Source organism: Tachysurus fulvidraco, chromosome 20 (genome assembly GCF_022655615.1).
Source record: "Tachysurus fulvidraco isolate hzauxx_2018 chromosome 20, HZAU_PFXX_2.0, whole genome shotgun sequence".
Taxonomy (NCBI): domain Eukaryota; kingdom Metazoa; phylum Chordata; class Actinopteri; order Siluriformes; family Bagridae; genus Tachysurus; species Tachysurus fulvidraco.
The window spans coordinates 7,324,795-7,396,883 of NC_062537.1; the positions used below are offsets into that span (position 1 = coordinate 7,324,795).

Consider the following 72,089-nt stretch of genomic DNA (forward strand, 5'->3'; position numbering starts at 1 on the left):
AGCCAACATAATAATAAGCTTATAACGGAAATCAGAATGTTGGCTTCTACAAAGCCAACATAATAATAATAATAATAATAATAATAATAATAATAATAATAATAATAATAATAATAATAATAATAAGCTTATAACGGAAATCAGAATGTTGGCTTCTACAAAGCCAACATAACTAGATTCGTAAAGTTCGTCGTGACAAACTTTGATGTTGGCTTTGACGGTGCAAGTATTCACAAAGGCCGGTGCATTTTGGAGGCGAGTGGACAGAAACATTGTGAAAGCTACTGGACCGCTAGGGTGCCAATACTTTTGGAGGTGATCGGCCATGAGCAAGTGACATGATCCGAATACCCGTGGGGCAGTTCCCCTCAATGTGCTGAGTGTTTGATATGTCACATGTCCATGTTGTGAGAATTTTTAATTTTGCTTTTTTTGGGGCGGGGCTACATGTGACATAACGTGACGTCACGTGACGAGACCATAATACCCGTGGGGCAGTTCCCTTCATTGTGCTGAGTATTTTGATATGTCACATGTCCATGTTGTGCAAATTTTTAATTTTGCTTGTTTTTGGGGCGGGGCTACATGTGACATCACGTGACGTGACCAGAGTACCCGTGGGGCAGTTCCCCTCATTGTGCTGAGTGTTTTGATATGTCACATGTCATGTTGTGCAAATTTTTTATTTTGCTTGTTTTGGGGGTGGGGCTACACGTGACCTCACGTGACCAGAATACCCATGGGGCAGTTCCCCTCAATGTGCTGAGTGTTTTGATATGTCACATGTCCATGTTGTGCAAATTTTTAATTTCGCTTGTTTTGGGGGCGGGGCTACACGTGACCTCACGTGACATCACGTGACGTGACCAGAATACCTGTGGGGCAGTTCCCCTCCTTGTGCTGAGTGTTTTGATATGTCACATGTCCATGTTGTGCAAATTTTTAATTTTGCTTGTTTTTGGGGCGGGGCTGCACGTGACGTCACGTGACGTGACCATAATACCCGTGGGGCAGTTCCCCTCCTTGTGCTGAGTGTTTTGATATGTCACATGTCCAAGTTGTGCAAATTTTTAATTTTGCTTGTTTTTGGTGCGGTGCTACACGTGACGTCACGTGGTGTGACCAGAATACCCCTGGGGCAGTTCCTCTCATTGTGCTGAGTGTTTTGATATGTCACATGTCCATGTTCTGCAAATCTTTTATTTCGCTTGTTTTGGGGGCGGGGCTACACGTGACGTTACGTGGTGTCGAGTGACGTCACCAGAATATCCGATGGGGTGCCAATACTTTTGGCAAAAAGTGGCTACTGAGGGTTTGGACATTTCATGTCAATACTGCAGTCATTATGGGATTCTACTTATTATTATACTGCGTGGATCACAGAGAGAGAAGCTATAATGATGCCTAGAACTAGATTTGTAAAGTTCGTCGTGACAAACTTTGATGTTGGCTTTGACGGTGCAAGAATTCGCAAAGGCCGGTGCATTTTGGAGGCAAGTTGACAGAAGGATTGTGAAAGCTACTGGACCGCTAGAGTGCCAATACTTTTGGAGGTGAGCAGACATGAGCATGTGACGTGATCCGAATACCCGTGAGGTATTTCCCCTCATTGTGCTGAGTGTTTTGATATGTCACATGTCCATCTTGTGCAAATTTTTAATTTTGCTCGTTTTTGGGGCGGGGCTACATGTGACATCACATGACGTAACGTGACGTGACCAGAATACCCGTGGGGCAGTTCCCCTTATTGTGCTGAGTGTTTTGATATGTTGCATGTCCATCTTGTGCAAATTTTTGATTTCGCTTGTTTTGGGGGCGGGGCTACACGTGACGTCACGTGACGTCACCATAATATCTGTAGGGCAGTTCCCCTCATTGTGCTGAGTGTTTTGATATATCACATGTCAATGCTGTGCAAATTTTTAATTTTACTTGTTTTTGGGGTGGGGCCACATGTGACATCACGTGACGTCATGTGACGTGACCATAATACCCGTGGGGCAGTTCCCCTCATTGTGCTGAATTTTTTGATATATTACATGTCCATGCTGTGCAAATTTTTAATTTTGCTTGTTTTTGGGGCAGGGCTACATGTGACATCACATGACGTCACGTGACGTGACCATAATACTCGTGGGGCAGTTACCCTCATTGTGCTGAGTGTTTTGATATGTCACATGTCCATGTTGTGCAAATTTTTAATTTTGCTTGTTTTTGGGGCGGGGCTACATGTGACATCACGTGACGTGACCATAATACCCGTGGGGTAGTTACCCTCATTGTGCTGAGTGTTTTGATATGTCACATGTCCATGTTGTGCAAATTTTTTATTTCGCTTGTTTTGGGGGCGGGGCTACACGTGACCTCACAAGACGTGACCAAAGTACCCGTGGGGCAGTTCCCCTCAATGTGCTGAGTGTTTTGATATGTCACATGTCCATGTTGTGCAAATTTTTGATTTCGCTTGTTTTGGGGGTGGGGCTACACGTGACCTGACGTGACCCCACGTGACGTGACCAGATTACCCGTGGGGCAGTTCCCCTAATTGTGCTGAGTGTTTTGATATGTCACATGTCCATGTTGTGCAAATTTTTGATTTCACTTTTTTTGGGGGCGGGGCTACACGTGACATCACGTGACGTGACCAAAATACCCGTGGGGCAGTTCCCCTTATTGTGCCGAGTGTTTTAATATGTCACATGTCCATGTTGTGCAAATTTTTAATTTTGCTTGTTTTGGGGGCGGGGCTACACGTGACGTCACGTGACGTGACCAGAATACCCGTGGGGCAGTTCCCCTCATTGTGCTGAGTGTTTTGATATGTCACATGTCCATGCTGTGCAAATTTTTAATTTTTCTTGTTTTGGGGGCGGGACTACATGTGACATCACGTGACGTCACGTGACGTGACCATAATACCCGTGGAGTAGTTCCCCTCATTGTGCTGAGTGTTTTGATATGTTGCATGTCCATCTTGTGCAAATTTTAAATTTTGCTTGTTTTTGGGGCGGGGCTACATGTGACGTCACGTGACGTCACGTGACGTGACCATAATACCCGTGGGGCAGTTCCCCTCATTGTGCTGAGTGTTTTGATATGTCACATGTCCATGTTGTGCAAATTTTTAACTTTCACGTGACCTCACGTGACCTCACGTGACGTCACGTGACATGACCAGAATACCCGTTGGGTAGTTCCCCTCAATGTGCTGAGTGTTTTGATATGTCACATGTCCATGTTGTGCAAATTTTTGATTTCGCTTGTTTTGGGGGCGGGGCTACACGTGACCTGACGTGACCCCACGTAACGTGACCAGAATACCTGTGGGGCAGTTCCCCTATTTGTGCTGAGTGTTTCGATATGTCACATGTCCATGTTTGCAAATTTTTGATTTCGCTTTTTTGGGGGCGGGGCTACACGTGACATCAGGTGACGTGACCAAAATACCCGTGGGGCAGTTCCCCTCATTGTGCCGAGTGTTTTAATATGTCACATGTCCATGTTGTGCAAATTTTTAATTTTCAATTCAATTCAATTCAAGTTTATTTGTATAGTGCTTTTTACAATAGACATTGTCTCAAAGCAGCTTTACAGAACATAAACACAGAGCAGAAGGTAAACATAATTAATGATAAAGGAAATAACGAATAATAAAAGAAATAAGAATTAACAGAATAAAAATTCTAGATTATTATTAGATGTATATAGTTCACAGTGTGTATGTATTTATTCCCCTATGAGCAAGTCTGAGATGACTCAGGCAGCAGTGGCAAGGAAAAACTCCCTTAAATTGGTAAAGGAAGAAACCTTGAGAGGAACCGGACTCAAGGGGGAACCCATCCTCATATGGGTGACACTGGGGGTGTGATTGTAATATACAGTCAGTTAAATGTGGTATTGGTGTGAGGTTCAAGGACTTCTGATCTCCTGAGTACCACAGAGTCTAACTGGAGATGTCTCAGGATTCTTAGAGTCGGCCTCGGCTCAGTGGACGTCCAAAGGCTTCGTCCCACAGAGGACGTTGGGAGCTGGTACAGTGTCTGGATGCCTCGGGATGGGTACAAAGAGAGAAGCAGTGGAAAGGGATTAACATATCTGCTGTTCATAAAAATGTGCTGGTCTGATGTACTGGTGCATGATATTATGGGATGTATTATGTGTACGCCTGACTAAAGAGATGAGTTTTTAATCTACATTTAAACTGGGAAAGTGTGTCTGCGCCCCGAACACTATCAGGAAGACTATTCCAAAATTTGGGAGCTAAATAAGAAAATGCTCTACCACCTTTAGTAGACTTAGATATTCTGGGAACTACCAGAAGCCCTGAGTTTTGTGATCTCAGAGAGCGTGAAGGATTGTAACGTGTTAGAAGACTAGTTAGATACATGGGAGCTAAACCATTAAGAGTCTTGTACGTAAGTAGCAGCAGTTTGTAGTCAATTCTATACTTAACAGGTAGCCAGTGTAGAGATGATAAAATTGGGGTTATATGGTCATACTTTCTTGTCCTAGTGAGAACTCTGGCAGCTGCATTTTGGACTAACTGTAACCTATTTATTAAAGATGCAAGACAACCACCTAGTAATGCATTACAATAGTCCAGTCTAGAGGTCATGAAGGCATGAACTAGCTTCTCAGCATCAGATACAGACAGGATGTTTCTCAGCTTGGCAATGTTTCTAAGGTGGAAGAAGGCTGTTTTGGTAGTATGGGCGATATGATTTTTAAAAGACAAGTTACTGTCTAATATAACACCGAGGTCTTTCACTGTCGAGCTACTAGTAACAGTACATCCCTCTAAATGGGAGTTAAGTTGTGAGAGTTTATGTGCACTGGTTTTTGGACCTATGAGTAGTATTTCTGTCTTATCAGAGTTTAACAATAGAAAGTTGCAGCTCATCCAGTCTTTTATCTCTCTAAGGCACTGAGTTAATTTGGACACTGTGGCTATTTCATCTGGTTTTGATGAGATATATAACTGTGTGTCATCAGCATAACAATGGAAACTAATCCCATGTCTTCTAATAATGTTCCCTAATGGAAGCATGTATATAGAGAAAAGCAGAGGTCCTAGAACTGATCCTTGAGGGACCCCATAATTAACGGGTAGTAAACTGGAGGATTCACCATTTAATTCTACAAAATGGTATCGGTCTGACAGGTAGGATCTAAACCAGCTTAAAGCCTGACCATGAATACCTGTGTAATATTGTAAGCGATCTAGAAGAATGTTGTGATCTATAGTGTCGAATGCCGCACTAAGGTCAAGTAGAACTAATAGTGACATACAGTCTTGGTCCGAAGCTAAGAACAAGTCGTTTGTAACTTTAACAAGTGCAGTTTCTGTGCTATGATGGGGCCTGAAACCTGACTGAAACTCTTCAAGGATGTTGCTCTCCTGTAAGAAGGAGCTCAGTTGAACAGACACAACCTTTTCAAGTATTTTAGACATAAACGGGAGGTGTGAGATAGGTAATTTGATAGTTCATTAGGGTCTAAGTTAGGTTTTTTGATGAGTGGCCTAATAACTGCCAACTTAAAAGACTTCGGGACGTAACCTAAAGATAACGAGGAGTTAATGATATTAAGAAGAGGCTCACCAGCTTTATGTAACACTTCTTTCAGTAGTTTAGTTGGGATGGGGTCTAGTGAACATGTTGTTGATTTAGCTGTAGTAATAAGTTTATCTAACTCTTCCTGTCCTGTACTTGTAAAGCTGTGCAAAGCCTTAGGTGAGATTGTGTCACTGGTTGCTCTCATATGTTGAGCGTCACCTATTTTATTCCTGATACTTTCGATTTTATCAGTGAAGAATCTCATAAAGTCCTCACTACTGAAATGTGATGGAATAGTGTGTTCAGATTTCTGATTTTTTTGTTAAACTAGCCACTGTGCTAAATAAAAACCTGGGATTGTTCTGGTTATTTTCTATGAGTTTGCTCAGGTGCTCAGCTCTGGCAGCTTTTAGAGCCTGTCTGTAGCTGGACATACTGTCCTTATACGCAATTCTAAACACCTCTAATTTAGTTTTTCTCCATTTCCGTTCGAGGTTACGGGTCTCCCTCTTGAGGGTGTGAGTATGACTATTATACCATGGTGCAAGTGTTTTATCTCTAACCTTCTGTAATCTGACTGGGGCAACAGTGTCTAATGTGCTAGTGAATATAGCGTCTATGCTGTTAGTCATTGCATCTAGGTCGTTTGAGTTTGAGGGTACATTAAGAAGTCCAGACAGATCAGGCAGGTTATTTGTGAATCTGTCTTTGGTGGTCGAAATAATGGTTCTACCGAGTCGATAACGTGGTGAGACACAGTTAGTCTGTTCTATAGGTAGTGTGTACATTATGAGGTAATGGTCTGTGATGTCATCACTTTGAGGTATGATATCTATATCAGTGACTTCTATTCTGTGTGATATTATTAAATCTAGTGTGTGGTTACGTCGATGAGTTGCACTAGTGATGTTTTGTTTGAGCCCAAGTGAGTTTAGTAAGTCCATAAATGTGTGTCCTAAAGCTTCGTTTGTGTCGTCAACATGAATGTTAAAGTCTCCTACAATTAATGCTTTGTCAAAGTTAACTAATAGGTCTGAGAGAAAATCTGTGAATTCTCTAAGAAAAACTGTGTAGGGCCCTGGGGGTCTGTACACGGTCGCTAGAGCAAGAGACATCAGGGATTTCTTCGTGTGCACGTGCGATAGTGTAACATTAAGGACGAGCACTTCAAAAGAACTAAATCTATGCTGTGTTCTCTGGGTAACAGTGAGGTAATCACTAAGGATAGTGGCGACACCACCTCCACGACCAGTCAGACGAGGTTCGTGCTTATAGATATATCCTGATGGTGTAGACTCGTTTAGACTGATGTATTCATTTGGTTTAATCCACGTTTCGGTGAGGCAGAGTGCAGTAAGGCTATTATCTAAGATCATTTCATTTACAATAAGTGCTTTGGGTGCAAGAGATCTAATGTTCAGAAGTCCAAACCTTAAGAACTGTTTTTGTTTGTTACTTTGGCATTTTTCTGGTCTAATTACAGTAAGATTATTTCGAGAACTTCTCGTGTATTTACTTTTGGATCTCACTGCTCGGGGAACAGACACAGTTTCTATAGGGTGAGCTATGTGTGCATTTTCTGTGTCAATGTGCTGAGGTGAAGGATGGCTATTAAGATTTAAATTTAAAGAGTAGTTTACCAGTCAGAAGGTGTTCAGCGCCCTGGAGATGTGGTCCGATAATTTTGCTTGTTTTGGGGGCGGGGCTACACGTGACGTCACATGACGTGACCAGAATACCCGTGGGGCAGTTTCCCTCAATGTGCTGAGTGTTTTGATATGTCACATGTCCATGTTGTGCAAATTTTTAATTTTGCTTGTTTTGGGGGCGGGGCTACATGTGACGTCACGTGACGTGACCAGAATACTCGTGGGGCAGTTCCCCTCAATGTGCTGAGTGTTTTGATATGTCACATGTCCATGTTGTGCAAATTTTGTGCTGGCTTCCTCAAACCAGGACCTTCAGCGTGCACTGGGACGGTTTGGAGCCGATTGTGAAGTGGCGGGGATGAGAATCAGCACCTCCAAGTCCGACGCCATGGTTCTCAGTCGGAAAAGGGTGGCTTGCCCCCTTCAGGTTTTTGGAGAGCTCCTGCCTCAAGTGGAGGAGTTTAAGTATCTTGGGGTCTCGTTTACAAGTGAGGGAAGGTTGGAGCGGGAGATCGACAGGCGGATTGGTGTATCTTCTGCAGTGATGCGGTCGATATACCGATCTGTTGTGGTGAAGAAAGAGCTGAGCCACAAGGCGAAGCTCTCTATTTACCGGTCGATATACGTTCCTACTCACCTATGGTCATGAGCTTTGGGTCATGACCGAAAGGATGAGATCCAGGATACAGGCGGCCGAAATGAGTTTCGTCCGCAGGGTGGCTGGGTGCTCCCTTAGAGATAGGGTGAGGAGCTCGGTCACTCGGGAGGAGCTCAGAGTAGAGCCGCTCTTCCTCCACATCGAGAGGAGTCAGCTGAGGTGGCTCGGGCATCTGTTTCGGATGCCTCCTGGCCGCCTCCCTGGGGAGGTGTTCCGGGCATGTCCAACCGGGAGGAGGCCCCGGGGAAGACCTAGGACACGCTGGAGGGACTATGTCTCTCGGCTGGCCTGGGAACGCCTCGGTATTCCCCCGGAAGAGCTGGAGGAAGTGTCTGGGGAGAGGGAAGTCTGGGCATCCCTGCTTAGACTGCTGCCCCCACGACCCGGCCCCGGATAAGCAGTAGAAGAAGAAGAAGAAGAAGAAGAAGAAGAAGAAGAAGAAGAAGAAGAAGAAGAAGAAGAAGAAGAAGATAATAAGTATGCAGAATAACAATAATGATGCTTTGCAAGCAGCATTAATAATAATAATAATAATAATAATAATAATAATAATAATAATAATAATAATAATAATAAGTATGCAGAATAACAATAATGATGCTTTGCAAGCACCATTAATAAGTATGCAGAATAACAATAATGATGCTTTGCGAGCACCACTAATTATATATATCTAAATGTGAACAAGTCTGAGGTGACTGAGGTGACTTTGGAAACGAAATAACTCACTGGAATGGTAAAGGAAGAATCCTTGAGAGGAACCAGACTCAAAGGGGAACCTCATCCTCATAAGGGTGACACTGGTGTGATTATAAATATACAGTCTGATAAATGTTGTATTGATGAGGAGATTGTTGTCCTCAAAGACCACATGGAGTTTCATCTCCTCTTAGTATAGCAGAGTCTAACTGAAACTCGTAGATGCCTCAGGATCTTCACAGAGTGCTTCATTTCAGTGGAGGGACAATCGGAGCGAATCTCTTCACACTCCAGCACAGGAGGTGGCGGTATGGAATTAAAGCAGCTCTCAATTACACCTTCAAGAAGAAGTGTTTCTCGGCCGAGATATCGAATGGACGATTCCAACGGATATCGTTGTTACAAGAAAAGCACATTTCTCCAGCGAAGTAGAAGTTTCTACAACATTTTTTTAATCATCTGAAGTGGTAATGGATCTCCCGTGTCCGGGGTGGATAAAACATGTTGAGCAGAAATGGACTCGGCTTGAATCCACGACAACAGAGCGCTTTTCTTCCTGCACTGACATAGACGAGCTTTTCCACTTTGGACAGTCACAACTACAGTTAGTACATTTTATTAACAATATGTGTTCATCTATGACATGTTATGATTTTAAAAGGTATGTTTAAATTTCACAGTGATCGTATCATGCGCTGTTTTGAGGAGGTAGTCGTTAGACTTTATCCCGCTAGGCTGTTGTTAACGCTAGTCGCTGTTGCTAAGCTACTCGCTTTTGCCCGTTGTTATTATAGTGCAATTTCAGTCCAGAATGAGAGTTAAAACGAATAAAGTAAACGTTTAAAATGAACAGTGCAAATAGCCACTCAGACTGCGGTTAAGCTGGACGCACTTTCTGAAAGCACGATTAAACTAGCCTCGTGTCCTTTTGACTTTACCCGCTAGGGATCGCCACAGCGAATCATTTGTTTCCACCTAACTCTATACTCGGCATCCTCTACTCTCGCAACAGTTAACTTCATGTCCTCTTTCAGCACATCCATATATCTCCTTTTTGGCCTTCCTCGTGACCTCTTACCTGGCAGCCTCATCTTCAACATCCTTCTACCAATATAACCATCTGCCTCCTCTGCACATTTCATAGGTTCCTGTCTGACTTCATCTGTCAACCTGTCCGTCACCATTGTAAACAAGAACCACCTCCACCTTGAACTGATGTATAGCACATCTCACTGCTGTCATACTCCTCTCATACATATCCTGAACTACTCTGACGTACCTCTCTGCCTGTCCTGACATCCTCATACAGTACCATAGCTCCTCTCTCTGCACCCTGTCATACGCTTTCTCTAAATACACAAAGACGCAGCTTCTTCTGACCATCTCTGTACTTCTCCATTAATATTCTCATTAACATTAACATCAAAAATCACATCGTTAGTGCACTTTCTGAGCATGAAGCCATACTGCTGGTCACAGATATCTATTTCCTTTCTTAGCCTAGCTTCCACTACTTTTTCCCATAGCTTCATTGTGTGGATCATCAAGTTTATACCTCTGTAGTTGCTACAAATCTGCACATCACCTTGTTCTTAAACATCTGCACTAGAACACTTCTCCTCCATTCCTCATGCATCTTTTAACTTCTAAAATCTTGTTGAACAGTAAATAGAAACTCCATTGCTGTCTCTCCTAGGCACTTCCACACCTCCACAGGTATGTCATCTGGACCAATAGACTTTCCACTCCAGAGCCTTTTTCACCTCATCCTTTTTAATCTTTGCTATTTCTTGCTCTACAATATTCACCTCTTCTAACCTGTCATTTTCCTCATTCATCAGCTCCTCTAAATATTCCTTCCATCTTCTCTGCACACTCTCCTTGCCTGTTAACACCTTGCCATCTTTATCTTCAATCACCGTTATCTGTTGCACATCCTTGCCATCTCTATCTCTCTGTCTTGCTAAACTGTACAAGTCCTTCTCACCTTCCATTGTGTTTAACCTGGCATACAACTCATCGTATTCTTATTGTTTCGGCTTTTGCCACGTCCCTCTTCACTCTGCGTTGCGATTTCTTGCTAATCCTGTTTATTTTCTTCTGTCCTTTCTATGTCCCACTACTTTGTAGCTTGCATCCTCCTCTGAATGCTGTCCTGTACTTCCTCGTTCCACCACCATATTTCCTTATCTTCTTTTCTCCTTCCATATGGCACATCTAGCACCCTCCTACCTTTCTCCCTGATCACTTCTGCTGTAGTTCCCCAATCATCTGGAAGCTCTTCCTGACCAACTAATGCTTGTCTCTGCTTCTGTCTGAATTCCTCACAATTTTCTTCCTTTTCCAACTTTAATTCTTTGGTCTTCTTTGCTATCTTTCCTCTCCTCTTCTTCCTGACCACCAGAGACATCTTACACATCACCATCTAATGCTGTTTGGCTACACTCTCTGTTACCACCACTTTGCAGTCCTATGTGTTCATAAAATAAATACTTTCCTGCTCAAGTCCTCCTGAGTCAATTTGACGCGGCCACATTTAGTGGGGCAATAGGTCACACTTTTGCCCTTTTCAGAGCAATGAACATACATACAGACACAAAAATGCACACATAAAATGTCCACTAACACATGCATCCAAAACACACACACACATGCACACACACACTTTTTATTTTATTTTATTTAACTTAAAAATATTAACACTGAATAAAACAAGTAAAAATTAATTAACACACTCCTCATGTCTCATACACACTCCTCTGCTAGGCAAAGGCATATCAAAAGTGTGAAATATTTACAAATGTGTATGTGTGTGTGTGTGGTGTGTGTGTTTTGGGTGCGTGTGTTAGTGGACATTTTGTGTGTGCATTTTTGTGTCTGTATGTATGTGACCTATTGCCCCACTAAATGTGGCCGAGTCAAATTGACTTGCAAAGTTCATAATTTGGAACAATCCTGGTAAATTTCAGGCAAATATGTGGAAGGAAACCCAAGTTATGACACATTAAACTTTCCAGATGAGTCAAATAGACCCCAGGTCTGCACAAGGTTTATATAAATATCATATTTACTATGGCAATGACAAACCTTAGCACACAATTTTTTTATATAAATAAAACAGACTATTTTGTATAGGTAGGCCTTGAAGGTTTCCGTCACACACACAGTTTTGGCCTGCCTTGGATCTGAGCTACTCTGAGTGAACAAATGCAAATGAGCCAGGCCTCACAGATGATGGGGGACTTTGCACAACAACAGCAGGGCTGAAGAACTGTGAAAATCTCAACAGGGGGGAATCACACCTCGGGACCCGCACCAGAAAATAAAAAAGCCAGTAAATCTAGTGTTAAAAGTGCCTCCTGGCACAATTATGCAGTGACTTTAAAGCAGGGGTGTCAAACTCAGGCCCGTGGGCCAAATTTGAATGTAATTATATTTGGCCCGCAAGATCATATCAAATGTGCATTACAGCTGGCTAGCTACATGCTCCGCTAATACTACAAATCCCAGAATGCCTTGCCACTGTATTGACGCGTAGTCACGAACAGCAAGAGCCCCTCATTCTCTGTTGACAGTCGTTAACAACTATGCTACAGTCACATCCGGCAAGTTAATTCCACCCTCCACTAAAATGGCCAAACGAAAGATGGACAATAGGAGCTTTCAGGACAGGTGGGAGGCAGATTATCTGTTCACCAATATAAAAGACAGACCTGTTTGTCTTGTGTGCTGAGCTAACGTGTCTGTAACGAAAGAATATAACATAAGAAGACAGTATGAAACAAAACATTATGAAACACTATGAAACAAAAGAGTGTAACAAACTGAGTTTGAATATATATATATTTATTTTTTTATGCACTTTTTCTAAATGCAAAAGTTGCATTTTCATTGAATGAAATTATTTTTGGTTGTTTGGTTTTGAAAAAGATCCACTTCAAAAAGGAACTTAAAATGATAGTGAGAGACACAATTTATTTTCTTTATTTAAATAAGAAATTACCACTACTGTGTCTATTTCACATTTAATTTCTTATATATTATATGTGTGTGTGTGTGTGTATGTATGTATACGTATATAATGTGTGTGTGTGTGTGTGTGTGTGTGTGTGTATATATATATATATATATATATATATATATAATGTATTATATATATATATATATATGTGTATATGTGTGTGTGTGTGTGTGTGTGTGTGTGTATATATATATATATATATATATATATATATATATATATATATATATATGATATATATATATATATATACACACACATACACACATGTATACATATATATATATACACACACACACACACACACATGTATACATATATATATATATATATATATATATATATATATATATATATATATGTATGTATACATGTGTGTGTATATAGATAGATACCATAGATTCATTGATGTTGAATTCTTTCGCAGCTGCTCTATTCCCATTTACAACCGCATAACTGATGATGGCTGCTGATCCGCCATTTCGGCGCCAGTGGTTTAAAAGAGGGTGGGGCGCATGCACACTTCGTGGAATCGATTCATCTTCCCTCGGATAGTAATGCCTGTGAACGTGATGACGTATTTTTGACAGTTGTTTCGCAGACCGTTTTCGTGTGTGAAAAAGAGGTGTTGTGAAAACAAGCGTTGTGTGTGTAAACTGTCAGTCGTACATTTTGGAGTTGTATTTGAACAAACACACAAAATCTCGTATCTGTAAACTGTCGTGGCCGTAGATTTTGGGATCCAACTCCGCAAAATTAAAATTTACACACAAATGCTTTGAATTACGTACGATTATTATTGACAGTGTTTTTATTCCATACGTAAGCATGTCTCTTCACTGGTGCCATTTTCGGGGGTCCTGAGACAAACAAATGTTGTCTCTTTCTTTTTCTGATTTTTATTGGCGGATGGCAAACCAACTTAAGGTGGTTTTACCACCACTCATTTACTGCTACCTACTGGACTGGAGTGTGGAGCACATAATGGTTAGGAAGAAACAAATGTTGTTTTGCAACATACCGGTAGTTATACTTGGGAGGTAAGTGTACGTACTATACGTATTACGTAATGTTCTCTGATTGGTTTATCGCTGCCAGCGTACGTAGTGTATGTATTACGTTCCTGTGTCAGCGGGAAATGGTCGGACAGTCAATCGAGCGGAGCGCTTACCAAAGTCGCACAACAACATTTTTACAGATTTTTAGAACTTAGTGCACACAAGGCCCACCGGATTATTAGGCGCACTTTAAAATTTAAGGCTCTTAGGTGCGCCTTATAGTGCGGAAAATACGGTATAATAAATTCCATAGTAAAAAAACTGCTTTCTGGATAAATTGTTATATATGTTGACTTTGTAGAGGTATAGCTTCTTAATTCTACTGTAAGATAATGAATTTTTTTGCTTGATACAATAAATACAAATTACTTACGATTAATTAGTATCTCTTAAATCTTTTGCCCTTATTCTTAAAATGAGAAGCGTTATAAAAATCTTTAGTCTTTAAACTGTGAATTGTTTGGTATTGTTTTATGTATTCATTTTATACAATCTTTTTGAAGTACATTCTTTTGCTGTTCTGTAGGAACTTATGGACACTCGCATTCCTCTTTCAGCTTTAGTCCTTCTAAGTACAGACCTGACAACCTTTACGCATTTTGTGTAGCAGATACGCATTTAGACATCAAAGTACGCTGCTACGATTTGTCACTTCAAAATACGCATTGTAAAAAAACATTGATGCCTTTGAGTTCGACTGTCTGTGCATTTGCGCACCAGTCAATGCGCCTATGGGTGTAACCGCAATGGGCAGCAACCTGGGAAAAAAATAATTCGACAAATCATAGCGCAAGTTTAAAACTCTTCATCGCTACAAGCGGAGAGCCGTCAAAACGAATGTGGTTTTCATCTCTCTCTGTCCGTCGTCATCTTCTTACAGTGACTGTTTTTTTTTACAAGTGAGGACTTAACGTTTTAAAGGTAAATGGCCAGAATTGTGAATTTCATCCATTTTAATAAGCCTGCCGAACCACAGGCGTCGTTAGACTCCTTTACTGGGGCATGTGCCAAGTGTCCGGTGTTGTGCCTCAAGTTTAAGTTTTACGCACAGATCAAGTTTTACTTTATTTACCAGTATTTATATAGGAAACGTAAGTCATGTCTGTAAACTCATTGCCGTCGTACTTTAATGGAAAAGACAAACCGGCGCAAGCACGCAGAAATCAATATGCGCGAGCGTCTGTATATCCCTTTTATAGCACGCAGTCATGCTATAACATGACGAAACTAATGTCATTTTTTAAATACCAATCGTATTCTGATTCGATTGTTACTGGCTCCTGTAGATCACATCTGATGGACATCAGATTTTTTTGTGAAAAGCTGGGAAATAGAAGCAGAAAGTAGAAATGATGAGGGAGGTATTATTATATGATCAGCCAGTCAAAACCATAGTGAAGTCTAGAGTCTTGCATTATTGCTGAGAAAATTAACACATGTATGTGTTGTCAGATATGAAGTTACTGTTTAGTTCATTAGATCTAATTTATGGCAATACATAAAGAGTTGTTAAAATAGTATGCAGATATTATAATCAAACGTTCATGCACATAACGTTATACTCTATTTCAGTAGCAGCCAAGTATTGTTATTCTATGATATATTTATCAGTACTGTAAAATGCAAATCTTCATACATGCCATTTGTGCCTTAAAACGTATTAATAATGTACAAAGTGTTTTCATGCAAATGCGCATGGAAACCTATTATGAAAAACATGAGAATGATGATGTGTGTGTTGTGTGTGCCTTGCAGTTAGTAATACACATGATGTCAGATGAGGATACTGACAGAGAGGGAGAGGGAAGCAAATCTAAAAAGAAGCGAGTATATGCCCCTCAGAAGTTCTTGACCGGTGTTGTGCCTCAAATTTAAGTTTTATGCACAGATCAAGTTTTACTTTATTTGCCAGTATTTATATAGGAAAATATAGTAAAAAGTGATGTGTGAGCTTATGATCACTACCCAGCAAATGTGCCTGACCTCGCGCTGCGTCGCTGCAGTAAGTTGCTACTCAAAAAATTTTTCCAAGGTTGGCAGGTCTGTAAGTATCTAAAAGCCGCCCCTCTACTGTATATATGCGGCTAGTTAAACTGTGCTTTCAGAAAGAGCGGCTGGCTGACTATATTAAAGCCTCCTAAAGTCAACCTGGGATCACAAAAACTACCTCGCAACATCAGAGTAACCATCTGGGATAACATACCACATCCTTAGCAAGTGTGCAGTGCTACCATAGGAACAACCTGGGATATCATTATAACCACCTTGGCTACTTTAGGGACTATGAAGCAACATATGGTACATAAACATCTGACTGAGGAAAAACTGCATTATGAGTATTTCAGTGACATGTGAATGATCCACCTATGCACAGAGAGTACCAATGGTTTTGAAGTATAATTTTGTGGGAAGGTGTACGTGATGCCAGGCAACCCATAACACAATAATATAGAATGTGGGAGTGAATATAAAAATTTGCTCCTTTAGACTCATTTTAGATTAGTGTGTATTCAGAAACACAAAATTACACAAAACACAAAATTTACTTTGGGACGATGAAACCAGAATGGCAAAAATGCTATCTTATCTCTGGGTTTTAGAAATATTTTTTGTAGCACTTTATTAATCCCAAAATAAGTGAAATCAGATTCTACTAACATAGAAATGTGGCATCAAAAACCTTAGCTGACTGAGGAGAATTGCTTTTGATGTATTTTAATGATGTCACATACATGAACCCCAGGATATGTGGTATCACAAAATTACCACAATATAGACATGTGATCTTCTTTATTTTGAATGTAGATTTGTGCATTTATTGAACTGACACTTTAAAAAACAACAACAACGACAACAAACAATTTTGAACAGTGTTTTAGGCTTATGGTATCTTAAGTCTATAACCTAGTGAACCAGAGTTAATGTATTAAGTGATAGAGAATTAAAAGCACTTTTGTACATTGCTCTGGATAAGGGTGTCTTCCAAATGCTGTAAATGTAATTGGTTCTGCGTATTTGCCATAGAAGTCCCAGTATATGACTTGTTAGTATACAAGCAATAACCATTCTTTTGATTAATTGATTTCTCTTAGTTAGTTGTGCATTATTTTTGTAGAGCATTATCATTTGCTGCTTTATAGGCCAGAGGATCTTGAAACATTGTCCAGAATATCTGCGAAGTATCCTGTGAAGAAATCGTCTGAATGTGCAGCCAGATTTAGGGAACAAGGGAATGTCTTCTTTAAAGAGAAGGACTACGCCTCTGCTGCCTTATGTTACACTCAGGTAAGGACTGATTTACGCTTCTCTGAAATTGTTTCTGTGAGAATTTCAGGGTGGAAGTGCTTTATACTCGCACATAATATGAGAGTGTACACTAGTGAGGATGGTTGCATGAAGCCCACCTATTCAGTTATTTGATTAATTTCTAATGATACATTTTATAATATTAAAGCTTTTATTTTAATGGGAGTAATCAATGTCTGGTCTCACAATTATTGGGGCACCAAATCTAATTTGAAGGCACCAGGCTAAGCTGTTCCTGAGATGTATTTCAGTAGCTCAAACAAAATAAAATCCGGTTTACTTCAGCGCCTGTTGATGTCCTGTTTATGTGATTGGTTTAATGTCACTATATGAATGTATTGCTGGTATATACTCTCACTTACAGTATTTTCCACACTATAAGGCGCACCTAAAAGCCTTACATTTTCTCAAAAATCGGCCGTGTGCCTAATAATCCGGTGTGCCTTATGCGTACCGAGTTCCAAAAATCTGTAAAAATATTGTGACTTTGGTAAGCGCTCCGCTCGATTGACTGTCGGACCATTTCCCGCTGACTCAGGGACGTAATACATACACTACGTACGCTGGCAGCGATCAACCCCTTACATTACTTAATATGTACAGTACGTACGCTTACCTTCGCCATGCCTCCGGTAGGTATACTACCGGTAGTTTGCAAAACAACATTTGTTTCTTCCTAACCATTATGCGCTCCACACTCCAGTCCAGTAGGTAGCAGTAAATGCACCTTAAGTTGGTTTTCCATCCGCCAATAAAAATCAGATGCTTACGAGGCACAATTCAAACTACAGGATATCAGTTACACGGTTGTAAATGGGAATAGAGCAGCTGCGATAGAATTCAACATCAATGAATCTATGGTTCGGAAGTGGAGGAAGCAAGAAAATGAACTGTGCCAAGTTAAGAAAACACAGTAGATGAGGACTTTGATGGATTTGTGGGAGAAGATTGATTGAAAAATAATGTGTGTATTGCTTCCGTTACCTTTTTTTGTGGACCGTATGTTTTAGCATGCGCCTTATAATACGGTGCGCCTTATGTATGGGTTAAGTACAGAAATAGACCCCGTAATTGAGACTGCGCCTTATAAACCGGTGCGCCTTATGGTGCGGAAAATACTGTAATTTTTGGAAACAGAAGCTTTACAAAATAGTCTGAGCTTCTTCGAGGCCCTTTATCGACAATGTTTGGTCAAAAATTGCTCTAAACCTGCTAATCATTTGACAGTAAATTAAAATTTTTTAATGATTTTTGAAACAGAAATACTTTATTTTAAAAATATTTGTTGCTCCTTCTCCTGCAGATTTTAGCATTAAAAAAGAGTTTAAATGTACTGACAGCTTGTATGTAACATACAAATTTAATTAAATATTCAATTCAGTTTATTTGTATTGCGCTTTTAACTATTCATTGTCGCAAAGCAGCTTTTCTGAAGTATCGAAACAGAAAAAAAAATCTGAATAAAAATAAATACATGCATATAAAGTTTTTAAAAAATATAAAAGTAATTTAAAAATAAAAATGTAAAATTTAAAATACTATATATCTCTAACATCTATCAATAATGAGCAAGGTGGAGGCTACTGTGGCAAGGCAAAACTCTCAGATGATATGAGGAAAAAACCTTGACAGGAACCAGGCTCAGAAGGGAACCCATAGTCATTTGGGTGACACTGGACAGTAAAATAAAGTTATTGTAAATAATTTCATTTCTACAGTTTATAATAGTGCAACCAAGAGCGTTCACCATGGACCCAACACTAATTCCTTCCTGCCAAAGTCCAACTGATTGCTAATGAAGACCAGAACATACAGCTGACAGATGCAACAATAGTTCAAAGAAGGCATGACAGTCTCCAGGCAAATGCAAGGCATATCTCAGTAGCTGTGTGTGATGGTTTTATGGACCTAAATAATAATTGTCTCTGGGTTACTTATTAGGGATAAATATAACTTTTAAACTTCAGAATATTTATTCATAATTGTTACAGTCCTGCAAAGCTGCTTTGTAACAATGTTTATTGTTAAGTGTTATAAAAAAAAAATTGACAGACTTGTATTCTGTAACCAACCAAATAATCTCAGATTAATTTGATATGCGGAATTTAGTGTCCCAGATATTTTACTGAAGTTTGCAACTGACGCAGCTTATCACTGTGTGTGTAGCATGCTCCACTAGCTACACTCACACACTTAGTCACACACACTTGCACACAGCTTTCACTGATAGTACAGAGGCACACAAATAAATATACTGGTGGTAAACAGACACAGGGAAGAATCAGCATGTGTTACCTAGATAGAGTATAATGCTCCTTGGTGATGTCCATTGTTGAATAAATGCAAGCAGGATTTGGAGACATAAAAGGGTGATTTAGGCATTACTTGCACATAGAACACTCCCTATGAAGAAACAAAGCAAACTCGGAGAGATGACATTCTCCCTAAAAATTTTGTTAGCCTGTTGTTTGTATTTTCTTAACCTTTTGTTTAAAATCTCTCATCCTTTTCCTTAAACTCACCGTTCTCTGAGCTTAAAATGTGCATTTGGTTAGCTTGTGGTTACCATATTGTTTTAATGGGCCTGATCCTCATTTACTTTTTATACTTTTTATTTTATTACACTGGGTAATAGGTTTAGTAGAAACTAGGGCTGGGCGATAAATCGATTTTATCGATTTACTCAAATGTGTAGTTTACGTCGACTTGTTTGAATGAAAATTGGTTTTCTCTTTAACATTTGCTGACGCTCCCCTCCGGGCTCCCGTAGTTTTGAATGGGCACAGCCCTCCCCTCGCACACTTGCCATAGAGATATGGGATGCACTTATTTTCAGGGAAATACACAAACAACATGGCAGCGAGCAGGGAAGAACTCGTTCCCAAGAAAGACACAGTGTCATCTGTCATATGGAATTGGTTCGGTTTTGCGGCGTCAGACGCAGAACAAACAACACCCCCGCTGCAAAGTGTGTTTAAAGTCTGTTGCTAGCAAAGGTAGCAGTATGACTAATTTACTGCAGCACCTTAAACAGAGGCATGCTGTCAAGTGGGAGAGATGTTGCACCCTGCAAAATGAAAAAGACCGCAGTGGCACAAGCACACCCGCCAAAAAACAACCTACCTTCTTAGAAACATTTACAAACTGATTGAATCAGAATCACAGAAGGGAAAGTCAAAACAAAATAATGTAAAAACTTGTTTTGAACAATTTCTTTGCAATCTGTAGATTGATTTTTCAGTAGGAGGGGGAAGGATTGTGTGCCTGTGTGCAGGATTGCAGCTACAACATCCAGGGTACCCATACCCATTGCTTGCCCACTGCCACAGAACTTGAGATGAAAGGGATAGTCTGGTGGATGGTTGACTAGTTGACTAGCGCAATGATCTTGATTGAAGACCATCTGAGACCTAGTCTGAGACCATCGGGATCTATTAGCAAGACAGTCTGGAGTTTTCTGGGGATGGAATCAAATGAAACATCTTTATGGCATCTTTGTCCTTGAGTAGCTCTTAAGTTTAAGGATACATTGACACAGTGCATTCATAACTTCATAATGTTAGTAATTTTAATGTAAGTGTAAACCACACATAAGGAAATTGTATTCACTTATGTCAACACTCAAATGCTCTTAAATCACCAATTTAGTACAGTATCTATGATTATATAGGCATCTTAAAAATGCTTAGGTCTGAATGCAATTAATGGAATGTCTGTATTTATTATTTTTCCCAGGGTGTGTGTCATGCTGAAAAGAATACAGAACAGGTGTCTTTATGCTATGCAAATCGTTCAGCTGCTTTGTTTCATCTTGGTCTCTACACTGTGAGCATCTTTTCCTTGTTTAGATAAGGCCATCCGTAAAAATATTTTGGTTTGTAGTAACAGTAAAAAAAAAAAAAGGGTCGGTAGGTAGGTCTATATTTTCTTTTCAAGTTTAAATGTAAAAAAAAAGTAAAATTTTGGTGATGGTGATTAAGTAGGTATGACTTTAAACAAATTAGCATATCATGACGTCACTGACTGGGTCTTCAGCCCGTGCCTTCGGCGCATCATTGCAAACCTTATTTTGATGCTGGGCACAGAACTTCGTGCCAAGTTAAAGCGGTGTCGAGCTGTTCTAATGAATTTTTTTAGATGTATTATTGTGCCCGAACCCGTATGGGGGGGGGGGGGGGGGGGATAATTATTAACGCAAATTTACAACCGGCAAGTTGGTCGGACTTGAAACAAAACAAAAAAAATTTAGTCGGTCCTAAAATGACAGGGTCAGTCAGATTATGGCAAAGAATATTTTTAAGGATGGCCTAAGTTTTAATTTTTTTCATAATTGTTCATATGTTGTTAAGCAATTTATGGATAAGTTAATATTTTTATGTGTTTTGTTTATATAGAAATGCCTAGAGGACATCCAGAGGGCCTTTGATGAAGGTTACCCATGTCAGCTGCAGAGCAAACTGGTGGACAGACGGGCACAGTGTACACGCCTGGTTAAAATACAGGAATATATGAAAGCATCTCCTTCTAACCATCAGAAACTACAAACAAATGACAAGGATAGTAATACCAGTATATCATCTGCTGTATCTGTTCACTTTACTCCTGAAAAGGGACGGCACCTGCTGGCCACTGAGAAAAAGACTACAGGGGAAGAAGTGATTGAAGATGAGGCCTTCAGCATTGTTGTTATACCTTTCAATGGGCAGGAAAAGAAGAGTGGCAAAGCCAATATAATTACATCAGGACCCCAACACTGCCATCACTGTTTGTGTGAAAATTTAAATGCTGTACCATGTCGGGGCTGTAGCTATGCCCAGTACTGCGGACAGAGCTGTGAAACAAAGGCATGGAATCAGTACCACTGCTGGGAGTGTTCAATTGGTTCCGAGCTACTGGTTTTTGGGGTGTTTGCACATTTGGCTCTAAGAGTGGCCTTAAAAGCAGGAATAAACGAAGTTCGGAGGGCAAGAGAGAGTTGTTTTAACTTGGTTAATGAAGTGCCGAAAGCAAACTTTGTCAGCAGTAAGGAGAATTCTGTAAATGACCAGCTTTGTACCACAGATGAAACATCTGAGAATTTGGGCTTGGTGTTAGAACTAAATGGATCTGAAACGTCTAAGTGCACTCAGAGTTCTAATCATTCAACCGGTTACCATGGAAAGTCATACCTGGGCATCTATAGTCTATTACCACAGGTAGGGAAACATAGCCCTAAACTGCGCTTCCTGTTATCTTTCACAGTGGCTGCACTTATTCAGAGACTTTCACTTGAAGCGCCACCAACCCATGATCAGGAAGGGAGTATTTGCTATGGGTCTGAGAAGAGACTGCTAGGAGCTACAGCTCTGAGACACATGATGCAACTAAGATGTAATGCACAGGCTGTGACTGCAATCAAAGGCAAAGGTGAGGCAATATTTCACAATATTACAATATTATTATTGTTCTTAGTTCCTAAATGATATTATGCACCGATCAGGCATAAAGTTAAGACCACTGAGAGATGAACATTTTGTCCTCAAGGTTGATTTGTTTCAAGTGAGTTTGATGAGCCAAGTTGTTATGGCTAGATGACTGGGTCAGAGCATCTTGAAAAGTGAAGCTCTTGTGGGGTATTCCAAGCCTGCAGTGGCCAGTATCCATCAAAAGTGGTTCAAGGAAGCAATAGTGGTGATCCAGCATCAGGGTCATGGGCAGCAAAGGCTCACTGATGCATGTGGGGAGCAAAGGCTGACCCATGTGGTCTGATCCAACAGATTAGCTACTGTAGCTCAAATTTAAAAAAAGTTAATGCCGGTTTTGATGAAAAGGTGTCAACATACAAAGTGCATTGTAGTCAAGGTGCCATTGCTGACCCCTGTTCACTACCATAAGTGCCAACAATGAGCAGGAGAGAATCAGAACTGGACCACAGTGCAATAGAAGAAGGTGGCATGGTCTGAAGAATTCTGATTTCTTTAACATCACTTGGATAGCCAGGTGTGTGTGCTTTGCTCACCTGGGGAACACATGGCAACAGGATGCATTATGGAAAGAAGGCAAGCCCGTGGAGGCAGTGTGATGCTTTTGGCAATGTTCTGCTGGGAAACCTTGGGTCCTGCCATCCATGTGGATGTTACTTCGACATGTACCATCTAAATAAGCATTGTTGCAGACCATGTACACCCTTTCATGGAAAGAGTATTCTCTGATGGCTTCAGCAGGATAATGCACCCTGCCACAAAGCAAAAATGGTGCAGGAATGGTTTGAGGAGCACAATAATTAGTTTGTGGGTTTTAATTGGCCTCCAGATTCCCCAGATCTCAATCCAATCAAGCGTCTTGGGATCACGGCTTGGGATGTGCTGAACAAACAAGTCCGATCCATGGAGGCTCCACCTCAGAACTTACAGGACCACCGAGGCAGTTTGAGTGCTGGTTTGGAGCCAGAGCCTAATTTAGAACCAGTTCTTTTTGTTTCGACCGCCAAAGCATCGGCTCTGAACCAGGAAAAGTGGTTCTTAAGTAGCACCAAAACGTTGCTGGTCTAGACTTAAGAACCGCTTGCGTTAGGGGATGTGGGTGGGTCTACTTTTAGCCCATTTGATAATGTACCTAAAGTTTACTAATGTTTAATACACTTTTACTTTACCGCAATATAATCACTTATCAGCACACATGATAGTAGGCAGATACATGCTAAGGCTAACTTTTTTCTGTGTTAATGATAAAATGATGTTATGTATTTTCTCGATTACAACCTCCTTTTATACAAATTACACGGAGCTGCACGTACACGTTGGATTCACCACATTTGGATGCTAATGTAGGTTCACAAAGCCATGAGAATTAACAGTAAAGCAACATCCGCCATTGTTGTTGTGTTTGTGTTTGCCGCTGCTGCGCTAACATTGCTGCGCTGGGTAACGAGAGACGTATACAGTGACGGTAGACTCGGCTCTGTGATGGCTGTCTAGCCGGTGGAAAGGCAAACCGGTTCTTAGAAAGTTCGCCAATGGAACCAACTTTGAACCAGCACTAGCTCTGAACCAGCACCCGGTTCTTTTTGGTGGAAAAGAGTCAATTAAGGATCTGCTGCTAACATTTTGGTGCCAGATACCACAGCTCACCTTGGGGGGTCTAGTGGAGTGCATGCCTTGATGGTTTGGACTGTTTTGGCACCAAAACAATATTAGGAAGGTAGTCATAATGTTATGCCTGATCGGTGTATTGCAATGGTATTCATTAATCTTTATCAGTGATTATATATTGATTACCTTGCCAATCATTATACAATTTTTATAGGAGCTCTGCAAAATTCTAATAGGGGTACACTAATGTTAGAGTAAAGGGTCAATGTTTAAGTAAACATTGTAAACAAAGTACATATTGACCCTTTACTCTAACATTAGTTTACCCCATAGGGAACACTTAAGCAAGGGAACACTTAAGCAACACATCCTAGATCTGAATGAATGAGAAAGTCTTATTAAATACTTTACATAGTTGAATGTGCTGACAACAAAATCACACAAAAATTATCAATGAAAATCAAATTTATTAACCCATGGAGGTTTGGATTTGGAGTCACACTCCAAATTGAAATGGAAAAACACACTACAGGCTGATTCAACTTTGATGTAATGTCCTTAAAACATATCAAAATGAGGCTAAGTAGTGTTTGTGGCCTCCCTACAATGCCTGGGCACTGCTGATGAGGTGGCGGATGGTCTCCTGAGGGATCTCCTCCCAGACCTGGACTAAAGCATTCGCCAACTCCTGGACAGCCTGTGGTGCAACGTGGCGTTGGTGGATTGAGCAAGACATGATGTGCCAGATGTGCTCAATTGGATTCAGGTCTGGGGAACGGGCGGGCCAGTTCATAGCATCAATGCCTTCGTCTTGCAGGAACTGCTGACACACTCCAGCCACATGAGGTCTAGCATTGTCTTGCATTACGAGGAACCCAGGGCCAACCGCACCGGCATATGGTCTCACAAGGGGTCTGAGGATCTCATCTTGGTACCTAATGGCAGTCAGGCTACCTCTGGTGAGCACATGGAGGGCTGTGTGGCCCTCCACAGAAATGCCACCCCACACCATTACTGACCCACTGCCAAACCGGTCATGCTGGAGGATGTTGCAGGCAGTAGAACATTCTCCATGGCCTCTCCAGACTCTGTCATGGCTGTCACATGTGCTCAGTGTGAACCTGCTTTCATCTGTGAACAGCACAGGGTGCTAGTGGCGAATTTGCCAAATGCCAAACGTCCTGCCTGGTGTTGGGCTGTAAGCACAACCCCCACCTTCATACCACCCTCATGGAGTCTGTTTCTGACCGTTTCAGCAGACACGTGCACATTTGTGGCCTGCTGGAGGTAATTTTGAAGGCCCCTGGCAGTAATCCTCCGGTCATTCCTTGCACAAAGGCGGTGGTAGCGGTCCTGCTGCTGGGTTGTTGCCCTCCAACGGCCTCCTCCACGTTTCCTGATGTACTGGCCTGTCTCCTGGTAGCGCCTCCATGCTCTGGACACTACGCTAACAGACACAGCAAACCTTCTTGCCACAGCTTGCATTGATGTGCCATCCTGGATGAGCTGCACTACCTGAGCCACTTGTGTGGGTTGTAGACTCTGTCTCATGCTACCACTAGAGTGAAAACATCAGCCAGAATGCATAGGAACTGAGAAGTAGGCTGTGGTCACCACCTGCAGAACCACTCCTTTATTGGGGGTGTCTCTTGTCTATAATTTCCACCTGTTGGCTATTCCATTTGCACAACAGCATGTGAAATTGATTGTCAATCAGTGTTGCTTCCTAAGTGGGCAGTTTGATTTCACAGAAGTGTGATTGACTTGGAGTTACATTGTGTTTAAGTGTTCCCTTTATTTATTTATTTTTGAGCAGTGTATATATGTATTATGTTTATTTTATTTATTATTGTAGTTTTTGATGGGGTTTAGGATTATAAGAGTGTGAAACACGTAGATAGAGACAGTGTGTCTCCCTTTTTTAGTCCACTGGAAGCACAAAATGTCTGGTATAAATGCCACCCATTCAATAGCACTCTTGATGTTTTTTGACTCTTTGTGAAGGGACAAAACTTGTAATAATGGAAGTTACACAAAGTTGTGATGGTGACAAAAAGTTTAGCATTCTCTTTCTTTGAAAGGTTATTGCTAGAATGAGCATAGTACTCTCACCAAAAAACATGGAGCTAAAATGTTTACTTAAACTTTCCAGCTCTGTGTATATATTGTGGATTTCAAAGCAGAACCTCTATGGATTGAACTTGTCCATCACCTTCAACAAATGCTTGATCTGATTGAAATCTGGGAAATTTGGAAGCCAAGTCAGTTTTTTTAACTCGGTCACTTTCCTCAAACCATTCCTTCCCATAATTCTGTCAACCTGTAGTGTATATTGATACCGTCTCTCCTCTAGTTAATCAATGCACACATGCTATCTACATGATGTAAAAGATAACATGCTCATGTGCTCATTGTAATTACTTTTGCAGACTGCATTCTTAGCATTCTATTCTATTAATTTTAATCCATTCACTTGAAATATGGACTCCTTTGAGTACCTGGTATATTTTAACATTACATTAATTCTGTGGGCCATTTTCTTCTCTTCTAGAGGATACCAGCCTACCAGTGCAATCCATTAAAGAATTCCGCATTGCCACTGCAATTTTCCCTGTCCTCAGTCTGCTTAACCACTCTTGTAAGCCTAACACGAGCATATCTTTTGGTGTGGGCCTCAGTTCATCTGGCTCTAGCAATCCAGTGCATTTTGCTTCAGGAGTTACAGTCACAGTTCGAGCATGCAGAGACATTTCTGCAGGCCAGGAGCTGTTGCACTGTTACGGTAAGATGTGGGAGCTTTCTGAATCTTTTTTATTGGTTGGTATTGGCTAACATATATATATATGTAGATATCATAGGGCAGGGCGATATGGCTGAAAACTGTATCACGATATCAGTGTTTCGATAATAATTGATATTTTTTATGACCCCTTTAAAATAAGAACCAGGAGAAAAATATTAAATTTAAACATTTTTATTTAAACTTAAACTTAACCTTCCTCTGATCATAATTCCCTCAGTTATTAAGACAGAATTGCAACAACCATGGAAAACTCAAATAATTAAAATGTAAACATAAATCTAAAGTCACAATGAACACTTAACAATTATCTCAACATTTAAGGTGCAAAATGAAAGAAAATGTAAGAAATGCTTAATAAAGTGTAATAAAATATTGCAAAGTGTTTATATTTAACATAGAGCTCAGGGATGCTTCTGGTCTGGACACCATTGCTTTAATGGCATATGGTATGTGTGTTTGTGTGTGTGTGTGTGTGTGTGTGTGTGTGTGTGTGTGTGTGTGTGTGTGTGTGTGTGTGTATGTGTGTGTGTGTTAGTGCTGCTTGTGCGGTGTTGCAGCTACAGATGTTGGTTGAATACGGCTGTGCTCCAAAGGGTGAAAACTTGCTTCGCAACCTCTGTTTTCTTCTGACGAAGAATAAAAAATATCAAATGTTTTATCGAACACATTTTTTATTGATATCGATCACATATCTATCGCGATACATATCGTTATCATTTTATCGCCCAGCCCCAAGATATTTAATTTTAAGATATTTTATTTAGATAATTATCATGGGAAATATCTTTAGTTGGTTGGTTAAAATATATTGTGACAGTGGATTGAGAAACTAAAGTTTCAATTTGAAGACAAAAATAATAACTGTCTGTACAAAACTCAATGTTTTATTTATAGTTGTGCTCAAAGGTTTGCATACCGTGGGAGAATCTACAAGATGTCTACCACTTTTTTTAAAGAAAACATGAGTGGGAAGGCAAAAGATTTAATTTTATTTCTTAAAGGAGTCAAGTTAATGTGTAAGGCATAACAGAATGGAACAATCATCATCAAACAAAACATAACAAAAATAAAATAAATACTCCCTGTTCAAAAGTTTGCATACCTTTATATTCTTAATATTGTTTATTGCCCCTTTAGCATCAATTATGGCATGCAGTCTTTTGTAATAATTGTGCATGAGGTCCTTAATTCTCGCAGGTTTTATAGCTACCAATTCTTCCTGTAAATTTTGGTTCCTGTATTTTTATTTCTTCCTGTATTTTGGTTGTCTTGCACAAACTGCACATTCGAGAGCTCCCTAAAGTGGCTCAATAATATTGAGGTCATTAGACTGTGATAGCTACTCCAGAACCTTCACCTTTTTCTGCCTTGCCTTGTGCTTCGAACCATTGTGATGTTGGAACATCAAAGAGCATCCCATGCGCAGCTTGGATTGTTATATAATTTAAATTTTCTGTCAGTATTGTCTGATAACCTGCTGCATTCATCTTGCCATCAATTTTTTTACTAACTTCCATGTGGCACTGGAGCACACACAGCCCCAAAACATAAGAGATCCAGAATCACCACCAGATGTTGACAGTGGGGATGGTGTATTTTTCACTGTAGGCCTTGTTGTCTCCTCTTCAAACATATATTTTATGGCTGTGGCTATAAAGTTCAGTTTTGGTCTCATCACTCCAAATGACACTCCAAATGCTCCAGAAACTGTTGATGCATGTCTAGGTTCTTTCTAGTGTACTGACGGTGGCATGGCATAGACACAGTAACGGCATTCTCCTGGCACCTCGACCATGCAGGTGCGGTCTGCAAAATGGAAGGGCACGATAAATGTCAATGAGCAAAGAGAAGAAACAAACAGGACAAAATTTCAATTGCAATCACATGCTCCTTTAAAGACTTTTAAAGCACACACACATTGAGTGAGAGAGAGACTTTTATATTCTGATTAATATATATATATGCTTAAAGCACTCGGTGTGAAACCATGCATGGACTTTAGGTCCAAGTTCCTGTCCATGTTTTTGCCTCTTAAATACCACAAGGTAAATATTGTTGTATGCGTTGCATACTATGCATTTAAAAAATAAAAGTTCATTTGAGTCAGGACAACTTTATCAAATGAGGATTTATTAGATGATATGCATACATGTTGGCGGTATGGTTCTGTTCTGGGCCATGCGTGGACAGAGCGGGGAGAGCAGCAACTAGAAAATAAAATGGACCTACCGTAAAACAGCAGAACCATTAATCATGCATAGTATTAAATATGCTCACCTACTTGTTTTGAAAAATAAATAAATAGAGAGAGAGAGAAGAAAAAAATGAATACATGATAAAGAATTCTAACGTAAACTGGTACACGCACAACGGGTTCCGGCTAGGTGGAGTCGGGGTTGGAGGAGGGAGTTTAAATCGCGGCAGCAGCAATGTGCTAGAAAGCGGTTCAATGAATGGGAATTTAAAGGGTCGGATAATATGGATGTCGTAACCGGATTGGTCCGCGTCATGAACAGCTGATTATCAGCTGATGCATGCTTGACGATGTGGAATGCCTGAAATAACACAATGCTTGATTTTTCTAAAAAAGGAAACCAATTAGTTGTTCATTTTAAGAGACCCGTCTTAATTTCTCTTGTATATTTATGTTGGCTTTGTAGAAGCCAACATTCTGATTTCCATTATAAGCCTATTATTATTATTATTATTATTATTATTATTATTATTAGACAAAAGTTTATTTAAAAAAATGCGGCATAGGGCTTTTGAGCCACATGCACCAAATTCGGATATGTCGTAGACCCTGGTCTGAAATTTGTTGCTTCTATTTTTCTAAGCGATCGGAATTCCGGCATTCCCGCTACGGAAGCTCAAAATGGCCTTCTTTCCCCATAGACTCCCATTATAAACTTTGGAGGTTTATAACACCGAGCTCAGACAGGTTCTTTAGGACCTTACTCCGGACGAAATTTTTATTCCGAGGTCCCGACGGAATTTTCGGTTTTCCCGTAGTCAATGATTGAACATCCGATAGACTTGAATGGGGAATTCTGAAAATTCCTCTAAGCTCTCACACACGCAGCATGCGCAGAGCTCAGGCACGGCTTCTCTCTCTGTGATCCATGCAGTATAATAAGTAGAATCCCATAATGACTGCAGTATTGACATGAAATGTCGAAACCCTCAGTAGCCACTTTTTGCCAAAAATATTTGATAGCTACAGCCCTCAATTGTTCCTTTATTGTTATCTCCACTCTTCATCTATGTAAATGTAAATCATGGCCAGATTGTCTGAAGCTGATTGCTTACTTCCCTCTGCCAGGTCCTCACTGTAGCAGGATGGATGTTGAAAAGCGCCAGCACCTGCTGCTGAGGCAGTACTTCTTCCACTGTAAATGTGAGGCTTGTGAGCTGGAGCTAGCTGATAAAAGCAGGAGATTACCATTAACCTTTAATGGTCTTAAATGTGAAAAATGTGGAAGCCTTCTTAAGGTAAAATAGCAAGTTCCACTGTTAAGCGTTAACATTCTGTACTATTGGAACAACAAGTTGTTATTATTATTATTATTATTATTATTATTATTATTATTATTATTGAAAATAATAATAATAATGATCATAATAATACCCTCAGACTTCAGATTTTTTGGAAGAAAATAATAAAAAAATAATGTTTATATTGAAAATTGGTACTCACTGGTCACTTTAATGGGAACATCAGTGCACCTGCTCATTTATACGGTTATCCAATCTCACCTTGTTGATAAGGCAACAGAATGATAAGACGTGATTGAGCTGACAGGAAGTTTATAGTAACTCAAATAAACACTCTTCACAAACCCACCAAACATTGAGGTGGATGGGCTACAACAGATCACATCAGGTTCCACACCTGTCAGACAAGATTAGAAATATGAGGGCAAAGACAGCTGAAGCCTTTAAAAAAAAAAAAAAAAAAAAAAAGCTCAAGCTTAAACTGTCCAGTTTCAATAAACTTGTACCCATGATTCCTCTTCTTGGATGTGTTCTTCACTTGTAGCCCAGATGGATTTTACGCTGAGATGATTTTCTTTTCACCTAGATTGTTTGAGTTGCTATGTCTTTCCTGACAGCTTGTACCAATCTATCAACAGATCTTATCAACAAGGCATTAATACCCACAGGAGAATCATAATCAGATCAGCAGTTTCTTAAATACTTAGACCAGCTCACCTGAAGTCACAGAGATCACATGTTTTATTCATATTGATCATTGATGTGACCTTTGATGTGTAAAAGTGTTCCAAATCAAGTGCAGATGAGAATATGTATATGCCTTGTGTGGATTTCAGATCATTTAAGGATCATTTAAGATTATACTTGTCTTTTCAGATGACCCTGGATGTTCATGTGTGTTCACGGTTGTCTTGTGATCACCAAATCTTAAATACAGAGTTGCAGAGAAGAATTCAAATGCTACAGCACCGCTTGGAGCAAGCATTAGAACTCATGGATAACCATGAAATAAGTGAGTCAGTGGGGGCACTATAGAATAAACCTTATTATTTTTTATCAGGGGGTCAACAGAACTGCATTTTTATGTTGGCTTGATATTGTGTTCTGCTGTTTAAGCTCATTAATGGTGCATGCATAGCACAGTCTGTGTTACGATCATGAATGAGAGCTTGAGAAGAGGTGTGCTATGACTTTTATAAGCAATCAGATGTTCGATGTTGAAACTGTGGACAAAAAATATCATGTTTGTGGAATGTAGAATTTAATCACAGGTGTCACCACTTGGACATCATTCAACTGAAATACACATATTCTGGATTGGAACGATTATGATTCAAACTCCATCTGTCAAATCTCTGTTTGCAAAACATGACACCCCTCTTCTCTTTCTCTTGCTCTGTCAATGTAGACTCACAATATTTTGTCTGTCATATATTTATGAGACTCACAGTTTTTGTCTGTCATCTATTTATTTTTCTTTCTTTCCTTCTTTCTTTCTTTCTTAAAAGAAACTTTCAGACAAAAAAGTTTAACTATGTATCTAGTTTATTTTGGGGTGATTGGGTGCATAAAAACATTGCATGCCTCAGTTTATATAAATACATATATTAATGTAGTGTTTATTTTTTCTGACTGAGATGGTGCCCTACCTATCTTGGAATACGCATCCAGTATGGCTGACAATATCTTAATGAAGACGCACCCTCTGCATGGTGAACTATCTGATGCAATGGCCCGAGCATATGCCACCATGGGTGAGAACAGCTTAAGGCATCTTTTACGGTTTTTTTTAATAAACTTTAGCATCTGGAGGGTTGCTCATTTAACAGGTACAGTGGCTTTTAGGTCTTGTGAAATAAAGTACTTTTAATAATGATGTACTGTAATCAATAAACACACAGGAATATCAAATTATTTTGTACTCTGCAGGGCTTTGGAGGCAGGCTGCAGTGCATTTAAAAAGTAGTACTGCTGCTATTTGTTCCATGTATGGGAAGGACAGTGTGGAGCTTGGAAGGCAGCAGTTTAAACTTGCCCAGCTGCATTTCAATGGGTAAGGCACGCGTAGATTTCTGTTTGTAGTTTGGATTAAATTCTAATTTAATGGCAAACTGTGGCTATAAATGAATTATACCTCTACAAAGGCATTTATTTTAAGCAGTTATCCCTTCTGGACACCTTGGGACTTTTTGTCCATAAGGGGGCTTCCCCAAATTTCTGGCCATATCTTTCTCTGTGTTTCAGCTAGAGGAATAGTTATCAGCCACAAACTACATGAAAGGGTAGTGTTTTTGATGTGTCCAAGGCTGTTAACTAAACTACATACAATGAATTTGCTAGAGTGAGGGCAATTCACAAAGTAATAGCAGAAGCCACTGGAACAGTCAGTGCTTTTTCCAAAAGGAGATATAATACATCGCATTAATAATTGCTTTCAATCTTACAGAGGAGATGGTCCATCTGCTCTTTCTGTGATACCTTTCGCGAGGCACATCCTCTCCCTCCACTGTGACCCTCTTTGTCAGGAGCTTCAGGAGCTTCAGGCTATGGAGACCTGTCTATGTGACACAATGTGATGTCCAATCCTGCCTCTGGTAGCATAACAGAATATTTAAGATGGTGAGAATTGATATTTTACTGTGAATATTTTGATTTTCAATCAGCTCTAATCAACGGACAAGACTGTTTTATCTGTATTATGTCACATTGCAAAGATATCATTCTTTTGGTTAACCAGTGATTCCATGTAGGACAGACAATGCAGTGGTCTCTTTAGAAAATGGGTCTATCAGGAGTGGTTGTGTTATTATTAAGTGGTACATAAGTTTAAATGTATCTTAATTAAAAAAAAGCCAACCAAGATGTTGTACAAATGGCATATGATTCAGTGTTTTTAATAAATACCATTTTCATCCAACCATCTTTCCTTTCTTTTGTCCTTCTTTTGTCCTTTTGTCCTTCTGCTTAGGCAGGAATGGAAAATATTTTATTATATTTTATTTATATATTTATTTATTTATTTATTTATTTATTTTTTTGAGACATTTCAGTGTTAACAATTGAGTGATTTAGAAATTGAATATTTATAACATGGGTCGGCAACCCACAGCTCCAGGGCCGCAAGTGGCTGTTTCATCCCTCTGCTGCGGCTCCCTGTAGATTTGGAAAATAAATATTTAATTTAAATTTATTTTATTTTAGTTTGTTATTTTTTTTTTAAAAAAAATGTAATTCTAAATTCTAAGATTATGATGCTCTTGTAACATTAAAATATATCGTGTTTAATTTTTTTTGTGTGTGATAACTGCCGACTTGGGAAATCCGACACACAGAAGCAGACGCATTTTTGGTTTGCTGCAGCTGGCAAGTTAAAATTTTGATGTCATGCAGGGCTGTCAAGTGTCACACACTGAGAGTGACAGTCATGCATTTGGGTCTTTTGTCACGCTCTCCCGCCACACATTGTATTTCTCATGCAGAAAAACTTTTTGACTATTTATCATATATTTAATAAGCCGCAGAGCCCGAAATGTATCAGTCCGCACCGCTGGTTCTATGGAACCGGGCAGGAATCAAGCGTGTCTCCCCTGGAGTTCTTAGTCGAGCCTGATACTTATCAGCCAATCAAAAAAGAGGCTACACAATAGCCAATCAGAAAATAGCACTATCTGGGAAAGATTTAATGCAACAACCAATGAAAAAAAATGTGTGTGTGTGTGTGTGGGGGGGGGGGGGGGTCATGCGTGCCTGTATTCATAACTTGAGAGCCCTGGCCATGAATACAAAGAGGACTCAATTAGACATTGAACATATTATTTTTTATTATTTATTGAACATTAACAGTTTTTTCTATACTTTCCATAAAGGTAAAAAAAAAAGATATTAGCAGTGTTATCTTCATTGTAGATGTCAAATGGGTTTTGTGGCTCCCTGTGTTTTTTTTTTCTGTGGGAAACGGGTCCAAATGGCTCTTTGAGTGTTTAAGGTTGCCGACCCCTGATTTATACTCTTATTTGTTTATATGCAAGGCAAAAGTACTCTTTTTAGTATTTACATTATTCTTTAGACCTTAAGATACCTGTTACAAATCTCAAGTCTATTTTTCTCTCATCCAGGCAATTATGTCAATTGAATAGACTTCTGTGCATCTGAAATATATTTCAGTATAGCATCCAATTAAATTCTTCAATGCAGGAAAAAATTGTGGCAAATGTAATATCCAATATTCAATATGTGCCAATCTAAAAGTACATTTTTAGTGATTGGATGATAATCACTAAGCCATTCTCCTAAAATAATTGTTATTCAGAGTGGGATAGAAAATAACTGCAATATGTGTTTATTCTGCATTTAAATGTTGGTTTAAAATGAGTTTCATAGCATATTTGTTTCCCATGCAGCTGTAGGTTGCACACTCCTTACATATTTGTAGATTATGATTTTAAATAAAGATCGTATAGGTGTGGTTTTGTGATGTTGACTTTATCAGAATCAGATTTATTGGCCAAGTGTGTTGACACACACAAGGAATTTGCTTTCAGCAGTTTGTGACTCACAAAGGTACAGACATAAATAACACTATACAAACTATACAAGAAAACAATGCAGACGAGATACAATATAGACAGAATGAGTATAAAATATGGATATGGAATGAATAAAATATATAAAATATGAATATGGAATATGAACGATCAGTAATGTACATAGTGTGGGAGTGCAAATAACAATATTGTGCAATATTATGCTTTTTGTGCAATATTCAGCAGCAGTAGTGTGTAATATACAGATGATGTGATGACTGACAGTCCTGATAATGCAGTACTTATGATAAGAAGCAGCGAATATAATTATGGTGAGTTGTTGATCAGGGTGATTGCCTGGGGAAAGAAGCTTACTGTGTCTGGCAGCTTTTGTAAGCAAAGTTCTGTAGTGCCTGCCAGAAGGGAGGAGCTGAAAGAGGTTGTGTCCAGGGTGCGAAGGGTCAGTAGTGATTTTCCCTGCCCGGTTTCTGGTTCTTGTGTCCTACAACTCCACACACACAAGGCGGAGGCGGGAATTGAACCCCCAACCCTGGAGGTGTGAGGCAAACGTGCTAACCACTAAGCCACCGTGCCCCCCTGTTATTATTATTATTATTATTATTATTATTATTATTATTATTATTATTATTATTCATTTAAATTTTATTTATTTATTTGTTTGTTTGTTTGTTTATTTAATTTTTACCGTTTTCAAAGTATTGGAATGCACAGTTTTTTTCATATTGGTATAACTTTAACCTTGCTGTATGAGACACTTGAAGCTGCATTTCATAATTTTGATCTCCAGATGCCACTAAACGCGCACTGACGTCCTAAAGATTCTACTGCATTTTTTTCCCGCTACGTTTTGGAAAAAGGTCTCACTGTTTCATGTTATCACAAAAATAGCTTATTATAAGCAAAAAATAAAATAAAAAATACTGCCACAAATAAACTGTAAATTTAAGAAATGATACTTGTGGTCGAGCAGGATGTAGGCATGCGCAAGAATGGATGGGCACGTCACAGGCAGTGTCATGAGGTTCCTGTGCAACCTCAAAACTTTTCCCCCAGCAGATGCAAAGCAATGTGATAAAACTTGAACCAGAGGTAAATTAACATTCATTTGAACTTATATTGTATCCTGGAGTGTATATATAGTGTTCAGCGTGAAAACGATGCGTCGTGATTAATGATAATGACTGTATGTTTGGGGTCATTGTACTGCTGCAGAATAAATTTAGGTCAAATCAGTCACGTAACACAAACGCAAACCCCAACACAAATCAGGGGTTTCGATCTGATACGCTTTGACTCAATAAAATTGTCCCTTTGCGTACATTCGATTTTATTTTTTAGCTTATGACACCACGAATCCGTTGTAAATCCATTTCTATAGACGGTTTTAGTTGTTGCCAGAGATTTTGTAAAGAAAATAAATGATTTGCTGTACACAAAAATAAAATAATGATGTAGTTTAATGTAGGAGATCTGAGGTTACAAAGCCCTAATGCGTGTGCACCATTTACTTTATCCGCACTCAACATTTTGTATTTTAGTGCCATGCAGAACAGTCTCGATAATGAAAAGTAGATTTGTCGCAAGCATCCGTTTTTAATAACTAGCTAAAGGGGTCTAAAAATAAGCAAATCTAAGTCCACATTGATGGCAACATTAGTTATGGCAGTGTTCCCTAAAAGCCACAAATAAGTGGAATAGGATGTTTTAAATCACTCGGACAGTAAATGACACTCGGACAGTAAATTTGCTTGTAACATAAAAATGCTCGTGTTAACGAATTGAGTTTGTGGTATTCTAATGATGTCAGTACATTCTAATTAGTGGTACTGCATAGCAAAGCTTCACCATTGTTACTTCACATTATTGTTGTTTTTCTTGTTGTTTTTGGTGGTGGTGTTTGCGTAACAAATCTGCCGCAACATAAACATGTGACTTATCAAGAGGCTTAGCGTTATAGCTATTCTAGTCAATTTACTTCTATAAATAACCTTTTCCTGCCTATCATACTATATCATTCTCTCTTCAGTTATATTTCTATAAGAAATATTTTGACACACTATGTCTGTCTACCAATAATATCCTCTGTCTGTCATTCGCGGTGTCTGTAACACCTTTTTCTCTTCCATATTTCAGTCTCACTTTTAGTAATACACCATCCATCTATCTCTCTGTACAAAAATTGGAAAATGATCAGGTAATTAAATGTTCCATGTGAGTAATAAAATGTGAGATGAACTTCATCTCAAAGGAGATAAACACAGTATTAAGCTACATTTCACTATATAATTCCTTTAAATTGTAAAAAGAGAAAAAAAGAATGATTAAATCACATCATAAAAATGAAAACACACTGAAATGTGTGAACGTGTGAAAAAACACCACATGAAAATAAAATCACGTATTATGTTGAAACAAAATGTACAAAACACACCGTGTTGTCTATAAGCAGATTTTTTTTTCATTTGCTGTAATGAAAGCACACACACTATAACTTTTAAACACTATATATTTAAAATTTAATTTCAATAGTGTGGATATTTTACACTTGAGCATTTTAAACTGCAGACACATTTCTGAGTTTTTGTCACTTCTAAAGCAATGAAAATTAAGTAAAAATTCTCCCTGCACTGGATGGAAAGGACATACACACTATAATAGATCCTTTTTCATGTGCTTGGACTCTCAAAAAATATGATTCGAAGCCAGGATTAATATTTTACACTGATTTAAAGATTAACATAACAATAATAAAACTAAAATAAAAATAATAAAAATTGTTATGTTTATATAGGGTTTAGTGTGTGTGTGCATGCATGTGTGTGCGGGCATAAATGTGTGTGCGCGTGTGCCTGTGTATGTGTGTGCATGAATGTATAAGTTTTTCGTGGGAGTTTGTGTGTGCATGTGTGTGTTTGTGCACAGTAACACATTTAAACTGTTTCTATCTATCATTCTTTCTAAAATATATAAACTTTCTTACTTACTTAAAAACTTGAATACTTATTGGATTTAAGCACATCATGTAGGTGTATTTGTGTAACGAGGGAGGGGAGATCAACACCCTATATCAAGGTGTGCATAATTATTATGCAGCTTCTTTTCCTCAGGTGAAATCGGCCAAAAAAGTTTAACTTTTTTCAACTTTTTAACTTTTTTTCAGAGGAATGCAGCACTCAAGAAATTGCTAAGATATTGGGGTGTGATCACAGAACCATCAAAAATTTTGTTGCAAATAGTACAGTTCATTGTTCAGAGATATGGCCAAGGTAAGTAAGGCTGAAACCTGACCACCACTGATCAAGACACATAAATTGAAACAACAAGACTGGGCCAAGAATTATCTGAACTCAGATTTTTCAAAGGTTTTTTGGACTGATGAGATGAGAGTGACTTTTGATGGATCCAGATGGATGGGCCGGATCAGTAGCAGGCACATAGCTAAACTTCGACTCAGATGCCAGCCAGGTGGAGGTGGGGTACTGGTAGAGGAAAATTTCAGTTTTTTATTTAGTTGCATAATTATGCTGCACGCTAATAGTTGCCCAAAAATTGTGCACACACGGATATTCTCCTAAGAAATATTCAGGTTTGAGGTTTATTAACATTCCAGATTGACCAAGAGCACTATAGTTGTTCAATAATCAAAAATGCAACTTGCCTAATAATTGTGCACACATTGTATCCTTTGCTAGAAACTGGGTTATGCCCTCTACAATGCTTGCAGTGCTTGCAGGAAATAGTGTGGAGCTCTCAACACTTGTTGCAATAGTTTCTTAGGTTCAGAATCGAGGGGATATAGCCATTTAATTAAAATGCTGCTTCCTTTTCATTTACCGAACATCTCTTGTTCACTCATCTTTTCAGGCTTGTTTGCCATGAGCAGATCACTTGTTGATTTTCTTGCTTATGTCGCCAGAGTGCACGCACTCACTCACAAATACCCTGCCCACAACAGCTGTATACCCAGTGTGTACTCTGCTAGCTGTCTAACTTTTGTCAGTTTTACTTTTCTGAAATTTTTTAAGTGAATTCATTTGCAAGCCCTTGTGATATTCTTATTTATGATATTTTGATATATTGTGCAACCTTAGTGCATACAAATTATGATTTTTTAATGCATTATAATCTGTTTTGTGGCAAATTTTCCTTGTGGCTGTGTTTGCTCTTTCTGTGGAAAATACAGTAAAAATATATTGTAATGTAAAAGAAAATACATGCAATATTTCTTGGTATATTATCAAGGAAAAATTTAAATGTTTTGTTATTTTTTATTATGTTGAAACTTTTCTACAAGCTACTGAAAAATTTGTTCCTCCCTACAAATCATAACATGCTCAAAGCAGAATTTTAACTGCATGTTCTGTCTAGCTGAAATGGTAGATTGTGCTGGTAGCTGGGTGAAATGGGAATTAAAAAGTGGTAGTATTAGTGCATAGTAGAGAGCTAAATGGCCTTCTCATTATCACAAAAAAAATTAAATGTCAAAACTCTCAAAATGCTTTTATTGCCACAACTAGCTATAACAATTTTAAAGTGAATATTTTGCACCTCTTATTATGTATTTTTTTTAAAGTGAAAAGTGACGTGACTTACGGCTAAGTATGGTGACCCATACTCAGAATTTGTTCTCTGCATTTAACCCATCCAAAGTGCACACACACACAGCAGTGAACACACACACCATGAACAACATCATATCAACATTTTGCTCTCCTGTTCCTAATCCAGATTTAAAGCAGAATGACATCCCGTTCTTCACCCTTGTCCCATGACCGGAGCAGACCTGAGGAGGAAAATGATCTGGTAGATCGGTTGATCTCTAGGACAGGCTGTTCTACACTACATTATGCAATTCAGGAGTGCATGGCAGAGCATGAAGACTGGAGGAAATGCAAGACACAGGTTCAGGAGTTTAAAGACTGCATGATGCCTTTCCAGAAAGCTCGGATGGAGCAGCTGGTAAAATCTAAAGATCCAGCCACAGAGAATGTTGGATGAAAAGGTTCCTTTTAAACCCACATCTTTAAAAGAAGACACAGTTTTGTGATTTTGGGTTGATTTGTTCACAAATAAAATTACACTGGAACACAGATTGAAAGTAATAACACCAAATATCTTAGCAACATTGTGTTTTTTCTTGAGGATTGTCCTCTGAAATAAAGTAGTATCTTCACATAACAAACGTTAATAGATTAGCTGCAAATTGTCACATATGACATTTCTTAATGAATACAGGATTTGAATAAGTTGTATATAAATGCACTGCTGAACCTATAAAACATTTCTCCCTATTTTAGTTTTACTACTCTTTTTCAGACATTTCATGATGCTCTTATTTGAGGTCAGAATCAGAATCAGATTTATTGGCCAAGTGTGTTGACACACACAAGGAATTTGGTGCCAGCAGTTTGTGACTCCGAAAGGTACAGACATAAATAACACTATACAAGAAAACAGTGCAGGCGATTGGATATAAGATGTTTAAGATGTTTACTGTCGATTATTACCCTCTCCACATGCTTATCTTGGTTTCTACAAAATTGACTAGATACTAGTGCCTTTTGAATATCAGAATCATGTTTATTGGCCAAGTGTGTTGACAAGGAATTTGGTTTCAGTTGTTTGTGACTTTCAAAAGTACAGACATAAATAACACTATACTATGCGTTTAGCTTGGACTATACAATACAAGACAGACAATGTGAGACAATATAGACAGTATGAGTATTAAATAGGAATACAGAATATATGACTGATCAGTTATGTACATAAAATGTGAGAGTGCATTATAGTGCAAATAACAGTATTGTGCAATATTATGCACACACACACACACGCGTGCGTGCGAAGATAAATGTAAATAAATTTTATCTGTTACATAACATATAGAAATACTGACAAATGGGAACTACTATAATGTTATACTGTTATTGTCACGTACGCGGGAATAAAACGGACCCAAATGCAGGATGGTGAAATAAACAATGTTTAATAACAAAAAAACACTAAACATGACACGGACTAAAGACAGGACTAGACAACAGTAGATTCCGCGCTGCACAAGTAATTAAAGCGAGAAGTACAAATATTTTTGTGTAAAATTGCAAGAGAAATAATAAGCTTGGAATGTACAAGTGTTCTCACTCCATTTATTTGGAGATCAGCACATTCGTTTGTTAATATTGGAATACATTTCCCTCACCAACTTGTTAGACTAATCCAAGAATGTGTTCTTTGCACTGCCTGTATCAGAAAATAGTAGTTCACAAATTTAAAATGGTGTCACTTAATTTATAGTAAATTAAAAGACGAAAAAGATGATTAATCAGTTTGCCCTTGATTATACAGGGTGCCCAAAATCATTACCAAATGAAAATAATATATTATTTGTTTGCCCCTTCCTGATTTTTTTTTATGTTTTTGCACATTTGTCACACTTTATTGTTTCAGATACACTTTATTGTTTCAGATATCAAACAAATTTAAATATTATTTAAAGATAACACGAGTAAACACAATATGCAGTTTTAAAATAAAGTTTTTATAGTTAAGGGAAAACAAAATCGAAACCCACATGGCCCTGTGTGAAAACTTGTGTGGAACTTTCTTTCCATAGTACATCCTGGTCATTCAATCAGCCATCCACATGAAAAAAAAAGTGATTCATCAGACTCCATTTAATTGCTCCAGTTTCAAGTTTATTGTTATGTTCATAAAGAGTATGTAAGCATTTACAGTGAATGTAAAAAGTCTACATACCACTGTTAAAATGTCAATTGAAGCACCTTTAAATTTTGTCATAGCATTCAATCTTTTTTTGGATACAAGTCAATCAGTTTAACACTGATCAATATTTTCCCGTTCTTCCCTCTAAAAACAATGTAACTCTGTCAAACAGGTCACTCCACAGATTGGAATTAGATCTGGACTAAAACCTTGATCTTGTTTTGCCGAAAGGTACATTTACTCCATCTCAAGTGTTGTATCATAAGCCTTAATTTTTTGTGTCAGAATTGATCTATTCATTATTCCATTTTTTTTTCAGTGATTTAAAGTTACTCCCAATTTAAGAAAACAGCCTTAAAGCATTACTCTGCCACCTCCATGTTTCAGTGTGTGGTAGTGTTCTTTGCTGTGTTTTTATTGGCAGGATGTTCAAATTTGATTTCATTAGATCATATTAGATCAACATTATTCCATATGATTCTGGTAGTTTGGATGCTATTATTTTGCAACTTTTAGCCAGGCTTTGGTGTTTTTGGTTGTTTTTGTTTTATTTAAAGAAAGCTTTCATATAGTCCAGACTTATGAAGCATTTGGGAGATTGTTATTGCGTATAGTGAGCAACCAGTACTTGCCAGATTTTGCTGAAATTCTTTTAAATGTTACCGTAGACCCCTTAGCAGCCTCCCTGACCAGTTTTCTCATGGTCTTCTTGTCAATTTTAGGGGGCTGTCCTGTTTTTAGTAATGTCACTGTTGTGCCATATTTCCTCCATGTGTTGATTATTGTCGTAAAGACAATAAAGACACTGTAAAAGTGTTAAATGGTACAGTATATTTAAGGTTTTGTATGTTTTTTGTAACCCACTCCTAATTGATATTTTTTAACAATGAGATCCGAGACTGCTTTGTAAGCTCTTTTTTAGTCAGATGTTACCAAAAAGGGAAATATTGCACATATACAGTACTATAAATTAACATAATATGGAAAATATGCAAGAATATTCAGAAAATAGTCACCTTTGAAAGTGGATGGGGTACGCTCTATGCCTGAACTTTGGTTACATAGGCCTATACACAGCAAACCACAATGCTCTTTCTATCATTCCCTGTTTTAATATTTCAGCTATTTGTTATACTCTTTAAACAAAACAAAGATATTCACAAGCTCTCCTGTGGGATTGGACAGATGGGCTAGCCTTTGCTCCTCACAAAGGAAAAAGTGGCCTCGGCCACCTATTATTAGTGGTAATTTGATTCATCCCAGTGACAAAAACTGATTTTGTTCACCAAAAAGATTTTTTTGGATTTGTTCAGTGACCCTTAACATTAGGTTAAGTTACAAAGGTACTGTCAGGACTCAGCCCGGACTTTGGCCACGTGCATCTGTTTACGTTTCTCGTCACGTGTCTGCCCCGTCTTCGTCTGCTCCTCCCTGTCTACACACCTGTTTCCTATTGTGATTACCCTGTGTATTTAACTGTGCCGTGTTGCCTTGTGCAGCGCGGAATCTACTGTTGTCTTGTCCTGTCTTTAGTCCGTGTCCTGTTTAGTGTTTCTTTTGTTATTAAACCCTGTTTGTTTTGCTATCCTGCGTTTGGGTCCGTTTCTACCCCGCATCATGACAGAAGCTGGACCAGCTGATTGGGAGTATTTTCCTTTTTTATGTGACTTTTTCCCCCTGGACTTTGTGGTTTTGGTGACATCGGTCCGCATTTTTTCCTGTGAGGGACACCACTCTGCTTCCGGTTTCTGCACGGGGGGCGCCGCCTCACTTCCTGTGTGCGGGCCACGTCACCAACCCGAGTTTTGTGGACGTCGCTCGGCCCGTCAACTCGGCCGTGGATGCCGCTCGGCCCGTCAGCTCGGCTGTGGACGTCACTCTTTGGCTCTTTGGCTGCACCGCCGTGTGCCTTGCTCCCCCCCCACCTGGCTTGCCGTGGTCCTTGCTCCCCCACCTGCCTTCGCCGTGGTCCTTGCTCCCCCCACCTGCCTTCAACGTGGTCCTTGCTCCCCCCACCTGCCTTCGCCGTGGTCCTTGCTCCCCCATCTACCTCGCCATGTTGCAGAGAAGAACGTAGCAGAATCCTGTGGAGTATCAAACTTTATTAAATACACTTGCAACTGTGAAGTCAGTCTGTCCCGACCTAAGTCTGAACAGAGTGAGTTAGTTGGTTTGTAAAACAGTTCTCTATTTATACAAGATGCTAGACTCAAGGTTCATAATAATGTGTCTGTGTGGCCTCTTCCACTGATCTTGTCATCCTCTAATCTTGTCATTTCACAGGCAGGGCAACGGTCACACTGTCATTTCCCATACATCTGCAAAGTTCTTATCTTTTAGGCTTAGGGTGCAGTTTGGAAAACAGTTCAGTCCCCCTTTGTAATCTTTGCCGTTCCTAATTTCAGGTGGGTGAGTGTATTGACAAAGAATGTTCAATGTTCATTTTTTTATTGACAACATTTTTCTATTACATTTCCTCCCTTTTGAATCACAAAAATGGACATAAAAATTGCTAAGGAAAAGCATTACTGCAATTAACGATCTATATTATACACATATATTAGACTTAATCATGCATGCTCATGCTAAAATGTGGTTTGAATAGGGCTTCTTAAGCAAGCATTAGCTAAAACAGTGATGAGAGACCGAAAATGGATTTTCTTCTAGTTGATTCCACAAGTGTGTCCAAGTGTGGAATCAAGACGCTGGATCAAGACGACGATCATTTTCCCTTCATGGTGTCGGAACTCAAAGCCGGTCTCCAAGTCGACACATCACAGGGTGATCTCCACACTTAGACTTTTTGGTTACTAAAGACTGTTTTAGTTAAACTTAACTGTTAACTCTATAATTACTACAAAATACTGAGAAAACTCCTCAGACCTGGATGAGAATGAGCAAACTTCTTTATTGTGGTCAATCAGCCAACAAATTATAATTTGCCAAATTCAAAGTAACAAATTGCCAAATTCAAAGTATCAAATTGCCAAATTAAAAGTAACAAATTGCCAAATTAAAAGTAACAAATTGCCAAATTCAAAGTAACAAATGAAAACCCCCAAAAAGAGCATGTCATGCAAAATCAATCAAGAAAAACAAGAACTCTCGCGACGTCCTTGCAAAAATAAAAACCACCCACCTTGACCCGCGGACACGGGCACGCGCCCGCGTGCGCGCACACCTTCGCCCCCGAAGAACCAAAAAAAACCCTCAGATATCTTCTCAATATATACCCTGGCGCTCCTAGGAGCCCAGGTGCCATATCACCTTATTTACCGGAATCATCTCCTATGTTTTCTAAATACACTGACCCAATTTCCCCTTATTTCCCATTACCTTTCACCCATATGCCCATTTATGGATTTTCCTCCCCTTATTTTTCATGACCTCAGACTAAACACCTGGGCCTTCTTCAGTCTGCACAACAAGTTTATGAGCACCACATGCCCATTTATGGATTTTCCTCCCTTTAGTTCTCAGGGCCTAGGTCTGGACCACTGTTTTTTTCATTCTACATAACATGTTATTGCTATGGACCAAGGTCTGAGAACCATGGTGTTCTTCATTTTCCATAACAATTTATGAGCTAAGGTCTGGGAACAATGGTCTTTTCCCTTCTACATAACAAGTTGTTATTCCAAATGTGCTCAGACTGACTAGGCCTGACAGCCCCGAATCTGGTTGCAATAAACATCTTTGGCCTACAACATCACCTACATATGTCTTATGACAGCAATTGTAATATTTTGCAAGGCCTAATACTTTACTTTGGTTATAGTATTGTAAGGAATAATATTTTAATTATTTCTACTAAGATTTTTTCCAACAATGGCACCCGGCACACTATTTTTCCGTACCCCTAGTTACTGAGAGTAACCCAACTTCCTCAGTCTATGTGCTGGCACTTCAGGGCAAATACATTTCCATTACCAATTACACACCTGGCCCCCCAGCAGACTATCGGGTGTCTCGGTAATCTGGTGCACGTCACGAGTGTCTGTTGGTAGAGCCGGAACCTTCCACGTGTGGCTTTGATGGATCCAAAACACTCGTCCGTCGACCTTACATGCTGTCGGTGTGACCAGTAGGATTTGGAATGGTCCTCTCCACCTCGGGATGACCAGTTTTTCCTTGACCAGAATCCACTCACCAGGTTTCAGCTTACTCTCGAACTTGCCTTTCTCCTGTTCCTTGACAACTTGCTTAGAAACAACAGCAAGAGCATGGCATAGCTTTTCATAGTATTTTTTTTTATTTATTTATTTGTTTATTTGAACTGGAAACCCATGAGTTCACTGACTTTGGTCAGTGCCTCGTTTACGAATGGTGTGCCATTGTCACTATGCGCTCAGGGATTCCCCACCTAGGTATGATTTCTGTAAGCAGTGCCTTTGATACTGCCGTAGAGTCTTATTTTGCTGTCTGGAAAACCTCTACCAATTTAGAGAACATATGGGATCAGACCAAACACCTTGCCTTTGGACACTTCTCACCTTCCTTCAGCGTTGTTTCACCTTGCGATCACTCATACCCTGTAATTCAGTGAGATTTAGGATATAAGAAAACAGTTTAATCATGATGTTTATGTTTTGTTTCTGCTCAGGTAGCTTTTCCATTACCTATGGAATAAGGATCTTTATTACACGTTTACATATTGCAATTGCTTTTAAAAGTAGGATTGCATCCAAGAGGTCAGCTATCAGGCCATGGTGTGTGTTTCCACAGTGTGCCAGGATCATGTGTAACGCCAAAGGCGTACTTGCTATCAGTATACACAGTCACTGTCTTACCCTCTGCCAATTTGCAGGCTTCTATAAGGGCAGTACGTTTTGCTGCCTCTTCTGATTAATGAGATGGGAGTTTACCTGAAATTAAAATTTCATTCTTAGTAACTACTGCAAACCCCTGCAAAGTTCCTGGATGCTGATCCTTCCACAAATAATTCCAGATCAGGGTTGGTAAGTGGTGTCTCCTGTAAATCAGTCCTTGGGAAACAAATTTCATGAATCACACTCACACAATCCCAAGGCTCCCCATTTTGTGTGGCAAAGTGTGTGGCTCCCCAAGTGTGGCAGGGTTAAGAGTTATACATCATTTAAATGTGACATGTGACATTTCCAAAAGTATAATATTATATCTAAACCATCGTGCAGCCATAATATGTGCTGTTTTTGTTATAAAAGCAGGTACCAACAGAGTTAATTGAGCAGACTTGCTGCCACTGGATCCAGTTTAGCTGAAAAATATGCTACTAGTCTGAGTTTGCCCCCATGCCCTTGGAACAAAACTAATGTCATGCATCCCCCTTTTTCGTCAACAGTTTGTGTAAGTAGTCTCATTAGGGATGCATAGTGTGTGTCGTCTGTAATGTCTGTTTCAGTCGTTCAAATGCAGCTTTTGCAGTCTCAGTCCACGTCACTTTGCTGTGTGCTTGTAGGCCTTGTCCGTGAGCAGTTGCGCTCAGCGGTGCCTCTAAAACAGCATAATTGGGTATAAATATCCTGCAGTATAAACACATGCCTAAAAAAAATTTTTGTAACCGGTTTTAGAATTTTCTGAATTGCCTCTATTCTACTTGATTCAAGTCGTCTACCTTCTGCAGAAAATAAATGTCCTAGGAACTTCAATTCTTGTTGAACAAATTTCAAATTTGACAGGCTTATTTTCTTTACTGGAAATAATATGGTTTGCACAGGAGACATCTCACATGGTACAATAACTCCAACTCTTAACAGGGAGTTAAACACCGGTGTTATACATGCTATAGCTTCTGGTTTTACACATTTTCCACAATTCTTTGGGCACCTTTTGTAATCTTCAATTTTACACAATGGGTTAAGATCTGATAAGTCATCAGGGCGTATCTCCACATCTCTTTTTGCCCCAACCATCCAATTTAGTGGTGTGCTATATACAGTACATTCAATTTTGAGCTGTAAAAGACAGCTGGCTGCTCAGTTTGCTCCCATTAATGAGTCCGAGCAACCTGTAACATCCATATTCCCAAGTTTTTCCACTCATCATTGGCAGATTTGACCAAAGAGAGATGCGGAGATGCATGATTCATTTGGAATGGGTGTGGATAACCAGCTCGAGTTGAAACCCGAGATAAGTCGAAATAAGTCTACCTCTACCGAACATCTGTGCTCACTCCATATAAAACGTTTCAAAATTCTCATAGCTCTCATCCGATTCAAATCTGTGTATGTGTGCAGTGCAATGTAAAGTTTTTTATGTAGTCTGTGTGAGAAGAGATGAGAATTTATTTTCTCTTCCCACAAGAGTATGTGTGTCATCAGTAAAAGAAAAATCACACAGTTTCCATTTGTATCACAGAGCAGAGATCTGGGATACTGTTTTACAAAGCAGGAGTCATCTCCCCATTCTATCTTAAGGCCTAGTAATGTGCTGATTAGATATAAATTTAATTTGCACATCAAATCGTGACCCAACAGATTCATTGGGCAATACTCAGAAATCAAAAAGAAAAATCCAAATTGTTTCTGTGTAGTTACGGTTTCGCAGCTTAAGGGCACTGAGAATGTCTCATTGACTGACATTCCTGATGCTCACGCAGTAAACAGGGAGTGATTGCTCATTTTAGGTGAAATAAAAAACTCACACAATCGTATCACAGAGTGCTGCTCCTGAGTCTAGAAACTGTATCGGTATTTTTTCGACAAGTAATGTAATCACAGGCATTTCTTTAAACCTGGGCTCATTATATTTAGCACAACTTTCATTTGCAGATATAATAAAAAACTCTGATTCTTTGCTAGGCATTGAATTAGTAACAAGTGGAAATAGGACAGTTAGCTTAAGCTTTTCTTCCTGGCATTACATAAAAGTGTCCGACTTACCCATCCCTTGGTGCTCACCCGTCCCAGACCTGTTCAAACCTCAGGCCTCTTGATTTCCCCTCGATATTTCTTAAGACAATACCACGCCTAGTGATCTGCCCTTCCACATATAAAACATCCATTCTGAAATCCACGTCTGTTCCGTCCTCTTCCTCTGATGGAATCTCCTCGGACCTCATACAACTGAACCATGTTGAGATGGTGTTTCATTTTTAACCTTTCGTCTTTTTTCTTTTTTGTCTCTCGGGCTTTAGCAGCTTTTCTGCATGGATGAAATGCTGTTCAATCATAGACAGTTTTTCAGTGTCCCAGGTGATGCAATTTTGCTTGATGTTTCTTGTATGTCCTCTCTTAATCCATTTATGAAACTGTTTCTCAGATGAGCCTCATATGGAGTGATGTCAGAAGCTTCAGCCATGTTATCAGGGCACTCAAGGCCACTGTGTGCATCATGTACTACTGTCAATAGTGCAAGATATCTGGAGACTGTTTCATTGTCCTCTTATCTACACATGCAGATTTTTGTCATGTCCATTTTTACCGGAAAGTAAAAAGATCATGTTCCCTGAGTATGTTGGAAAGAGGATCATCTTGTCTCACACTTCTGAGAGCTCCATTCCTTTGTGCACATCTCTGTGTGTGACATCCTGCTGGAAAGTAAACTGTCCGTTGATTGGATGTAGAAGTAGTAGCAGTAGGAAGCAGTATAACAGCTGGTGGTTGGTTATTGTTTGTCTGCGGGGGTGCCTGAGGTGGCGGACGGAGAGGGCAGCCATCCAGGTCTGGGTCTACAAAAGATTTAAAACACTGAAGAGAAAAAGATTGTGAATAAGTTTGTGTGTGATTTGCATGCTCTTTTACTTCTTGTCTCTTGTCTTTGAAGCCTCATGCTCCTGCAATTTTTCTCTTAATTTTTCTCTTAATGCCTTTCACTATCACTACCTTTTTCTGGAAATCCACAGTCCATTACCCACTTACAATATTGTGATACAGAACCAGGTCCAGAATTAGTTATCATAAATTGAACATTAGGATGTTTACAGGCCCTTAAAAATTGTCAAACTTTTCCTCTCTTCGTACAGTATATTGTTACATCAGGGGTGCCGTGTGTACTAGCCATCCATAGCCCTAAATTCTCCCAGTTTTCAGACTTTGATACCATAAGCCTATACATCTCTCTTAGACATCCCTTGTCATATTAGCTGAGTCCCAGACTCTGCAAAACATTTTCCTCATCCTTCTCTTCCTTATACACACTCTTAGTACAACAGGACTGCTGAAATGAATTTTCTTTATTGTAATTAATTTTTGTGCTTATTTCATTTTCTTTCCACATTTCTCTTTCTCTGTCGAAAGGAATGCCCCCCCCCCTTCCCCCTCTGGTCATGCTGACCTGTGATAAGTGTGTTCTTGTTTTTGTACCCTGTGTTTCTGCAAACATAAGCAGGATGGTAGGCTTGCTGATAACTTATATTATTGTTATATGTTATGTCATCTTCACCTCTTCTGATTTAATGTTCTTGATTTGAGTCTATCCTGTTCTTTTAGTGCTCTTGACAGGATGAAGAAGACAAGATAGGTTGACCTGCTTGTGAGATTACTCGCAGGACACTTAGTTTCTCTTTGCTCATGTACAGGCTTTCTGACCTTCAATGCTTGGATAAGAGTTGTGAGGAAGCAGCATTCTGGCATACCCCTATCTATGTTGATAAAACTTAGCCCCTGCCTTAACTCATACACCATGGCTTATTGTATTCCATTGTGTATATATTCTGTTCTGTAGCTCAGTTCTTTGAGCAGCTGTTTGGAATAAACCGGATTTGATTTCACTCGTGTGGTTTGTTCTCTCAGTGCTCCGGAGCGCTCCTATTGTTTTGCAGAGGTAAAGAGACGCGGACAAGTGCGAGGAGGAATCTTTCTTACAAGGACCCCATGATTAACAATAATATGCTCTCACGGCCCGTCAGCACGTGAGCGGAAACCCAGTTTCCCTTTCACTATGTTCTCACTGCTCGTCAGTCACGTGAGTGGAAACCCAGTTTCCCTTTCACTATGTGCACCAAAAACTGTACTTACGTCAATCGTTGTTTAAAAAACCCCTCTGGAGTCTTCTCTCGTTCTTTCTCTCTGCAAGGTTCTTTTTCCCTATAGGATAGTAGCGTCTTCCCAGTCCCACACCGAGTCCCGCTGTCCTTTGGGTCAGACAGGAGGTTGATAACAACTTGACGTGACTTCTGCAGCAGTCCGTCACCTCTCAGGTGGTCCTGTGGACAAACGAACTATCCCGGACGGGCCCCCAGAAAATGTGGTGGAAATTCTATTCTATTATTCTAGTTTTATTTATTAAATACACTTGCAAGTGTGAAGTCAGTCTGTCCCGACCTAAGTCTGAACAGAGTGAGTTAGTTGGTTTGTAAAACAGTTCTATCTTTATACAAGCTAGACTCAAGGTTCATAATAATGTGTCTGTGTGGCCTCTTCCATCCTCTAATCTTGTCATTTCACAGGCAGGGCAACGGTCACACTGTCATTTAGCATACATCTGCAAAGTTCTTATCTTTTAGGCTTAGGGTGCAGTTTGGAAAACAGTTCAGTCCACCTTTGTTATCCTTGCTGTTCCTAATTTCAGGTGGGTGAGTGTATTGATAAAGAATGTTCAATGTTCATTTTTGTCATTCACAACATTTTTCTATTACACTGTTCACTTGTTGGCTAAGATATATCACCTATTAGAAACTTGTATATACAACCACTTAAACCACTCAGGGGTTTATTAGAATATTGTATTATTTATTGTATTATAGTATATTAATATATGATGATATTATTCCATGCAACATATTATACCCTGAATTTGTTTGTCTGTAAAGCTACTTTGTAATGTTTTCAGTTGTTAACACTAGAAGTCCCAGAGAGCAGCCATTTGGCTTTTCTACCTATAAAACCCGCAGGACAGCCGATGGGCTGGAAGGCTTTAGGCTAATATCCTTAATCAGCTGTGAACAGTTGCTTTTGTTATGTAAACAATGTGGGGCCATGCTGAGCCACTTCAAGGAAACTTGTGTTTCAAATTGCCATCTTAGGGAGAAATCAACACATGTTTTTTTTTCCTTTGTTGCTGAGATTTATTGATGAAAATAGTACAAAATAAAATAAAGAAACCAACCATTTGTACACATATTTACAAATAATATTAAAAAGTGAGTGAGTACTTTCCAGCAATCACTCACAATCCTCGCACTGCCATGGTATCTCCCGTCTGCATTTACCACATGTGTATCTGTAGCAGTGAACACATCGCACAGTGGCATGATTGTTCTTGTATTGGTGTTTGACCTGACACATGGCTCTTTTTCCAGGGCTAGGTGTGGAGGGTTGTGTCCGAAGCAATTGTTCTTTTCTTGCCTTCTTCGCACACATATGAGAGTTAGCCAATTCTCTTGCAAGCTCCACCAGGAAGTCCACCCGTCTTTCCTGCCTTCCGGTGCATGCTTGATACAACACATGTGCATTCAGTGCTGCCATGTCAATCATGTTATAGAACACGGCAACTGGCCAGCGCCGTGTCCCTGTGCGGACAGTGTACTCCCGCACCATCTGGTCCATCACATCCACGCCGCACTTTGTGGTGTTGTAAAGGGTGACAGTGTTTGGCTTCCTTTTGGTGGTATTATCAGTCTGAATCACGCTGTGCATGCTGCTAAGAATGTAGACGGTCTTCTTCCGTTTGGGCGCATACGCCGTCAGCATAGCAGCAGTGGTTGAAAACACCTAATAAATAAGATAAATTGTAATTTTCATAGCACTTTTACACACAATGACACAATGACACACTTGGCAGTGTTGATTCTAAAAATTAGAAACACATAAACATAGAACCACAAAAGACCTGCAACATACCTGAGTGGTGAATTCATTGCGATCTGTGTGTCTAGCGGATTGAGGGATTTCCCAGCGAATCTTGTTGACTGTGTCGAGGATGGTGGTTTTCCGGCTAAGATGTTTATGCGCAAATGACAGCGATGTGAAGAAATTGTCCGTGGTAACATTTCTGCCCTTGTCTAGGAATGGTTCCATCAGCCTCATCACTACATTTTCAGACAGTCTCTCTCCACTGGGACGACTAGGGTCCTTGCCAAGATATGGGAGGACATTACAAATGTACTTGGATTTTAGGTCGCAAGCCACCCAAAACTTGATCCCAAACTTGTCAGGTTTAGTCACAATATACTGAGGACACAGCAGCGAGTCTTTGACGGGAAAAGCTGTTCATCAACGGTGATATGTAGACCAGGGTTGTAGGACGTGATTTTATCCACCTCAGCACAAAAGGAATTAGCAGCCCTCCCTCCCCCACACATACAAACAAGCCACCAGCAACCATTCACACACACACACCCCCAACACCCCTGCAAATTGCTCAGGTAATGACCATATTTACACATGAATTGATACTAATGATAGCCAAGAGACTAGCCAGTTAGCTTCCACTTGGCTAAAGGAAGGTTACAAATCTCTGGGACTTCTAGTGTTAAACGTACAGGTAAAATTTAACTGAAATAAAATATTTCTCTGTAATTTGTGCTTCATTATGCATTTTATTGTCCTACCACAGTACATAGTTAAAAAACCCAATATCAACCCCGACCAGTTGTCCAACTACAGGACAATATTATACCTTCCCTTTATATCCAAGATCCTCGAAAAATATGTTAGCATGGCTTTACAATGCATCTCAGAAACTTCATACTCCAATATAATTTCTCTTGCATGCTTCAGATCACTTAAAAAACTTGTGAATATCTTTGTTTTGTTTAAAATTAAATTAGATTCAAAATATATTTTCTTAAAATTAGACTCAAAATATATTTTCTTTTGGAAGTCAAATATAAAAAAAATTCTGGTCACACACTCTTCATTTCAGAATCATGTCTGAAATAGCTTTGTGAAACGTGACATTCTTGGTATGTATACTGCCTTTTTGAAACTGACACAACCACATATTTATATTGAAAAGATCTTAGTATTGTCTGCTTTACCCTACCAACCTAGATTAGTAAAAATGTAATCATTTAGGGAGCTCTCATCACAAGCAAAAGCATCAGGGCTTGCTAAGGTTTTTTCTGAAAAATCTTAGGATCAGTTTGCCAAAAGTTATTTTGCATTTTATTTGATGTTGGAAAGTTCAAATGTTTTAAATATATGTTATATATGTTAAACAAACATTGTGATTGACTACTGGGCATTGTAAAAAATGTGTCCTGAATTTCAAAATCCCCACCAGGGTCCCATTTGTGCCTATAATTGACCAAAATCCTAAAACTACTCATACTGTAACTTTTGAACCACTTAACATGTAACAAGCTTAAGTATAATGAATATATTTATAGGTATGCTATGTATTTATTTACATTTACAGCATTTGGTATACACCTTTATCCAGACCAACTTATATTTTATTCAACAACTGGGCAATTTAGGATTAGGATAACACTGCAACCACTAAACTGCCACATCTCCAATGTGGGACTGTGCACAAAATCACTGCAAAAGTGTGGGAAACATGTGCCCTGCATCCACTATAGCCCTGCCTGTGCATTCACAAAAATAGAAGGAAAATATGGAATATCTCCCTCATTTTCAAAGAAAGGACATGCTGAAAAATATTGCTATAATTCATCTTTCTTATGACATTTAATCATACAAATTTTGTTTTTTCTTTGAGTTATAATTATATCACAGATTAGGCATTCATTATTTTTCACTGAGGTTTCTAGAGTATACAGAACCTGCAACTGTTGCCAGTTTTGCCTGTTGCCTGTTACCTGAACCTGTATTCTCTCAGGAATCAATATATTGTCACACAAGTCATTTGGGTCTTTTCAATATCTTTAGAGAATAAATTAAAGGCATATTGCATGTGTTGAGAGAGTCCTAACAAACAATGATAATTGCCTTTTCTTTATTCCCCCAGGCATACACAAAAGTATATTGTCGGTTTTTAATTGGTCAGCATTTTTGCTCATCTGTTTATGATAAGTCCAGGCTAACTTAGAATAATGAAAAATCCAAGGTGAATAATATCATATTCCTGATGATAAAAATAAATAATTTTATTGATGAGAAAAATAAAATAAAATCTCACCTGATGTACATGCTAAGGATAAATGGTTATGGATTGTTAAGACAAAGCAAAGTTTAATGAAACAGTCATCCTATAATGGGGGGAAGTCGTGGCCTAATGGTTAGAGAGTTTGACTCCTAACCCTAAGGTTGTGGGTTCAAGTCTCGGGCCGGCAATACCACCACTGAGGTGCCCTTGAGTAAGGCACCGAACCCCCGCCAACTGCTCCCCGGGCGCCGCAGCATAAATGGCTGCCCACTGCTCCGGGTGTGTGTTTACGGTGAGTGTGTGTTCACTGCTGTGTGTGTGCACTTTGGATGGGTTAAATGCAGAGAACGAATTCTGAGTATGGGTCACTGTACTTAGCTGTATGTCATGTCACTATAATAGCCAGAACAGTAAATACTATAATACTCCAAGTTAATTATGTTTTTGCACTACATTGTTTGGCCTGTTCCTAACATGGATTCAAGACCAAGGCAATAGCTTCTGGCTCTCCCTTTTTTGCACATAATGTAATATGTCCATTGCATGATTACAATCATACCTGATATTTTTCTCATGATTAGACACCGGCGAGTGAGGATCCAAATGCAGTTTGAAAGCACACACATGCGAATTTGGACAAACCTCATGATACGAGACAAAATAGTGCATAACTGGCTCTAGGCTTTGTGAACAATTGTTCATAGCAATTATAATAGAAATCATAGCAATGGCAGTAACATCAGAAACACAGTACTGTACATGCAATCATAAAAAAGAGGACACAGCCTGCACAGAGATCAAGCAAAGTGACAGGATATAAACAACTGCTAAACCCTACAAGAGGACAAGCAAACAGTTGTGGCACATGCAGATGCATTCACATGCCAAGACAGTGCCCTCCCTATAATGAAGTTTGGAAAAAATGCAGCAAAAACAACCATTTTGCGAATATGTGCAAATCAAAATTCAAAATGGATACACTTAGGGTCACTATGAATGTGATGCAATCCAGGAAATTGGCCTAGGCCATGAAATACTTTGTTTGGCTGAATAACCAAACCTATAAACAGCATGTCCACTCTTCAGGGCTGTCAATTGTGATGCAATAAGCGACTGGATGAGGAAGACGAGTGTGCACGTGTAAGTAAATAAAAGTCAACATGAGGTTGCTTGTGTCCGAGGCTTTATATTAATAAAGACACAACAATGACAATAAGTTAGTTTTTTTTCAGAATTAAGTTGATTAATTCTGTAACAGCTGATATCCTGAGATGTTTACACATTGGCAGGCTATAAAAGCTGGTAGGGCTGAGCACCTGAGCAACTCATAGTAATCAAAACAATCCCAAAACAATTCTTATTTTGCACAGTGGCTAGATTAACAAAAAAATCAAATCTCTCAAACCACTATTCCTTCACAGTTCAATAGTGAGGATTTTATGAGATACTCACTGAGTTTCAGGAACTTTATGAGATACTGTACTTCACCAAGTTTCAGGAACAAAAACAAAAAAGTCAAGTTAAGAAGCTGTTGAGAAAAATCTTAAAACCCAAGAATAGACCAAGACTGAGAAATTATACCCTAAAATTATTATAATAGGTGTCATAAGACATGGGAAATATCATAAGAACCCAGATGTTATAATAATTAAAGGGAGGAGAATGAATATCCACACCTGAACTAAAGTGTAAGCAGGAACCAGCCGAGACGCCGGAACCAGCCAAACCGACCGGGTCGCCGGAACCAGCCGGGATGCCAGAACCAGCATGACCGACCATGTCGCTGGAACCAACCAGGTCGCCGGAACCAGCCGGGTCGTTGGAACCAGATGGGCCAACCGGGTCGACGGAACCAGCCGGGTTGACGGAACCAGCCGAACCGACCGGGTCGACGGAACCAGCTGAACTGACCGGGTCGACGGAACCAGCTGAACCGACCAGGTCGACGGAACCAACCGGACCGTCCGGGTTTGACGGAACCAGCCGAACCAGCTCCCTGAACTCTCTGCCTGGCCTGAACCAACCAATTTTCTTGTGTTATCTGTCTTGTGTTTTGTTTCACTGGATTTGCCAGCCCTTCTACCTCCTTTCCCTGTTTACAGGCTCAGAGCACTCCCAGCACCACCATGGGTTGCAATCACGGCCAGCTCACTGATCCCTGCTCTGGTCTCTGGCTCTCCCTGCGGCACCACCCTGGCTCCCAGCTCTGCTCTGGTCTCTGTCTCCACCTGCCCCGCCCTGGCCTCCTGCTCTCCCGGCTCTGCCCTGGCCACCTGCTCTTCCGGCTCCGCACTGGCCACCTGCTCTTCCGGCTCCGCCCTGGCCTCCTGCACTTCTGGCTCCGCCCTGGCCTCCTGCTCTGCCGGCCCCGCCCTGGCCTCCTGCTCTGCCTGCTCCACCCTGGCCTCCTGTTCTGCCGGCGCCGCCCTGGACTCCTGCTCTGCCGGCGCCGCCCTGGCCTCCTGCTCGGCTGGTGCCACCACTACATGAACTCGACCCACCCTCCCACCCTGGTTGCGCCTTTGCTCCACCCTCCTGGACTGGTTTCTGCGGACTTGGGAGCGTCTGGAAGCCGCTCGTAGGGGGGGTTCTGTAATTTTTTTTTTTATATTAATGATGAAAAAGGTCCGAAATAATAGGAAATCAAATAGGCAGGAAAGTCCATAAAAGGACATATGTGTAATGGAAAGGCCCCAACTCTGGGAAATAAGGGGATTTCAGAAAACAGGATATTAAGTCACTTAGAAGGCGTATGAGGCATTTCTAGAAAATAAGGGGAATTCTGAGAAGCCATGTAGAAGACTAGGTGGGGCTTCAGGCACAAGTCTGGGAAATAATGGGAAATTGCTTAAGAGTATGTAAATTGAAAGGGGAGGTGCCTGGAGGCACCAGGGTCAATTGAATTGTTGGCTGATTAACTGCAAGTTAATTTAGCAAAGTATTATATTTTAGTTACTATTTTGCTGAACACACAAGACCTGGTTCACCCTGCGATGTGTCCACTTGGAGGCAGTCTCTGAGGTCTGACAAAGCTTCTATTGTGAACCATATATATCTGATGCAGTACACAGTGAAATGAGATGTTTCTCCAAGACCATGGTTCTACATAAAACAAAGACAGTGCTAAGGAATTAACTAAGCTAGTCCTAGCAACATAAAGTGCATCCATGCAACCTGGTGCAAACAGTGCAAGACAGACGACAGAAAGACAAAAGACAGTGCAAACAAACAAGACAAGACATTACACAAAAGACAATTCACTAAACTGTGCATACTGTATATTCTACAGTACATGTACAGAAATACTGAAATGAACACTTAATATAATAGCAGCAGTTATATGAGTTATTGTCATGTATACATATAGCGTTCAGCGTCAGTTCAGGCAGGCCACATAGTCAAGCTCGGCTATCATCTGATGTCAATTTCTAACTCGGCCCATCAGCTGATCTGAATCCTAAGCGCGCTATTGGTCCCTTTCAAACAGGGTGCCCGATTTTAAATGCTTTTTTCAGTCTTTCTGCTTGGCTGTTTCCTCTGCATTGCTGCAACCCACCTCCTCCCCTATCTCCTCCTTGAAGCTTTGTGTTTAACTTAATCAGTGTCATCCTGTTGTCACTAATGCAGGCTCTGTTCTAAATCGGGGGGGGGGGGGGTGTCTGGCTGCTTTCCCAGTAAATGGGAAATTGTCCCCCACACGAAGCTGCTGCTGTTCCCTGACTAGCTTTCATGGAGCTCATGAAAAGGATGGGGAATTCAGAACAGAGCCATACCGGCAAATGTAAAATTTATAAGCTTGCAAATTAAAATTTTAAATATGTCAAAGAATTGTCATTATTTTGACTCAAGTGGTCCTGACTGAACTATTGTGCAAAACAGCAAGTGACTGGAATGTGCAAAGAGCAAAAACAGTGTGCAAAACAGCATGTAAACAGTTTGATATTGGTGATGCTGTATACTTGGATGTATGTTAGAAGAGGAGCTCCAGTGCTCAGTGTGGTGGGAGATGCTGTTTCTGATCAGGACTGACCGAGGTCTCCCAGTCAGGAAGTCCAGGATCCAATTGCAGAGGGAGGTGTTCAGTCCCAGCAGGCTCAGATTATCAATCGGGTGCTGAGGGATGATTGTGTTGAATGCTGAACTAATGTATATAAACAGCATTTTTATGTAAGTGTCTTTATTATCCAGGTGGGTGAGAGCTAAATGAAGAGCCGTTGCAATGGCATTGTCCGTAGAGCGGTTTGGATGATAAGCAAACTGGAGGGGGTTCAGTGAGGGTGGTAACTGTGTCTTGTTGTGTCTCATGACGAACTTCTCGAAGCAGTTCCTTACAATGTCTGTGTGCGACGGGACGATAGTCATTAAGGCAGGAAATTGTAGAATTCTTTGGCATGGGGACGATGCTGGTTGTCTTGAGGCATGTAGGAACAACAGCGCTACTCAGGGAAATGTTGAAGATGTCAGTGAAAACATCCACTAGCTCATACGAGTGGTCTGTATGCTGAAAGTAGCACAACAGAGATGTGGTCTGAGTAGCTGAGCTGGGACAGGGCTCCACACGATATGTTCTGGGAATGTTTGTAGAAACAAGATCCAGCATGTTTTCCACATACTGATGTAATTTAGGGAACACTGATTTGAGATTTGCATGATTGAATTCTCCAGCAATAATAAACAGTCCTTTTGGTGAACATTCTGCCGATTGCTAATAGCCCCATAGAACTCACATAGAGCCTCTTTAGCATTAGCGCTGGAGGAATGTACTGTACACTCTAACAATGAAAACCGTGGTGAATTCCCGTGGTAAATAAAATGGCCTGCGTCTAACAATCACAAACTCCACTAGCAATGAGCAGTAAGTAGAAACAATCATAGAGTTCTTGCAACATTCCTTATTCATAGAAACACACACCTCCACTGCAAACCTTACCACACAGAGCTGCATTTCTGTCAGCATGAAACGAGGTCAGGCCATCTAGCTAAATGGTGGTATCCAGAACTCTGTCACTGAGCCATGTCTCTGTGAAAACAAAGACGCTGCAGTTTCTAAACTCTCACCGAGTGGTCCGCTCAAGTCAGATGTAGTCCAGTTTATTGTCCAGGGAGCAAAAGTTTGAGAGTAGAATAAATGGGAGAGCCAGCAGTCTAGGGTTTGTTTTTAGCCTTGCAAGGACACCCACCTGCTTGCTGTGCTTCCGCTTCCTCGAGCACCATTTCTGGTATCCCCTCTCCTGGCCACCATCATCGGGACTGGAGGCCTGGTGTTGTGGGAAAATAATTTCAAGTCATTGTTTTTTCTCCTTTTAGTTCTAGCATATTTCTGTGGATCATATAAAAGCCCAATCAACTTACAAGGCTAGTTCAATTCAAACTTTACATTAGTCTTTGTGGTCCCTGTATCTCATTAATATGAAAGGAAAGGGTCACTGGTAACTCAGGATATCATCTGTCCTTTGTGACATCTGTCCCATTGTTTAATTTGGCAATGGGGTTCAAGGTCTGAGTCAAGAAAGAATGCCAAACATTAGAGGTGAATTCGTTTCTATGATAATGAAGGGGTATGCGAAAGACTGTTATGTCAATGGGATTGGGGAGGTGAAAGTCCAGGATCTGGTGTGGGGCTGTCGGAAATTTTTGGAGAGCCACCCTCCAAGTGGACATATGCCAGGGGTGCATTACAGCCAAATTAATAGTCAATAATAGTCTTTCATACTTAATACTAAAATAATTATACTTAACACTAATTTTATAATATTTAATTATTAATACTTAATACTTATTAATACCTAATACTAATTAATCACACTTTAAACTTTATACTTAATACTATTTGAATTTGAATAATAAGAAAACTTTCCAGACCTGGATGAGAATGAGCAAAACTCTTTATTGGTGCTGATCAGCCACTGCTTCCATTGAGCTCAAGGAGGAAAAACTTCTAAGTCAAAAGTATCAAAGAAAAAAACTCAAACAGTGCATCCCCATGCCACCCAAAAAGTTCCCCCACAAAAAAGCAAGCAAGCAGGAGCAAGAGCGCACCCTCCAAAGGAATCTCCTCAATATATACCCTGGCACCTCTAGATGCGTCTATACCTTCTTACGTCAATCCACCTGACCCGTCTGACTTTTCTCCTGACACTACAGAATTACAGAATTGCCCGTGGCCCCCCTGCCTCATTTCCCCGAAAAACAAGTCTGCCCTTTTACCGAAAATTAAGTCTGGCCTGTTGTTGTTGTTCCCGCCGACTTTCTGAACTTCTGCATTACTAAAAATATGCTGCGTTGACAAAATTATTGTCCAATCTCACCAATCTCCCTTTATACAATTACAATGAGTGAGTTTTTCTCTATCTTTTTCTATGTTTTGTATATGATTTGATATGATATGATTTCTCCGGATTATACGCCTATATATATACACATATACATATATACATACATATATATATATATATATATATATATATATATATATATATATATATATATATATATATATATATATATACACACCCACATACACATACATAAGATGATTACCTGTATTGTATACCTATACTACATGATTACCTGTATGATTACTATGATTACCTGTATTGTACGCCTATACTATGTATATGTTGTATATGATTACCATGACAATCACATATAAACCATTTGCACTACACTAAATTAATCACGTCTCTACATATAACATAAAGATATAAAATGATCAGATCAGTGATGATACTCAATCCCTCAATCACCTACCATCACCTATGATATAGGAGTTCTGATTTAGGATATGATTATGACATATACAACATTTTATGATCATATTCTAAGATATGATTTTCTTGATTACAGTAACATCAGTTTCCAAATCAACTGGATTATATATTAGCGGTATTCGACTTACAACTAGATTTTTTTATCTGGTTAGTAGAAGTACTGCATTATTACTTAAGCTAAGTTTTTGCATTTTGTAATGTTGTTTTGCATATATTTGGATATCTGTTTATGCTGACTCCTTAAATTTGCTAGACTTATGATCTCACTCTGTCTTGTTTGTCCAGACTGGGCCTGCACATGCATTTTATTGTAAGCCTTAGTTCCTCTGTTCTCTCCTAAAGGACAGGTTCCCTTTCTTCTTGTTTTTCTCAAATTCTCAGAGCTCTGAGTACCGAGATTTATAACTTCTATAAACCCAATAAACCACCTTATTTCTGTTAACACTTGCCTCGAGGCATCTAACACTATATATATACATATATTATGTTATAATCATATAACTCATATAGCTCAACACTATTACAATATCTGGCCTACCCTCATATGTCCTACAACATCAATTGTAATAGTTCATATAATAAGAGCACATATCAAGATTTTTTCCAACAGCTGTTACATCCTTTCATGCTTTGATTGTCACCTGAGTGTTTTGTCTCTATCTGATGGGACTGCCCCCTAAAATGTATATATTTACAATGTAATACAACTTTAAGTCAGACTTGATGACTGCAGCACCCGTGCCAGTATGCTCTGACTATTTGATTTCTCTGACTTGCAGACTCGTTTCATCGTGTATCTACAATAAAGACTACCGCACAAGGATATCCAAGTCTCCTGGTCTTCTCTGGAAAAAGTTTACAACAGTGTCCACAGCAAGCTGAGGTCGCAAAGCTTTTCCAGCACATCACCGTGCTTGTTTGTTGTTGCATGATTTCTGTACTGTAATAATATCTGCCAGCTGTATACATGAACACCGCTGTATCTTGTAAAGGTGGTCCCACTTCCTTTATGAGCTCCATCTGACATAGCAGCTTACTTTACGTTTATTATTATCTTTGTTGAAGAAATACAGTAGAAATGGCTGTCTATCTATCTTGGTATATGAATTTTCTATTAATTCTGGTGTCCCATAATATTCATCTAATCTCTCCCATATCATCTTGAACTTCTCTTATGTGTTGTACATTTACCACTGATGTGGCACCTAGCCACTTCATTAAAAATTGTATTTCTTCTTTTACAATCAGATTAAGGCTTCTAGTAGTGTTTAAACATTAAACTTGATACAAGATTTGAAGCTTTAATGTTTTCAGGGTGAACTATAGCAGTTATAGGGCAACAAATTCATGATTCAAGAATCTTAATCAAAGTATGTCATATTCAGATTCATGCATAAGCTTTTTGTAAGTATTTTGGTAAGTTTCATTGTGTGCATCTCTCTGTAAGCTCTGTGAGTATGTAAATGATGTAGTGTATTGTGTTAATCAGCTTTAGGCACTCCACTGATGAGAGAATTATGCTTTATATACTTGTTCACTGGGCAATGGTACTGTTAGTGGTGTGTGATTTTAATATTTTAGTTACTTTAGCCATTTCTTTCCTGTGAAAGCAGCTCTAGCTCTAACTGCCGATCACGTACCCCAGCAGCAGCTGAGATGTACTAGAGACATATGATTTTTTGTGAAATGTTTGAGAGCATACTCTCTCTCCATTATTTGGTGCCTGATTTTGAGCAACACAACTGTTGGAAATGACATTGTTTTCCATACTTGCTTTGTCCTGACCATCTGTCCTGAAAGTTTTCAGTGTTTGTACTAGGCATTAAGTGCTTCTTGTTCTAATTTTGTGCAATGCTTCTGATAAATGACTTTTTTCTTCATATACATTACTTTCATTCAAATAAGACCTTTTGAAGGCCCAAACAAACAATGGAATTTCTCAGTATATAACATGAGTGTTTTTATTTTTGCCACAAACTTGTGATTCTTTAAGTTCAGTTAAACCCTACAGCTAACTATTGTACATCGCTTATCAAGTTGTACATCCATATCCCAGCAATAACTTCATAGGTTCTTTGCCAAAAATACCAGCGAACTTGGTAGAACATAGTACTTAGAACATACCATGTCTTCAAAAATAAGTGGAATTCTAAGTACAGAAAACCAGAACGCAGGTGAGGTGCGGAAGGCCTAAAATAGTTATAGTTGTAATTCAGAGAAGGTATGTAAAGTTAAAGTAGGAGGTTATTTTAGAAATAATTGTAAATTGCTGAGGATATGCAAATTAAAAGAAGGAGGTGCTTTGCAGCACCAGTGTATAAACAGTGGAGAAGCTCTTCAATAAAGCTGGATAATTGCTCCTCATCAAAGCCTGAAGAGTATTTCATTTGATTGCTAGTGTGTTAGTGAAAGTAAATAGTGGTTACATTAGGTAATTGGCTAGGATTTGACTCTTAGTTCCAACCTCAGCCAGTAGTGTTGTATTCAGTACAGGCTTCAGATAGGATATGTTTACATAACCCTCACATGACAGAGCAAGTGTAAAGTCATGGAGTGGGCTGAGTTCCTTGTTCATAGATTTTAGGACCTCCAGGTCTTGCCATGAGGGCAGAATGTGTTTGGACTTTGCAGACTGTAGATAGAAACTTGGTTAAGGCACTTTCCTGTTATGATCATTTTGTGAGTGGAATCCTAATGCTCTCAGTGCCTCCTTCAAGGCCAGTCTATTATTCCAGCTGTGAGATAAGTGACCTAAGTCCTCTTGCATAATCCAATAGCCCTGTGAAAAGTAAAAATGTCAACAAAAAAAAAACGTTACAATTTCTGGAAGGCTCATGGCATACAGAGGTGTCAAATAACAAAGTTTGTTATGTTACTACTGTATGTAAATGGTTCTGCAATGTCTGGAGCTCGCTCCCAAGAATTTCACTCACCAAGGCACATGTGCCGTGGTGATGTGACAATAAAGGTGACTTGACTTGACTTGACTCGAAAGTACAAATACTTCGTTACCCTACTTAAGTAGAAATTTTGAGTATCTATACTTTAATGGAGAAATTATTTTTTAGCAGACTTTTTACTTTTACTCCTTACATTTTCACACAATTATCTGTACTTTCTACTCCTTACATTTTAAAAATAGTCTCGGTACTCCTATTTCATATTTTGGCTTGTCATCATCAAAAATTCATACAGATTTAGAACAACATGAGGATGAGAAAACAATGACGGATCTTTCATTTTTGGGTGAACTATCCCTTTAAGGTGTGTAATTTCTATGGAGACCGTGTAATGAGTTTGGATTGAGATTAAAATGATATTTAATGACACACACACACACATTGTCATATGGTCTAAATTGTCCTGATTTTTGTTTTTATTCCACAGGCCTTGACTACATCACTTGGACTGTCAGGCCGAGAATCACATCAGTGAGGGCTCCCAATCATCTGAGGAAGAGGACTTCTTTTCCTCCTTGAAGAAGACCAGCCCTCTTGAAACAACCCAGCAGTTGGATGCATACTTTGGGTGCCCAGGAGACACAGTAGAGGTACTGAAGTCCTTCCCAGCTGTGTGCCAGCTATCACTTAAAATTACTACGGCACTCCCTGCCTCAGCAGCCTGTGAAAGACTGTGTTTAGTGTTGCAGGGCTGATCTTCAGGCCAAGAGGAGCATGCATTGGCTCAAAGAACTTTGAGAACCAGCTGCTTTTGTGGATGAACAAAGCCTATTGGTAACTCTGCTTAACTGATGTTGATTACCTTGTTGTTGTTTGAGTCCAATGTGTTTGTTTCAATAAAGGTTACTGATGACATGCCTCTGAAGTTTGACTTTTTGCACTATTACAATACTTATAGCCAACTAGTCATATCTCCCGCTCCATGAAACACAGCTCAGTAGTACACATATATGGTTATTTAATGTATTAACATTGTACTAAAATACATTCTTTGTCAATTTGGCATATACAGTATGTGGCTGAAACAGGTAGCCTAGTGCATCCCAAATTTTTCAACATTATCATATTAATATAACATTATAGTCATTATGGCCTTTAGAAATATGTTTTTTGAATAGGTGGGGTAGTGCATAATAGGCCCCTGTGGCACAGCCTAAGCTTTTGTCCTTAATGGCATTGTACCCTTGCATTACTTTTACTTTTATACTTTTAAGTAGTTTTTGAAAGCAGTACTTTTACACTTTTACTTGAGTAAAAAAGCTTGAGACTTCTAAAGAAGTCTTTTTAAACCCTAGTATCTATACTTCTACCTGAGTAATGAATGTGAACACTTTTGACACCACTGGGTACACTGATGATACACTAACAATACAATAACAATGATTCTGTGCTGCCATCGGCAATGCGGCACGATTAAATAGACACAACAATTAACAATTGGGAACAGGTGTGCAGAGACGGGGAGGAGTAAACAAAGGTGGGGCAGACAAGTAACAAGGAACATAAACAAATGCACATGGCCAAAAGTTCGGGCTGTGTCCTGACAGTTGCTGTTAAGCTATGTTTCCATAAAATTCATGACATGACATTCCTTGATGTCAGTAGCAAGTTGAAGCAGTCCTCTCCAGGAGTGTAGCATAGGCTCAGCCGTCTATCTGAAGTTTTGGATCAGCTGGAGGTTTCTGAATCCTTACCTCTCTCTAACGGCTGAGCCTAGCTTTCTGTTGTGCTCTCCTGGTCCGTCACAAGGAAGTGCCGCCCTGCCAGGTAGTACCGGAGGTCCTCAATGGCCCACTTGATCGCCAGGGCTTCTCGTTCTACTGTGCATAGTTTTTCTCGGCGGGGGGTCAGTTTCTGGGAGATAAAGAGGACCGGGTACTCTTCCCCATCGAACTCCTGCGAAAGAATGGCTCCTAGCCCCGTTTCAGGCGCATCTGTTTGTAGCCTGAAGATGCGATCAAAATCCAGATTCCGCAGAACTGGCTGGGTGGTGAGGGCCTCCTTGAGCTAGCAGAATGCCCATTCAGTGCACCCAGTCCAGCTGACCTTTCTTGGTTAGATCTGAGAGGGGGCAGCTAAAGAGGAGGAATTAGGCGCTAAACGTCTGTAATAGCCCGCCATTCCCAAAAGGGCCCGTACCTGTTTCTTTGTAGTGGTTCGGGGGTATTCCCTCATGGCCTGGACCTTTTTCTCTTGGGGCTTCAACAGCCCCCGACCAATGCATTATCCCAGGTACTGGGCCTTAGACAGGCCCAGGTGGGACTTATGGGGATTTGCCGTAAGGCCAGCTGTCCGGAGGGCTCCCAGAACCTCCCCCAGATGGAACAGATGGTCAGAGCAGGTGGAGGAATGGCCTAAAACATTTTCCAGGTATGTGGCAGCGAAAGTGTGTAGGGGTCAGAGGACGAGGTCCATGAGGTGCTGGAAGGTGGCTGGAGCCCCATGTAGGCCAAAAGGAAGGACCCGGTACTGCCAGTGGCCGTTTGCGGTGCTGAATGCTGTCTTTGGTTTAGCCTCCAGCACAAGGGCCACCTGCCAATAGCCCAAGGGTGGAAATGAACCATGCCTTCCCCAAGTGCTCCACCAGGTCGTCCACTCAGGAGAGGGGATACCTGTTGAAATCCGAGATCTGGTTGAGCCTCCAGAAATTGTTACAGAGCAAATGGGCCTGTCCAGCTTAGGCACCACCACAATGGGACATTCCTAATCCATTCCTTCAACATTTGTTCCACTTCCTCCTCGATAGCACAATGGTGGGCTTCCGGGACCCTGTAAGGCTGCTGTCAGACCACCAGCCCAGGAGGGGTCTTGATCTCATTGTGCACCAGCACTGTACATCCTGGATGGGACGAGAAGACATCTGCGAACTGGTCCAGGAGCTCTGTAATGTCGTGCTGCTGGGCTGGTGTGAAATCATCTCCCCTTCTTACCAGGGCATGCTCTTGGGGATCTGTGTGAAGGGAAGCAAACGCAGACACCACAGCCGGTGAAGAATCCACTTCTTCAAAATGTTGATGTGATATAATTGAGTGTCTGCGTGCTTACTTGGTTGTTGCAAACAATAATTTACATGTCCCACCTTGTCAAGGACTGTGTACTGACCCTGCCACTTTGCCAGGAACTTGCAGGCGGCGCTAGGAATGAGTAGCATTACTTGGTCTCCAGGGTGAAGTTCCCTAGCCTGGGCAATTGTACATCCTTTGCTTCGCATGCTGGGCTTCCTCTAGGTGTTCCTTGACAATGGGCCCGACGTGCTCAATCTGGATGAAGTCAATGACAAAGCGGAAGGGGGAGGGTTGTTCCTCCCACGCCTCCTAAGCCACGTCCAACATACCACGAGGGCGCAGTCCGAATAGGAGTTCAAAAGTTGTGAAGTCTGTGGATGCCTGGGGAGTTTCTCGGACAGTGAAGAAGACATAAGGAAGGAGGAGGTCACAATTCCATCCTTCCTCGTCTACCACCTTTCATAGCATCCACTTCAGGGTTTGGTTGAAACGTTCTACAAGTCCATCCTTTGGGATCCCGGCTCAGCTGAAGAGCATGAGCAGCTCCCTGGCAACATTCTGGGAGGTGGCCTTCCGAAGTGGGACCACCTTGGGGTAGCGGGTGGCATAGTCCACTATCACCAGGATGTATTCATGACCCTGGGCAGACTTTGGTAGTTGCCAGATGAGATCCATCCCAATCCTCTCAAATGGAACACCAATAATAGGAATGGAAAATTCCTATTTGCATTCCTCACGAACCATACATGCCCGTCGGTCCCCGCCCTTTTCCTTTTATTCCGGTCCACTCTCGGTTGTGGACTTCATGGTGGCAGTGAACCCTGGCCAATTGTGTCCAAGCAAGCGGGGAATCGGGAGATCTGAGTTAAGGCCGATGAGGAGTCACCACTCCCCTGCTTTGCTCTGGATCTTAACCTGTGCGGTAGGGAACGAATGGGCATTGCGATGGACAGACGAGACCACAGAGTCCCCGCCGACTTTACTGAAGGGGGAAGTAGGGCTGGCCGGGCCAGCATGACCATACTTCCTGAGTCCAAGAGCACGGGCAAAGGGTGGCCATTTATCTCCATGGTAAGACAGGGGCCCATTGGAATGGCGGGGGTGTGCAGGCCACAGCTCGTGAGCCATTGTTTGTGGGTCCAGGTTGGGGCGTCTCGGTGGGAATGGGCTCATCGATCTGTCAGAGGGTGGGGCGGCTATCCAATTTTCTCCTCTCCCAAGCCTGTTCGGGTGCCTGTTGTTGACTGGAAATCTCTTTGTGATTGCCGGCCGATTTCTAGGTTGGCCCTGGCACATTCCAGGGTGCTCAAGAAGTCTTTGGGGTTTCCCGTTCCTCAGCTGGTAGTGCCCGCAGAAAATGGTCCATGGCCAAGGTGCTGAACCACTGCCTTTCACACTCTCTTCTTGGTTGCCAATACAGAGGGCGAATTCCTTAATGAATTTGTGTGCCACCAATCCGAGATTTATATATATAATACATACATGGATATATATATATATATATATGTATATATATATATATATATATATATATATATATATATATATATACACATGAATGAATACAGGTCAGTGGTAGAATTGATGTGTAAAAGGCGTGTGCAATTGTATTACAAAATTACAAACTATATATTGTGCACAAAATTTTCTGTAGATTCAGTTTGCCCTGAATGTGTGGAGGGTCCAGGTTTTATGTATTGTCCTGTCCTTAACCAACCTTTATTCACTCTGGGTTTGCAGTTCCCTTAACGTAATAGTGAGAAAAGTCAATTGTTTGGGTGCCTGAGATTTTTCACTATCTTCCTTGGGTATCCAGCACCACTTGCTTTTGATTGACCGAAGGCCAGCGAGCTAAATGTAGTCCTGTTTATTTTAAGCAGCTTTCCTGTCCACTATTACCTCTTTTGTTTTGATCAAATGCAGGTTGTTCTTCTGGCACTAGTACTTCTGGTCTTTAATCTGTCTGTTGAATTTGTGTACTGTCTGTCTGCAGTTGGATAACAACTGACACACAGACAGATCAAGAGCCAGGACCTTGGGGTTGAAAATGAAGGGAATTGTGTTAACTGTAGTCAACAAAAGCATATATCATGTATATAGTGCTGTATGTAGGAGTTATGTGATGGCGTCCTTGGAAGAGCAATTGAGATGGTATACAAATTACAGTGGGTCCAAGGTGTCAGGTAATGAAGAAATTATGAAGTAATTTATTACATCTTATGTGTAGTGGGTGATAGATGTTCAGGCAAGATGGTTTCTTTGGGACAGGAACAATAGTAGTTTTGGTAGATTTTCATATTTAAAATACCACAGATTCACAGTTGTCTATTTTCGTCCATTTTTTAGTATTTGGGTGTATATTTAGTTTAGAAACAATTTAGTGCTATTATAACGCATTAAACTGGCCACACTATAAGAGTAACAGCGCTAATTGCATAGCCCTATAGCCACCTACTGACTATGCTCTTGTACTGTATGTATTCATAAAAGTAGATTTAAAAGTATATTAGTGTATGTAAATAATGTCAGTTCAGTACAAACATAGGAAACAGTATATTTTGCCAATTTTAACACCTCTACCAGAGTTACACAGTTATCCTTAGGACAATGATAACAGAAATAATATTTGTTTATGTACAGAAGGACAATCTATGAATTAGAGCTACAGTTCAGAACAGTTTGTTTTGGTGACAGTTTTATATCTCAGAGGAATACATACTAATTAAAAGGCAAAGCAAACAGGGTTCTACAAGGAATGATGTAATCAAAAACAATATATAAATATATATGTGTCTGATGTGTGGATGGTATAAACTGATATGTCTGCACAAGGTAGAGTATTATAACAAAAAAAAATTTGCTTCTACTAAAATGAGGTTATTATGTATTAAGAATATATATATATATGTATATATCTTTATATATATTTTCTTTATGATTTGGTCTAGTTTTCACCATAATATTTCATTAATATTTGCATGTACATTATTCTAGGAGGTTTGAACTCGTCATGTTAATATTTGATTTTCACAGGTCCTACATCTAGCAGCCAGATGGCTGATAACATTACTTCCATTCATTTAGTAACACCAACAAATGCAACATTTGTTCTTCCCTCCACATTTTACATCACTGGACTTTACAATATTCCACATGCAAAGTATTATTACTTGTTTCTTTGCTTTGTGTATATTGTGACCTTTTTGGGGAATTCTTTTATAATGGGCACCATCTACCTGGCACGCAGTTTACACACAGCCAAGTATATAGCTGTCTTCAACTTAGCTCTCTCTGATTTGTGTGGAAGCTCTGCTCTTATTCCTAAGCTCCTGGACATGTTTCTTTTTGAGAATCGGAGTATATCCTATGAAGCATGTTTGTCAAACATGTTTTTTGTTTATTGTTTTATGACCTTGCAGTGCCTTACTTTGCTTGCTTTAGCCTATGACAGACTAATTGCTATATGTTACCCTCTAAGGTATCATGCTATTATTACCAAAGCAGCAATGGTTTTTATTATTGGTTTCATGTGGGTTCTATCTATCAGTGTCAACGCTGTCCTTGTAGCTTTAATTACCAGATTATCCTTCTGTAGCTCTACAACAGTTAACAGTTATTTCTGTGATCATGGCCCTATATACAAACTAGCCTGTAATGATAATACCATAAATTCCATAATGGGCAATGTCTGTACTGCTACCCTACTTTACTTTCCTTTATTACTAATAATTGCCTCATATATTTGTATTGGATTTGCATTACAGAAGATTGCACATGGTGTTGAGCAAGTCAAAGCTATGAAAACCTGCACAACCCATCTTATATTAGTAGCCATGTTTTATCTACCAATAATCAGTGTTTATACTGTAGCTCTTACCACACGTATAGACACAAATACCAGGATAATTAACACTGCCCTTACACAAACTATTCCTCCCATGTTAAACCCCATCATTTATACCTTAAAGACAGAGGAGGTCATGCACGCTATTAAGTTACTCTACAAACATGCAAGATGAACTTTAAAATAGAAAGAGCTGTAAAGCTGTAAATAAAATTATTATGAATTAAAATGTTACAATAAGTGCATAAAAATTAGAATATATATATATAGTATCACTGTTTCTGCTATTAAAGTGGCTCTGCCAGTTATGTCCATGTATTATACTGTTGATGCTTGTACTTTCTTTATGTTTAATTAATTTGTATGTGAAATAATGTTGATTTTTTTTTAAATAAATAAATGCAATTATAATATTTGGTATAATTATTTGGAAAATTATAATGGAACATTACTGATTGTTAGAATTAAAATGCCATATGGTTATGCTTCATTACAACACTGGTCAAAATAGTTTAAAAAGTGCCCCTTTGAAAAAATATATCCAAATATTTCCATCACACCCATATGTGGGGCCAGAGGTGGGAGTAAATCACACATGTGCAAGTCACAAGTAAGTCTCAAGTCTTAACCTTCAAGTCTCGAGCAAGTCCGAGTCTTTTTTTGTGAGAGTCAAGTCAAGTCAAGTCAAGTCACTGCTTTATGTCAAGCAATTCAAGTCAAGTCGTAGCTTGAGTCAAGCAAGTCACTGGCAGGTCATACAGATGTTTGATGATTTAACTAAATGTATATATTAAACAAAGTTAAATCTACAGTATTTATGGACTATGAGAGTTTTATTTGCAACAAAAAATGATTATATGCATTTATTTTTAAAAGGTGTCCACATACAGGTCAGAATCAGAATCAGAATCAGAATCAGAATCAGAATCAGCTTTATTGCCAGGCATGTTTTCA

General features: G+C 39.8%; 4 protein-coding genes and 1 pseudogene across 9 annotated transcripts; 4 read left to right on the forward strand and 1 right to left on the reverse strand.

The window, feature by feature from the left end:
* Window positions 1-8,891: 8,891 nt before the first annotated feature.
* On the forward strand, window positions 8,892-33,231 carry smyd4 (SET and MYND domain containing 4). Of its 2 annotated transcripts, XM_047804918.1 has the most exons (10): window positions 8,893-9,165; window positions 16,781-16,925; window positions 20,682-20,771; window positions 21,341-22,352; window positions 26,568-26,798; window positions 30,142-30,311; window positions 31,191-31,326; window positions 31,952-32,068; window positions 32,244-32,367; window positions 32,761-33,231. In XM_047804918.1, exons 1-10 carry the CDS (start codon window positions 9,032-9,034, stop codon window positions 32,888-32,890), a joined length of 2,289 nt encoding a protein of 762 aa, XP_047660874.1. In that variant the 5' UTR covers window positions 8,893-9,031; the 3' UTR covers window positions 32,891-33,231. The 2 variants fall into 2 exon arrangements, with proteins under 2 accessions (XP_047660875.1, XP_047660874.1); XM_047804919.1 differs by lacking the exon at window positions 26,568-26,798 and having other exon boundaries at window positions 8,892-9,165.
* A 2,560-nt stretch (window positions 33,232-35,791) lies between these two features.
* Window positions 35,792-40,149, forward strand: LOC113637769 (cytochrome c oxidase assembly factor 4 homolog, mitochondrial). 5 transcript variants are annotated; one of them, XM_047804914.1, is made up of 5 exons: window positions 35,850-35,947; window positions 36,992-37,052; window positions 38,019-38,124; window positions 38,221-38,329; window positions 39,587-40,149. In XM_047804914.1, exon 5 carries the CDS (start codon window positions 39,599-39,601, stop codon window positions 39,854-39,856), a length of 258 nt encoding a protein of 85 aa, XP_047660870.1. In that variant the 5' UTR covers window positions 35,850-35,947; window positions 36,992-37,052; window positions 38,019-38,124; window positions 38,221-38,329; window positions 39,587-39,598; the 3' UTR covers window positions 39,857-40,149. The 5 variants fall into 5 exon arrangements, with proteins under 5 accessions (XP_026994448.1, XP_026994426.1, XP_047660870.1 ...); XM_027138647.2 differs by lacking the exon at window positions 36,992-37,052 and having other exon boundaries at window positions 35,792-35,947; XM_027138636.2 differs by lacking the exon at window positions 38,221-38,329 and having other exon boundaries at window positions 35,852-35,947.
* A 2,911-nt stretch (window positions 40,150-43,060) lies between these two features.
* LOC125139735 lies at window positions 43,061-44,452 on the forward strand. The gene is made up of 2 exons (XM_047804913.1): window positions 43,061-43,742; window positions 43,868-44,452. Exons 1-2 carry the CDS (start codon window positions 43,202-43,204, stop codon window positions 43,981-43,983), a joined length of 657 nt encoding a protein of 218 aa, XP_047660869.1. The 5' UTR covers window positions 43,061-43,201; the 3' UTR covers window positions 43,984-44,452.
* A 7,214-nt stretch (window positions 44,453-51,666) lies between these two features.
* LOC125139763 (piggyBac transposable element-derived protein 3-like) lies at window positions 51,667-52,573 on the reverse strand. Its single transcript, XM_047805110.1, has 2 exons — window positions 52,345-52,573; window positions 51,667-52,215 (listed from the first exon to the last, which is right to left on the reverse strand). Exons 1-2 carry the CDS (start codon window positions 52,528-52,530, stop codon window positions 51,667-51,669), a joined length of 735 nt encoding a protein of 244 aa, XP_047661066.1. The 5' UTR covers window positions 52,531-52,573.
* Window positions 52,574-70,301: 17,728 nt separating this feature from the next.
* On the forward strand, window positions 70,302-71,320 carry LOC113637757 (annotated as a pseudogene).
* Window positions 71,321-72,089: the final 769 nt, after the last annotated feature.

Coding starts and splice junctions, on each gene's coding strand:
- LOC125139763 (XM_047805110.1), bottom strand. CDS start 52,530: ATGAGGCTGATGGAACCATTCCTAGACAAGGGCAGAAATGTTACCACG. Junction 52,216..52,344: donor GCAATGAATTCACCACTCAG/GTATGTTGCAGG, acceptor CTTATTTATTAG/GTGTTTTCAACCACTGCTGC.
- LOC113637769 (XM_027138647.2), top strand. CDS start 39,599: ATGACATCCCGTTCTTCACCCTTGTCCCATGACCGGAGCAGACCTGAG.
- LOC125139735 (XM_047804913.1), top strand. CDS start 43,202: ATGACAGAAGCTGGACCAGCTGATTGGGAGTATTTTCCTTTTTTATGT. Junction 43,743..43,867: donor CCGACCTAAGTCTGAACAGA/GTGAGTTAGTTG, acceptor GTCATTTCACAG/GCAGGGCAACGGTCACACTG.
- smyd4 (XM_047804918.1), top strand. CDS start 9,032: ATGGATCTCCCGTGTCCGGGGTGGATAAAACATGTTGAGCAGAAATGG. Junction 26,799..30,141: donor GGAGCTGTTGCACTGTTACG/GTAAGATGTGGG, acceptor TCCCTCTGCCAG/GTCCTCACTGTAGCAGGATG. Junction 32,368..32,760: donor GCCCAGCTGCATTTCAATGG/GTAAGGCACGCG, acceptor TCAATCTTACAG/AGGAGATGGTCCATCTGCTC.